General features: G+C 48.6%; 1 protein-coding gene across 1 annotated transcript; it reads right to left on the bottom strand.

Annotated features, from left to right (window-relative positions):
* Positions 1-15,754: 15,754 nt before the first annotated feature.
* On the bottom strand, positions 15,755-64,848 carry ppp1r13l (protein phosphatase 1, regulatory subunit 13 like). Its single transcript, XM_069907765.1, has 13 exons — positions 64,784-64,848; positions 37,055-37,176; positions 35,869-36,014; positions 34,285-35,095; positions 30,412-30,513; positions 27,720-27,802; positions 26,462-26,825; positions 25,115-25,776; positions 24,430-24,567; positions 20,942-21,075; positions 18,844-19,010; positions 18,149-18,348; positions 15,755-16,350 (listed from the first exon to the last, which is right to left on the bottom strand). The coding sequence occupies exons 1-13, from the start codon at positions 64,846-64,848 to the stop codon at positions 16,321-16,323; spliced, it is 3,024 nt and encodes a 1,007-aa protein (XP_069763866.1). The 3' UTR covers positions 15,755-16,320.
* Between the last annotated feature and the right edge of the window lie 7,241 nt (positions 64,849-72,089).

Genomic DNA, 72,089 nt, shown 5'->3' with positions numbered 1-72,089 from the left:
AACCACCATCTTGGGTCCAAAACTCCAGATCCCGCTCGCGGGATTTTAAATAAAACTACCGTCGACAGTTCAAGGCCCAAACAGAGCTGGTGCCAGTCAGACTGGGTGGTTGGACCCCGAGGGGGACCGCTGCATCTCCACTCCCTGCTCTCTGTGGGTCTGCACCAGTATGGTTGTTACATCAAGTCCACCATTTTATGGTTTTAGGGGCAAAAAGGGCCTTCTACCGTGCCGTACCATACCTGAAAAAAAAAGTATATATGTGTGTAATCGTCAAATTTTTCGGACCACTTTCTGGAGCAAAAAAGGGGGTGAGGGTCGGCTTTTAAACGGGTCCAACTTTTGACCTCGTGCACCTGCCTCGTTCAAGGTAATGGGAGTTTGGATGGCCGGGACTGGTCAGGGCGTCAGTAGCTCAGATGGGTGGGTCAGCTATTATAGGTATCGACAATTACACGAGAACATATGGTCATAAAAAATGATAAGGAAGTAAGAGAGGATGGGCCACTGTCCAACTGATGTACATAAGCTTCACGTTGCTGGTAGGTTTTCCTGGGAGGATTTACTCAATGCCAAAAACACCGTCTGTTGGAGAAACTCAGTAGGTCGAGCAGCATTTGTGGGAGAAGAAGAGTGATTGACGGTTTGGATTAGATGACATTGCCAACCTTGAAGAAGGGTTCCCACCTGAAACGTCAACCAATACTTTTCTCCCATTGATGCCAAAATCCTCCGGATCCCCGCCGAAGTTGTTGTAAGTAAGATTCTGCAACCGGTGGAGGTCTGGGCCCAAGATGGTGGTGTCTGTGCTCGGCAGCGGCTACCTGAGGTTGCAGAGTCCGGGGGGAGCACCAGCAATGGCTAGAACACTCCCGTTGAGAGGGAGAAGCAGAGGACATGACCCGAGGGACAGCGGCCTCATTTGGTGGACCAATGAGGGGCTCTGCACGCAGGAACCCACGCAGGCTGCTGTAGACTTGAGATCAAAGGACTCCCACTAGGCTGCGGGCCACTGGAGACTGGCTTATGATAACCAGGTTTGGGACTCAGGATTCAAGGGGGTGCTAAGGGCAAGGAGGGTGCTGAGGGCTTCCTCATGGCGACGGAGGTTTTGATCTGGAGGTTGGGTTGCCGATGGTTTCAACCAAACCTGTGGAGGCTGCAGAAGTGTTGGAGGCAAATCCACAGACACTCAGAGACACGGGTGGGGGGGTGGGATATTCTCTTTTGCTTCTGTTTCTCTGACCGTAAAGGGCACCGGGCAATGCTAATGGCCAATCTTAATGTGCCTTCTGACAGACTAATCACAACATTACATTTCTGTTTTATTCAGGGCAACAAATGGCTGAAGACCGAACTGAGGCTTGGTGTAGCCAACATGAGGGCGCTGTGGGGTTCATTCCAAATTGTGGGCCCCCCAGGGGATCATGTGTGTGATTCTGGTTGATGACAAAAATCGTGTTTTACTGTGAAATAGAGAGGTGGTCGTAATTCAGAATCAGAATCAAAACTTATTGTCGTGAACAAGTCATGAAATTTGGTGCTTTGCAGCAGCGTCCCAGGGCAAACATTCATATTATAACCATCTTACAACATTACGATGAATAAAAAACAATAATATTGCACGAAATGTCAGGCAGTGTCTTTGGTTCATTGATCATTCAGGAATCTGATAGCAGAGGGGGAGAAGCCGTCCTTGTGCCGCTGAGTGCTTGTCTTCAGGCTCCTGTACCTTTTCCCTGATGGTAGCAGAGTGTAGAGGGCATGGCCTGGGTGCTGGGGGTCCTTGAGGATAAAGGCTGCTTTTTTAAGGCACTGCCTCATGTAGATGTCCTCGATAGAGTCTGGGGTCGATCACAGTCTGGGGCCTGTGATGTCGCAGACAAGAGTGAACGACCCTCTGGGGTTTATTCTTGTCCTGAGAGTAGACGCCTCCACACCAGGCAGTGATGCAACCTGCCAGAATGCTCTCCACCAGACACCTGCACAAGTTTTCAAGAGTCTTCAGTGATATACTGAATCTCCTCAGACATCTCACGAAGTATAGCTGCTGGCGGGCCTTCTTCGCGATTGCATCAACATGGAGGCTCCAGAACAGATCCTCGGAGATGTTGACACCCAGGAATTTGAAGTTCTTGACCCTCTCCACTACTGAGTCCTCAATGAAAACTGGATCGTGCTCCCCTGACTTCCTCCTGAAGTCCACAATCATCTCCTTGGTTTTGCTGACATTGAGCGTGACGTTGCTGTGACACCATTCAACGAGCTGATCTATCTCCCTCCTGTTCGCTTCCTCAATGCTGTTTGCGATTCTGCCGACAACCGTGGTGTCATCGGCAAACTTGTAGATGGCGTTGGAATTGTGCCTGACCACACAGACATGGATGTGTAAGGAGGAGAGCAGCGGGATAAGCACACATCCTTGGGGTGCGCCTGTGTTGATAATCAGTGAGGAGGAGACGTTGTTTCCAATTCGTACTGTCTGTGATCTTCCAATGAGAAAATCAAGGATCCAGTTGCAGAGTGGGGTACAGAGGCCTCGAGTTTGTAGCTTCTTGACCAACACTGAGGGAATAATTGAAGACTGAGCTGTAGTCGATGAAGAGCAGCCGTATGTATGAGTTGCTGTTTTCGAGGTGATTCAGAGCTGCTTCTCATGGTTTTGTTGCCACGTTTTTGGTGATTTTTGGTTTAAGTCGTAGCCCTGTGTTTATTTTGTGTTTGTAATGTTGTAGCTGAATAAAGTTTGTGAGTTTATTAAAAAAGTCACTATCCTCCCATTACTGGGCAGTGAGGGGCTGAGACCAAGGGGAAGTCCCTCAAACAACAGTGGGAGGGGGGGTAGCGACAAAGTGCCACGGGGGTGTATTGAGAGCACCATGTTACACTGAACATTGATGGGAATGTATAGATGTGGCTGACACTTTGAGTGCAAGAAGACTTGAATGGTTTTCTTGTGTATAAGTATTTTTTTTGGTATGTCTAACAACAATGTCCAGAAACGACAAGGTGTTCCAGAGGTGGTAATGGGTATTGAGAGAACATTGTAATAATGTATATTGATGAGAATGTATAGATATGACTGACATTATGGGTGTAAAAAGTCTTGAACGGTTTTTCTTTGTTAATAATTTATTGTGATAAAGTATATTTTTGGAAAAAATATTACATGACAGTAAATTGAATCTGATCTGTGCACTTCTCGTGCATCTCCGGTCCATTCTAATGCAAGATGGCACTGGCAAAGAAGAGGTTAACATCTGCCAGTTGCGAACCACTCCGCAATTGGCGGCCTGATTAAATCCGGCTACTGACACACTGAAGGAGCCTGTCCACGGCTTCCTCCCGTTGGCCTTGGCCCTGGCTCTCGTGCCAGCAAGGTTACTGGAGAGCAGCGGGGGATTATCCAAGGTTGTTAACGTGACAAGGCAGGGAGAGTGGGAGCCCGCGAGAGGGAAGAGGCAGGGGTGGCGGGGAGGGAGAGAAGGGGAAAGTTTTATCTCCCCTGCACTTTTCAGCCCAGGATATGGCTTTTATCTGGAAAGAAACAGGCTCACACTGTCATTTCCTCTGAAGCGTTCATTTTCCATCATGTGACCCTTATCTCCAGACCAGACATGAGACAGGGAGCGGAGGGGACCGGGGTGGGTGGGGGGGGGAGGGGGGGAAGTTTCCTCTTGTGCAGACATTTCCCCAGTCCAGGCAAGTTGCTGCATCAGTCACCAAATATAGGCAGAAGGATGGTCTGTGGTATTGGTGGGAATCCAGGGAGTCAGGTTAGGGAAGTGGAGTGGGGCGAGGTGGGGGGGGGGGGGGGGAGAATAGTGAGAAAGAGCACAGGATGAGGAAAAGAGAGGAGGAAAGACAGAGGGATAGTGAAGGGAAAGAGTGTGGGCTTCACTGGGTATTTGCACCCTGACCTTTCTGGGACCCTCATAATTTGCAATAGGCAGGGCGGATGTGCAAGTTCAAGTTTATTATCATCTGATTGTGCACGACGAAACAGAGTTCTTCGGTCCTCGGTGCAGAAACACATCCAGACATAACACACATATAAACAGTATGTATAAACATATATTCAAATAAATAGATTTGTTTCATGAATATGAGAGTCTCGGGTGGTGGGTGCGAGCAGTTCCTTTGGCCGTTCTCACTGCCCGTGGGGAGAAGCTGTTCCTCAGCCTGGTGGTGCTGGCTCTGTTCCTCCTGTATCTCTTCCCCCATGGGAGCAGCTGAAAGATGCTGTGTGCGGGGTGGAAGGGGTCCTCAATGATTTTGCCATCCTTTTCAGACAACGATCCTGGTAGAGCACATTGATGACGGGGGGGGGGGGGGGGGTGGGGAGACGCCAGTCAACCTCCCTGCCGCTCTTATGGTCCTGTGGGTTGATCTACGATCCATTTCTCTGCAGCAACTGTACCCCACTGTGACGCAGCCGGCCAGGACACTCTCGATAGAGCTCCCGTAGAAGGTTGATGGTGGCCAGTAGCCTCACTGCTTCAGTCTTCTCAGGAAGTCCAGTAGCTGTTGCGCCTTCTTGACCAGTGAGGAGATGTTGAGTGTCCATGATAGGTCACTAGTTAATTGAACTCCAAGGAACTTGGTGTCTCCACTCTCTCCACTACAGAGTTGTTGACATGTAGTGGAGGGTGGTCATTCCTGGTCCTCCTGAAGTCCACGATCATCTCCCTCGTCTTGTCCACGTTGAGACTCAGGTTGTTATTCTCGCCCCCATATCCACGAGATTCTCCACCTCTTCGCTGTGGTGCAACTCATCGTTGTTGCTGATGAGCCCAACGACTGTTGGCTGAACCTTGAGGCTGTCCTCTGGAGGTGGAATAAACGCTCACTGCTTCTATCTGACCTTCTGCTGGTGAGGTTAAAAATAGGAGGATAATACAGATTAATACATGGCCAAAGACCTGGTGTTGGAGGGAGGGCTTCAGGTTTCTAGATCATTGGGCTCTCTTCCAGAGAAGATGGGACCTGTTCCGACGGGACAGTTTGCATCTGAACGGGAGGGGGACAAGCTTGCTAGTTCTACTTCAGTGGTTTTGAACTAGATTTTCAGGGGGAAGCGAACCAGAGGGCCAGAATAAATGGAGGGAAAAGATGATGTGAGAATTGCAAGCACCATTAGGAGTCGACAGGTTGAACGTGGTGGAAATGTTCTCAGCCGCATTTATTTCAATGCAAGGAGTCTTGTAGGAGAGGCAGACGAGCTTGGAGCGTGGATTGGCACGTGGAATTGTGACATTGTGGCCATTAGTGAAACTTGGTTTCTATAGATTCAGGATCAATTCCTGCAGATTGAAGGGTATATTTTTAAGAAAGGAGGGAGAGAGAAAACAGAGAATTATAGGTCTGTTAGCCTGATGTCAGTGGTGGAGAAGATGCTGGAGTCAATTATAAATCATGAAATAGCGGCACATTTGGGTAGCAGTTACAAGATCAGTCTGAGTCAACGAAGGGGGAAATCGTGCTTGACTAATCTGGAATATTTCGAGGACGTAGTGATGAAAATGGACAAGGGAGAGCCAGTGGTTGTAGTGCACCTGGACTTGGCTTTTGATAAGGTTCCACATAGGAGATTAGTGGGCAAAATTAGAGCACATGATATTGGGGGCAGGGCACTGACATGGATAGAAAATTGGTTGGCAGACAGGAAACAAAGAGTCCCTTTCAGAATGGCAGGCAGTGACTAGTGGGAAACTGCAAGGCTTGTGCCGGGACCTCATCCATTTACAATATACATTAATGATTTAAATGAAGGGATTAAAAGCAACATTAGAAAATTTGCAGATAACACAAAGCTGGGTAGCAGCATGAAATGTGAGGAGAATGTTATGAGAATGAAGGGTGACTTGGACAGGTTGGGTGAGTGGGCAGATCAAAATATAAATTGATACACCTCAACTTCAGGAATACAGGCCATCTCAACTTTAGCCCAACTCGGAGGCTGGTCGAAATCCATCAATCTCCTAATAAATTTCAACTGGGCTGCTTCATAATCATTCTGAAAATGAGGTAATTGAAGCCCACCTAACGCATACTTCCAAGTGAGTTTATTTAATGCTACCTGTGGTAATTTAACTTTCCATAAAAATTATCTCATAACTTTATTTCAATCCTGAAACTCTTTGTAAGAGAACACGGTATTGATTGAAATAAATATTGGATATGAGGAAAAATATTCATCTTAATACAATTAACTCGACCAACTAAAGTTAATGGAATATCTTTCCACTTACCGGGCTCACCCCCTAGATGCCATTCACTCACTTGGATGCCCAGCTGCTCTCCAGCAGCTTTGGAAAGATTCTTTAAGGCTGTGTCTTTCCTTGCGCTCCCCACTCCTGGAGATGCTTTGATGTTGATGTGGCTACAGATCCTCCTTCAACCGGCCGGACCCTTGCCTTCCAGCCACATCAGCTGCAAGCTCAGCACAGCTCGGATTCACGTGCTCATAGGGCCTCCCAGGGGCACAGTGAACTCAATGACGAACATGAGATGGAGTGAGGCCGACCACAGCACAAGGACTGGTCTGAGGTTAGTTTCCATGATTAAAGTAAAACACAAAAGTGGTGCAGGTCATGCAGTGTCTATAGGAGACATCTCCGAGTTCCTCCAGCAATTTTGTGCTCCAACACTTCACATTAACACTTCTCTATCTCATCTTGGATTCTGTACTGTTTCAAATATGCCCACCCAATCTTCTGAAAGACCTGGGCCCTTCAGGAGCTAAGCTGCAATCCTTTTAGATCGCTGGATGATGGGCACGCGGAGAAGATCTACTTGCCCCCGACTCTCAAAACTGAAGATTACAGGAGAAGAGTGCGACAAGGCTGCCCCATATCTGGCCTGCTGTATGCCATCTGCATAGAGCCATTCCCTTTAGAGGAGGCTAAGGGGTTTGGTTCTGGGTGAGCCAGACAAGTGGATGGTTCTCTTGGCCTACATCGATGACATACTCCTGATGGTCCTGTGGACCAGAAGGTTTTCTCGGCTGCTTCCTCCGCTCGAGTCAACTGGGGGAAATATTTGGGCCTTTTGGTGGACGGTGGACTCCCTGCCGAGGGAGATAAGAGCTGTTGTCTGTTATCTCCTCTACCTTGGGGTCCCACTGAGGAAACATGGCCAGCTAACTGGCAGGAGTTGGAGATGAAAGTTGTTGCCCACCTGGGACATTGGTCTGGCCTGCTCATAACACTTTCCTAATGGGGAGGGGTCCTGGTTATCAACCAACTGGTCATCTCCATGTTGTGATATTGGTTGGTCACTGTGATCCCACACCCTATCTTTGCTATGAGGATCCAGAGGAAGCTGATAGACTTCTGGGGTAACATGAGACATTGGATCTCTGCTGTGGTCCTGAGCCTTCTCATTGAGGAAGGTGATCGATCCCTGGTGTGTGCGTGCACCAGGTTGGTGACTTTCTGCCTTCGGACCCTGCAGAGACTCCTGTACGTCAGGCAGCCTCCGCGATGTCACATGCTGGTGAAGCATTTTCTTCAACAAGCACGTTGCCTCCAGGAGGAAGTGGTGCTCCCGACAGCAAACATTAAACGTGTTGCTACATGTGAGCTGCCTGTGTTTTACCGAGACCCGTTCAAAGTATGGAGAATGGTTGCCTCCCGACAGGATGCTCCTGTGTTGGAGGAAGTCAATGTTCTGGAGGTAGAAGAGGCTGACGCCCAACCTGTTTCTCAGGGTGTTGAGTGGAGTTGTCCTGACCCCCTCACGGCTGGAATTACTGATTGGGCCCAGGCCCTGAGTTATCGCTTGGGAACCGGTCCCACACCGCATGAGTCATCTCGAGGGGATGCCCCTTGTGTTCTGGGATGTGGGGAGGCAGGATCTATATTGACTTCCACACACCATCCACTTCCTTGCCCTTGTCTGCCAGCCAGATACGCCACGGTGGTCTGTCCTACCCCTTGGCAGTGAGGAGGCTCCCCACTGGTAGTCTTTATATACGGGACTCCTCCCCATTTACATCGGGGACTTGGGGTGGAGGTTGTTATATAAAGCTGTAGTTTGTAATCGGTTTTTGAGTCTATTCACAGACTCACCAGCCGCCTGTCCTTGCTGTGGCTTGGATGAGACTGTGTTTCATGTATATATGGAGTGTGTAAAGTTACACCCCTGTTTGCATACTTGAGGGAGATGTTCCTAATGTTTTGGGTGTATTTCAGCCCTACGCTTCTGATATTTGGGCACCCAGTACGGGGGGGGAGGGGGGGGTGAGGGATGCCCTCCTCGGTCTGGTTCTGGGCCTGGCCAAAATGGTCATCTATGGGCCCAGGCAATGGTCATTCGAGGGTTCAGCCCAGGTTGACTGCTTGCCCCTCTGCCCCTCTTCCAAAGAGACCTGCACGCCCGAGTGTCCTTGGAGAAGGAGCATTCGATGCTTACGGGCACCTTGGACGGTTTCCTGGAACGGTGGGCTCTGCAAGGGCTCCAAAGTATTGTGGACATGGATGCTAATATTTTAATCTGACGTGATGTAATGCAGATTGTTGGACTGAAAATGTAGTCGTAGCTGTTTGCTTGGATGAATAAAAACTGTTTAAAATAAAAAGGGTCAGACATGGAGAGAAGCTGTTTGTATTGAGCTGGGTGAAAGTGAAAGAAGAGGGGAGGATAAAGTTCCTTTCCAACATTGGAGGAGATGCAGCGGGATTCCTGGCCACCTTTGTGGGTGGCTGTTTCTGCATGGGGCTTATAATTCAAGGTCTACCGCCTGTTTGGCCTGTGGTTGTTGGTGGCTGTTAACTCCGGCTTCAGTGGCTGGCATTTTGCCAGGAACCTGTTGTACAATTTTAACAGGAGGAGTATTCAATATTTGTTTCAATTATCACCGGAACAAACCCTCTCCCTGCTACCTCCTCATCTGGTCTATTTGGGGGTGAGACTAGGAGTTTTCTCCTGCCGTATCACGATTGCTGCGGCCTTGGAATTCCTCGGGACTGACGGAGCCTTTCCTGGTGGTGGGAGTAGCTGGCATCTCACCAAGAAAGGTCGTCGGGTGTGAGAGATCTACCAACTGCCTCAACAATGCTGGAAGATCCCTATACATCTTGCTGCTTGAAAAGCAAAGGCTTGCCGGGGTCTGTAAGCGATGTTTTCAAAGTCTTCACAGGATACGCTGCTGCAAGATAGCCAGGCCGATGGGACCTGCTGATGCAGCAAGATTGGAGTGGACTGTGAGAACTCTGAACATCTTCCCTTTCCATCTGGGAACACCTCTCGCCACCTTCACTTGTGACTTTATCTACTGCTGGTGTATGAGCAGTAGCCCTTTGTATTGTCACCATGCTGGGCCGGCCTCTCTCTCTCCGCAGCAGTCCCAACCTCACCATCAAACCCACAGACAAGGGTGGTGCAGTTGTGGTCTGGCGCACTGACCTCTACCTCGCCGAGGCCAGTTGACAGCTCTCAGACACCTCCTACCAACCCCTTCCACAGGACCCAACCACGGCACATCAAAGCCATCCTCTCCAACACCATCTCCTACCTCATCACCTCTGGTCACCTCCCTCCCATAGCCACCAAACTCATTCCCATCCCCACACTGCCCGTTTCTACCTTCTACCCAAAATACACAAGCCCAACTATCTGGGCAGACCCCATCATTTCTGCCCCACTGAACTCATTTCATCCTACGTTGACTATCTTTTCTCCCCTGGTCCAATCCCTCCCCACCTACATCTGCGACATCACACATACCCTCCATCTCCTCAATGACCAGATTCCCCAAACTGGACTGCCTCATCTTCACGATGGATGTCCAATCCCTTTACACCTCTATCCCCCACACAGAAGGTCTGAAAGTACTTCACTTCTTCCTGGACCAGAGACCCGACCAGTCACACTTGACTACCACCTGTCTGGCAGAACTTGTCCTCACTCTAAATAACTCCTCCTTTGACTCATCCCACTTCCTCCAAATCAAAGAAGAAGCCAAGGGTTTCCGCATGGTTCCCAGCTATGCCTGCCTGTTTGTGGACTTTGTGGAGTAATCCATCCTGTAAACCTACAGCCAAAACCTCTCAACTCTTCCTCCAGTATATCGATGACTACATCGGGGCTGCCTCTTGCACCCGCAATGAGCTTGTCAACTTCAACCACTTTGCACCCAACATCCACCCTAATCTCAAACTCACCTGCTCCATTTCCAACAACCCTCTCCCCTTCCTGGATCTCTCTGTCTCTATCTCGAGAGACAAGCTTTTCCACTGACTTATACTACAAACCCTCCAACTCTCGCAACTACCTGGACCTCACTTCCTCACACCCTGTCCCCTCCAAGGATTCCATCCCCTTCTCTCAATTTCTCCGTCTCCACCACATCTGTTCCCAAGATGAGGTTTTCCAGTCCATATCATCCAATGTGTCCACCTTCTTCCATAAACTTGGCTTTCCCTCCACCACTATCAACTCAGTCCTCACTCGCGTCTTTTCCATTTCCCGGTCAACTGCCCTGGGCCCCTCTGCCCTTAGACGCAACAAACATAGAATCTCCCCTCTTCCTCACCTACTACCCTCTGCATCCAATGGAATATCTGGCACTTACAACAAGATCCCACTACTAGACACATCTTCTCCTCCCCTCCCCTCTCTGCATCTGTTGGGACTGCTCCCTCCGTGACTCCCTCTCGAGCCCACATCCCTCCCTACCAATCATGGCCCTCCCCTGATACCCTTCCCTGTGGAAGCAGGAGGTGCCACACTTGCACCCACACCTCCTCCCTCACCTTGGTCCAGGGCCCCAAACAAGCCTTTCATGTGAACCAACACTTCACTTGTGCATCTGAGGACTGATTTACTGCATCCGATGCTCCCTTTGTGGCCTTCTCTACATCGGAGAGACTGGGCGCAGACTGGGAGATCGCTTCGCTGAGCACCTTTGCTCTGTCCGTGTCAGTGACAGGGACTTCCCAGTAGCCAACTATTTCCGTCTGTGTCACCCTCACGTCTGTCTATGGCCTTGTCTACTATCCCACCCTGACCACCTGTAAGTTGGAGGAATGCTACCTGATTTTCCATCTGGCCGCTCTCCAGCCAGATGACAACAACATCGACTTTTCCGGTTTCAGCTAACCTGCTCCCCGTCCCCCCTTCCAGCTCTCCTCCCCCTTTCCCCCTCCCTATCCATAGCCATCCCTCCTCCCCTTGATTACTGTTGTCCCCTCCCTCCCTTCTCCACCTATCACCTCCAGCCTTTGTGACCACCCCTCCCCCTACCCTTTTGTTTGGGCATCAGCCGACATTTTTCCACACCTTGATGAAGGGGCAGGGGATGGCCGTGGGGGGTGGGCTTCACTGCAGGGCAGGGGCCATCCATGGGGGGGGGGTGGGCTTCACTGCAGGGCAGGGGCCATCTGCAGGGGGTGGGCTTCACTGCAGGGCCAGGGGAAGTGGGGGGGGGGGGGCGGGGGGAAAGAGTGTTGGCATCTTGGCCCTGAGAATGATCCCTCCTCCAAACAGTCCTCTGATCAGGGAAGTGGTCAGCGGGTGGTCCTTGCGTGGAGCAGCAATGAAGGAGGAATCTCGCCAGGTGCAGGCGGGCAGAGGCAGGGAAAACATCGTGAAACGTCAGTTATAATATTTTTACCTTTGTTGTATAAAGGACACAGCTTGAGCTCCTGAGTTTCCTCCAGCTCCGTGTTTTTACTGTCTCCAGTAACACCTGAACGTCCAAGGAGTCAAGCACAGGCTGTTGCCTCTGCACTTCCGGGCTTGCGACCTTTCCGACCAATGTCCTTTGACCGAGGGGTGAAGTGCTATCTGCAAGATCCTGGAGGATCACCGACGGCAGTGTTCTCTCCATTGAGAAGAATTTTGGGAGGGCAGTGTTCTTCCTGAGCTCTAACAAGCTGGTGAGGCGGGTCCTGAGCAGAGCCATCACGATGCAGGGCAGGGTGGGGGGTGGGTAGTGTGATGAGACAACCACCACTACACTGGCCGTACTCCTACCGGCCTACTGCAGGGGGCACCATTGTACCTGCAGGTAGGCAACCTGGGAGGTTGGCCCCACGTGCCCGCTGTCAATCACCGGCCCCTTCCTGATCAGGGGCTACACTGACCTGGTGTTCAGCCTTAAATTGATTAAAGCCTGTAGTACAGTCTTCTCAAGTTTTGTGTTTGTTTGTTGCACCACAGGGGACTTCCTGCAGGTAGACCCTCTGAGTCTCCCCACCCAGTGGGTCGTCCTGGCCAACCTCCCTAATGAGGTCCTCCTTTCTCACCTCGCTCTCCTGGGGGCACGAGAGGGAGGACGTTGAGAGTAAGTACGAAGGTTGTGATTACCACATAGAATGGGGTACAGAACACCCACAGTGCCATGTGTTCAGAAGGACTATTCCACTTCCAGGGGCGCAACCTCCATCCTTGGTATCGCTGTAACACCACCCCCTCCCCCTGTGGGTGTGGTGGGGGGGGGGGATGGGAACGAGGGGCATGAATGGGGTAGGAATGCGCGTGGAAAGCAAAGCACCTTGAGAACCCCCATCCCCCTGGGCCCACCCCAGTACCCTGTCTTGAGGGATCCATGGCCCCTGTAGATAGGCAGGGGCCTGGGGAGGGGGGGAGCGGACAAAGTGCTGAAGTTGGTGCCTGTGTCAGCACGTTCTTCTGGTTTCAGACAGAAGTGGTATCCTTCCCCTGGGACAGGGGATGGTGCCGTGGTGGGTGGGCTTCACTGCAGGGCAGGGGCCATCCATGGGGGTGGAGTGGGCTTCACTGCAGGGCAGGGACCATCCGTGGATTCGACTCCAGCGCTTCCGTGGTCCCCGCAGCCATACAGGGTCCAGTCCAAACCGTCAGCAACCTGAGCTCCAGATCTGAACCTCCGACACAGTCAGGAACCCCTCAGCGCCTTTGGCACCCCCCTCGCATCCCAGTTCCGATAACTGGGACCCCTTCAGCCAGTCTCCAGCAGTCCGCAGCCCAGCGCGAGTCTCTTGACAGCAGCCTCCGGCCTACGTGGGTTCTCCGCCTCAGGTCTCCAGCAACCCACCGTGTGCGTTGGTCCCTCGGCCTCAGAGCCCCCTCACTGGTCTGCCGCCGTGGTCACCGTCCCTGTGGGTTATCTCCTCCTTCTCAGACAGGAAATGGTCTTCCCATTTTCTGGTGCCCTGAGCCAATCCTCCGCACCTCCTTCCTTGGAGTCTGCAACCTGATGCCAGTCAGACATCTTAGGCGTAGGATGTCTACCGTTAACAGGCCTGTGCTGCATTCAACTGGGCAGCTGGACCCCACAGGAGAACTGTACTCCGCTCCTCCCATCCTGCGGGTCCACACCAGCAGCTGCATTTTCCCATCGATAACCACCCTCCCCCCCGCAGTGGGAGTGTGCGGGTTGGTTGGAGTGATGCCCCTCAAATAGAATGTTTAACTACCCTGGCTCAGAACATTGGGCTGCCCCAGAATGTACCACCCATATCCAGGCCAAAGGTGCCTCCAAATAAACCCCTGAAGCCTGAGTTGTCTGACCCTGCTCGCGAGGTGAGGAGAGGTCCCGCAGTGCCAAGCCCAGCAGGCCTTGGGTCCCAGGATGTCTCTGGGGTCAAGCTCCTGGAGGAGGGACAGAGGAGGAGGTGGGCTCGGCAGGTGAAGCCGAAGTCCCCACTGTGTGGCGTCAGGAAGGTAAATTTGTCACAGGGAGTAGGCGATTCAACAGACAGTGAGATCCTGGACATCCCCCTCCCCACTGGCAAGGATCCACTGATCCCCGTGGAGGATCTGGCCATGGACTTCACTGTGGGGGTGAAATATCGACCCCAACTGGCCTCCCTGCACCGGTCCAGCATGCCAAGGAGGTGAAGTCCCTTCACACCATCCTCAGGAAAGGGAAGGGCAAAGCTGTAACCGGGAATGATTGGTGACATTCCTGGACATCCTAGTGAGGGATATCAGGTCGAAGAGTGGCCTCCCTTCCTCTGAGGCCAGCAGGTCTAGAGGTGGCTCCAGCACCTCAAGGACAGGAGGTATGGGGTATGCTTCTGACAAGAAACCCCTACCATTCCAGGAGACGAGTCCTCCTGGCTCCTGGAGTGGCAGGGAAAGGTCTACCTGAGTCACCTCAGCTTCACCTCCAGAGGGGTGGCCATCTTGTTGGCCCCAAGTTTCCAGCCTGAGATCATGAAGGTCTAGGACTTTGTCCCAGGCCACCTACTCCACCTCGCCATATGGCTGGATGGTTAACCACTGCATTTCATCAATGTGTACGCCCTCATGCCTGGCGTGGCATAGGCATAATGGTTCTGCCAGGTCTCTACTCTGCTGAGTTCCATTGACCCTGGGATCTGCGTCATCCTCGGTGAGGGGGATTTCAATTGCACCCTTGAGGAGGACTATCCCAGTCTCCAGCGCCTTCTGGCATGGGTGAAGAAGTTAAAGCAGCTGGTGGGCTCCTTCAACTTAAGTGGACGTCTGGCGAGATCTTTCCCCCCCGACTCCAGTGCCTGGTCGGTGGGAGGAATCTCTAGCATTGACTGCCTGTACATTTCTCAGGTGTCGGCGGCCAGTGGGTGCTCGGACCACCATCTCGTCCGGGCGGAGTTCACTATGTGTTGCCCAAGGGTGGGGTCCGCGCACTGGCACTTTAACAACCATCTGTTGGAGGACCACCGATTCTGGGACTCGTTCAGAGTTCAGGACCATTGGTAGCGGGTAGTGAGAGGAATTCTGCTCCCTGCAGCTATGGTGGGATTGTGGGCAAGGCTCACATTCATCTGTTGTGCCAGGGGGTCGACCAAGGGCCGGAGATCGAGCGGCTTGAGAGGGAGGTGCTCAACTTGGAGTCTTGTCTCGGTCTGATCTGTGGGGACCCACTCCTGTGGCAGGAACACCAGAGGAAGAAGGGACCTGCAGCTTGAACAGTCTCAAGAACATGGACCCCACCTCCTCTTCCTTCTCATTGGAGAAGAGCTGAGGAATATGGAAGCAGATTGCAGAGTTGTTATCTGGATAGTGGCTCAAATCTGCCAAAAATCCTCCTGTCCACCCACACTTTTTATGGAGCCTGGTTCTCGTGTTTCATGTCTTGTAGGTGTTTTATTAACGATGTATTTGTGATAATAAAATAGAATTTTAAAAAGGCCAGGGACAGCACATGTTAGATACAGAGGGAAGCTCCCTCTACACTGTCCCATCACACACTCCCAGGGCAGGGACGGGTCAGATCCAGAGGGAAGCTCCCTCTACACTGTCCCATCACACACTCCCAGGGCAGTGACACGGGTTAGATACAGAGTGAAGCTCCCTCTACACTATCCCATCACATACTCCCAGGGCAGTAACACGGGTTAGATACAGAGTGAAGCTCCCTCTACACTATCCCATCACATACTCCCAGGGCAGTAACACGGGTTAGATACAGAGTGAAGCTCCCTCTACTCTGTCCCATCACACAGTGACATTCAAATGACCTGAGTCACCTCCAGTGAGAGTCCATCACTGCCCCATTCCGTTACCCTGTTCTTCGTTGCCCCCTGCTATGAGGAACAGAATGCCATTTAAGGGGCAGTTGTCAACAGCTGGATCACGATCACCTTGGACACACCGGTCAGCGAATGGATCGGCCTCTGGAACCTGGGAGGTAAAAATTAATCCCGCAGCGTATCTGTAATTCAAATCCTCCCATCCAATCACAGCTGTGGCACGGGTAGGTGGTTGGGGTGGTTTCAAATGATTTGAGGCAGGTCCAAGGTGGTTCACTCCCCTTCTCACACACCACAGAAGACACTACCACAGATAATATTTTAATGAGGGTACAAAGACGTAGAAATATTTTAAGCTTTGTCAGTCTTTTGTGCCCACAGAATCTGGATCAGTTCAATCCAGACTGAGAGTTCGGTTTCAGTAGCTTATAAAATAGTTAAACAAAGAGTTCAGCTCTCGTAACAGAGTGTGCATTGTGGGGTCTCCACTGCTGGCGGATGGGAACTCCTGAGGGAGATAAATCCTGCAGCTCCTCCTTCCTGGGAACATCCCCCTCTCCGATGATGGGCAGCTTTTTGTAGAACGCCGGAGGGGAATTGCTCTGCAGGGCCAGGGGAAGGTGGGGGGGGAGGGGGTGGGGGGGGGGAAAGAGTGTTGACATCTTGGCTTCTTGGGAACGATCCCTCCTCCAAACGGTCCTCCGATCAGGGAAGTGGTCAGCGGGTGGTCCTTGCGTGGAGCAGCAATGAGGGAGGAATCTCGCCAGGTGCAGGCGGGCAGAGGCAGGGAAAACATTGTGAAGTTCCAGAGCTCCAGTTGGTCAGTTCCGGCCACTGTAAGGCGAAGGGGGATTACTCCGTTGGACCCTCTCCTTTAGGCTGCAGCCCTCACCCTCGGGAATAGCTGAGGAAAGAAAGGCAAGGGACATCAGAACAGCTGGCAGGAGGGCCCGTGGCTTGGAGGGAAGGCGAGCACAGCAGGATCACACAGCTGCAGCTTCGAGCCAGGCGTCAGTGCCGTGGTTACATCAGGGGTCCCAGAGTAGGACGCACAACCAATAAAATGTGTCCTGACGCCAAAACGTGCCCCGACCCCAAAGTGTGAAAGCACATTCCAAAACAGGTCTGTGACTTAAAACACTACATGGATTTAATGTGCGGAGTAACTCCTCCACAGCTTGCACCCCACCCTCCTTCACCCCCAACAAGGAAATGAACTCAATGGCAGACGTCCTGATGGATGATCGGTTGCCTTGAGCAATCTCTGCCCATCTGCCAGAATTCGGTGTTAGATGCACGAGTTCACTGTCACGTACACAACGCACACATGGTGTGGGGGCGCTGCAGCTTCCCCAGTGTATGAACGTGTGAAAAATATATAAAAATTCACTGTTGACTATAAAAATGCATAAAATATAATGAGTCAGCGTTTTAATAAAATCCACTGACATTTGATGTTTCATTCCCAGCATTTTGTGGTGCTCTCTTGATCAGGGTGTGGCAGAGCTGGGCCACTCACCGCTCAAGGCACTCTCTCACCCCCTGGCTGTTTGTGCTCTTCTCTCAGGAGGGGGCAAAGTGACCCAAAATTTGAGGAGGTTTCAGGAGGGGTGAACCCTTCCACGTCATGCCACAGGATAGTCGGAGGTTTACAGCAGATATTCCGGGTTTCTTCAGCCAGCAATTCCATTGAGGTGAATCTTTTACCGGGGCTGGGAGCACACAGGGGAGATGGCCAGTGTACCGAGAAAGGGGTTGGAGGGCTTGCTCAGGGGTCAGTGGGGGTTTAGGGAATCAGGTATGGATGGAGTTGTAGATAGAAGGTGAGGAGGACCTGCTTCTCCCAGAGAATCTGTGGCATTCTCTGCCCAAGGAAACAGCTGAATCTGCCTCATTAAATTTTTAAAGATGGAGTGATAGGGTCATGGGGAACGAGAGGGTAAGTGGAGCAGAGTCTACAGCCAGGTGAATGGCAGAAAGGATCGATGGGCCTACTGCTCCTATTTCTAAGGATGATGGACAGATTTTGGGGGGGGGGGGGTGGGGGTGGAATGTGGTTGAGTGGCAGGTAGTAATCAGGATCGGGGTTCAAATCCCGCGCTTTCTGTAAGGAGTTTGTGCGTTCTCCCCGTTTCTGCATGGGTTTTCCCACCATTCAAAACGTACTGGAGCTCGTAGATCAATTGGGTGTAACTTGGCTGCATGGGGTCGTGGACCAGATGGACCTCTTAAAACATTTTTTAAATTAAAATTTAGAGTGAATAAGAAATTGGGGGAAGATGGAGGAAGTTGAGCAGTAAAGCAGAGGTGTGGGGTGGTGGTGATAAAGCTCCCAGCATTGGAGTCTCAAACATCTCCAATTCCATCGAGCCCCCAGCTTCCCGGTGGTCTCCACAGCCAACCACAGAGGGGGGGTGAGATGTCAAGGGCGTCACAATACCCAAAGACAGCAATGTGAAGCAAGGAAGGGTCTCTCAGCTCCCCCCCTCACCCCCATCCTTCCCTCGCCAACTCATAGTGGTCGGTGAGATGTAGGAACTAACCAGCAAATCTGGGGTCACAGGGAGAACGTGCAAACTCCACACAGACAGCACGGGAGGTCGAGATTGATGCAGGGCATTAATGAAATCGACGCAGGGCACGTGCCAGTGTGGAAGTTGGAGGGGGGAGGGGAGTAGAGTGGGGTGGGAGTAGGGACTCACCCCGAGGATGTTGTAGGGGACGTAGCCCTCGTGGCCGTACAGGGATGCCCACCACCACTGGCTCTCCTCCCCGTCACCCCGCCGCAGGACTGTTATCGCCTCGCCCTCACGGAAGGATAGCTCGTCGTCGTTCTCCGCCTCGTAGTCCCACAGCGCATAGAGGACGGCGCTATTCATCATTCCTGCCTGCTGCTCTGCACCTGCCGGGGGGCGGGGGGGGGAGAAACAGGGGGGGGTTAAATCGTCACAGAATGCGGGGATTGGAAGAGACATCTGCAGAGGGAGATCCATGGGGAGGGGCTAGGGAGGACTGTGGGATGGGGTGGTGGGGAGGACATAGTATATGTGAAGTGAAAGGGAGGTCAGTGGATTGGGGGGGGGGAAGGTGAGAAAGGATAGGGGATCCACGGAAGGGGGAGATCCGGGGAGGGGGAGGGGGGATCTGCGGGGGGGGAGGAGGGATCCGCGGAGGGGGAGGGGGATCCGCGGAGGGGGAGGGGGATCCGCGGAGGGGGGGGGATCCGCGGAGGGGGAGGGGGATCCGCGGAGGGGGAGGGGGATCTGCGGAGGGGGAGGGGAACCCGCGGAGGAAGGGGGATCCACAAAGGGAGAGGGAGCCTGTGGTGAGTAGGTCCGAGGAGTGCAGAGAGGGGCCTATTGGCGGGGGGTGAATGGAGAGTGGAAGCAGCACTCACTGAACAGAAAGCGGGCGCATTCCTCGTAGCCGTCCAGGTAAACGTCACATTTCTCAGCGGCTGTGGCGCCATCAGTCAGCGTGGTGGTGAAGATGGCGGCTCCTTTCTTCACCAGCAGGGTGCAGATGGCCAGGTCGTTGCAGGAGGCAGCGCAGTGTAGCGGGGTCCTGGTGAGGCACAGACAACCAGCAAGGTCACCACCTCAACCAGAATGACCAAGACCCGCCCACCATGACCTCCTCAGGCTGTTCCCGCCACCAAACCCCACCACGGCTAGCGATCTGGCTGCGCATTACCCAGTGCGCAGAATCTAAGAGAGGTCAGCAGACCAGGGACAGGATCACTCAAAGTGCACCCCTCTCCATCAGGCCCTCCCTCTGTCAAGAACTTCCCCATGCACACTTCTGCCAACACTATGCTCTCAGAAGCCTCGGGCGGAGAAGGTCGGGCAGCAGGGCTGAATGGGAAAGTGGATCAGCTCATGACTGCATGGCAGGGCAGACTAGATGGGCTGAATAGCCTATTCCTGCTCTGATGGACTAAGCCTGAGGAATTCGGCATCACCTGTGTCGCTTAATGACCTCTACAGGGGCAACGTTGAGAGCACAGTGTCAGGCTGCATAACTGCACGGGACGGGACCACAAGAAATTCCAGAGTGCTGTGAACGTGGCTCAGACCCTTACACACACACCCCCTATGCTCTGCCTTATAACTCCCACTTTCTTGTAAAAGCAGCCAACATATCAGGCTCATCCCGCCCTGGCCATTCTCTCATCAAGCCCCCCCCCCCACCCTCCTGTCAGGAAGATGATTCAGGAGGAGGATATCACGCATTCCCGATTTTTTCCCCGTCGTTATCAGAATCCTGAATGAACCCCACCCCAATAAAACTACGTTGCCTTTGCTCTGTTCCAACTCTGTACTGCATGCTTGCACTGCGTCTGACTCGCTGGACTGTGTTTGGGATGTCTCGCTGGACTGTGTTTGGGATGTCTCGCTGGACTGTGTTTGGGATGTCTCGCTGGACTGTGTTTGGGATGTCTCGCTGGACTGTGTTTGGGATGTCTCGCTGGACTGTGTTTGGGATGTCTCGCTGGACTGTGTTTGGGATGTCTCGCTGGACTGTGACCTACTCCACCAAGACTGGCCAGGCCACCAGCTGCCCCTATCCCAGTCTCCAGGATGACCTCCTTACATAAGGACATAGGAATAGGAGGAGGAGTCGGCCATCTGGCCCATCGAGCCTGCTCTGCCATTTAATGTGATCATGGCTCATCTCCACCTACCCGCCTTGTCCCCATATCCCTTAATTCTCCTACTTTGTAAAAATCTATCCAACCTTATTTACTGAGGTCATCTCCACTGCTTCAATGGGCAGTGAATTCCACAGATTCACCCTGCTCGGGGAAAAGCAATTCTTCCTCATCTCTGTCCTAAATCTACTCCCCTTGATCTTGAGGCTGTGCCCCCTTGTTCTGGTCTCCCCCACCAACGGGAACAATTTACCTACCTCTATCATATCTACGGCTTTCATGATTTTATACATTTCTATAAGATCCTCTCTCATTCTTCTAAATTACAGCGAGTACAGCCCCAGACGACTTAATCTCTCCTCATAGGCCAACCTCCCCCATCTCTGGAATCAACCTGGTGAACCGCCTCTGCACCACCTCCAAATGCACTACATCCTTCCTCAAGTAAGGAAACCAGATCCACACGCAATTCCCCAGATGCGGCCTCACCTGCTCCTAAATTCCATCCCTCCAGCAACGAAGGACAACATTCCATTTGCCTTCTTGATAACCTGCTGCATCTGCAAACCTACCTTTCACAATTCATGCACATGCCCTCCCAAGTCCTTTGGCAGCATGTTGCTATTTAAATAATACTTTGATCTTCCATTCTTCCTTCCAAAGTGGATAGTCTCACATTTACTAATACCCCTCTTGCCTTGCTCTCCAAACCATTGCTTCAAACTTTCCGAACTCAGACCGCAGGCGTGAAACCGGCCATGCCACAAAGGTGCTATGCAAGTGCAAGGTTGTGCCAGTGCTGGCTGTCCATTTGTCCGGCGCGGAGGCCAGTGAATAAACTTACCACCCGTGACTGTCAAGAGCGTTGATGTTGACTCCGATGTTGACAAGGAACTCCACAACATCATAGTGGCTGCCGCATACGGCATTGTGGAGGGCCGTGATGCCTTCGTCGTTCGACTGGCTCGGGTCGTCGACCTGGAAGCGGATTGAAAGAGGTCAGAGGGGTCATTGGGCGAGGGAGGGCCACGGGTGGACTTCAACCCGGCCTGCCATCTGCACCCACGGAGAAGGGGATGGGGTTTTGGGCACCCCTCAACTCCCTGCCCACTCCCTCTCCAAACCAGGCACGTCGATACGGGAGGCGTTTTGTCGGAGAATGCAGCACAGGCCCTTCGGACTACATGATGCCCAAATTATACTAAAACACTGCTGCTTGCATACAATACAAATCCCTGCATATTCATGTCCGTCAAGAAGGCAGATTTCAGATTTACATTTATGAACACCCCACTCTGTATAAAAAAAAATTACCCCCACAAGTTCCAGGTTGTGACATTTTTATCTTGGGTAAAAGATTCTGACTGTCTACCGTATCAATGACTCTCAGAGTTGTACATACATCCCTCAGGGCTGCCCTCAAGTCTCTCAGTAAAAATCAATTAACGGTTGCCCATCCTCTCCTCACAGCTCACACCCTCTAATCCAGGCAGCACTCCAGTAGATTGTTTCTGTACCTTTTTCAAAGCCTCCATAGCTACAGGGCGATCAGATTTGCTGATAAGGATGTGAGAGTCCCTGTCATGGTTCATCCCCAGTATCAGAGGACTCTCTGATCAACGGGCTGTTCCCAGGGACACACACAGTCAGACATCCAGATCTGCTGGAAGGCCATCGATTCAGTGAAACATGCACTTTATTCTGCCCGAAACCTGTTGGTCTTCCAGCACACGGAGATGTGGGTGAGGGGGTGCTGTTGACCAGACTGCAGGAGTACATGCTAGGTAGGGGACACACTGAGGGTTGGCGCAGTCATCACGGGGGGAGCTGTGGGGAAGGTCTGCGGTGCAGAGCAGGGGAAGGTCTGCGGTGCAGAGCAGGGGAAGGTCTGCGGTGCAGAGCAGGGGAAGGTCTGCGGTGCAGAGCAGGGGAAGGTCTGCGGTGCAGAGCAGGGGAAGGTCTGCGGTGCAGAGCAGGGGAAGGTCTGCGGTGCAGAGCAGGGGAAGGTCTGCAGTGCAGAGCAGGGGAAGGCCTGCGGTCCAGAGCAGGGGAAGGTCTGCGGTCCAGAGCAGGGGAAGGTCTGCGGTCCAGAGCAGGGGAAGGTCTGCGGTCCAGAGCAGGTGTGGCCAAACTCTTTCTCAATGCAAGAGCCACAAATGATAAACTTCAGATGTTTGAAGGTTGCAAGACACGAAAATATATTGTTTTTACCTGGGGCGTCAGGAATTCAGATAGGCGGGTGGGTGCCTGGAGCTTCGGTGAGAGTCCGTGGTCGGGGCATCAGGAGCTCCAGTGGGTGGGAAGCTGGGGGCTAGGCAAGAGATTGCGGCTGGGGCATCGGAAACTCCGGTGATCGGGGTGGGGAGCCGGGGCCTAGACAAGAGACTGCGGTCAGGGTGTCAGGAGTTCTGGTGCGTGGGTGGGTGCCCGGGACATAGGCAGGAGTCCGCGGCCAGGGCGTCAGGAACTCTGGAGGTCGGGCGGCCTGGGTCACACTTACTCCGCTAATTTCACTTCCCGCCATGCAGACACACATACCACAAACACGCAATCGCGAGCCAGGCCCACCAACATCACCATCGTAACCACCGGCTCCTACCATTCCCGTCTCAGCCAACATATCTCCACGAGCTGCACATAATATGTCAAAGAGCTGCATGTGGCTTGCGAGCCGCAGTTTGGCCACACCTAGTCTAGAGTCCTCCCATTACCAGGCACTGAGGGGCTAAGACTGAGGGGAAGCTCCTCAAACAACAGCGGGGTGAGTAATGACAAGATGCCACAGGGGTGGTAATGGTGTAAATGGACAACGCAAGAAACAATGTACAATGACGGGGAAGTTTTGTTTCTTGAAAATAATTGATTGTGAACTACAGCGCGGTAACAGGCCTTTTCAGCCCATGAGCCCATGCCGCCCAATTTACACCCAATTAACTTACATCCCCCCAGTATGTGGGAGGAAACCGGAGCCCCCAGCGAAAGCCCACGCAGAACGTACAAGCTCCTTACAAACAGCACGGGATTCGAACCCTGGTCCCATTTGCTGGCGCTGTAACAGCATTGTACTAACCGCTATGCCAAATGTGCCTCCCTTTATTTTGGAAAAAATGCGCACGGTACTCCACGTGCAGCCGACCCAAAGTTGTATATAAAGCAGAAACTTGACTCCCTTCATTTTATACTCATGAAGGCAAGTCGATCACACACCTTTCGCACCCCATCTGCTTGCATTAAGGGCTCACATCCGCCCCCTTGTGGGAGGAAGAGACCACCCAGCCATCTCGTTACTCAAACAAGCCACTTGCTTGCACACATACTTTGCAGAGCTGGGATTTGCAAGCTGCCTGATCGATTACAGAGGGGAGAGGCAAGACGCTGGAATCTAGGACAAAGCACAATCTGCTGGGGGAACTCTCAGCATCTGTGGGGGGGTGGGGGTTTGGTCTGGACTTGAAACGTCAATGAGTTCTCTCTCCCACTCCCCCACCCTACTGATGCTGGTCACTCTCACAAAGCGTTTGATGCAAGGGGAAATAATCTGCAAAGATTGAAGAACGAGGAGAGCAATTGGGAATACTCGGGCCAAGAGCTTGCACAGGAATGATGGGCAGAAAGGCCTCCAGGGCAGTGTTTCTGGAGAACTGGAAGCAGTGTGGCTCCACTCATTTGAGAGAATTGCAAGGGCTGTGGTTTTCTTGAACGCCTGCTAGTGTCACGGTGAAGCCATGATGGTCACATGATTCTGAGTTGGAACGGCAAAAAAAGCTTCATTTGGCATGCTATTCAAGCAAATCAACATCTTCAACAGTAGTGCAATAAGCTAACAGCCACAAAGAGGACAGTGTTACAATATCAAATCATGCAATGTCTCGAGAGTGCGTTTAAAACCGTGCAAGTACAGTTAGTATAACGCTGTTACAGCGCCAGCAACTGGAGTTTGAATCCTGCACTGTCTGTAAGGAGTTTGTACATTTCCCCCCATGTCTGCATTGGTTTTCTCCCACCCTTCAAAACGCACTGGGGATTGTAGGTTCACTGGGCTATTCAGGTGGCCTGGGCTCATGGGCCGGAAGGGTCGAAACCTGATAAAAATTTAAATTTAAAAAGGACATCCATGAGTGAGAGGTCCATTTAAGAGTCTGATGACAGCAAGGAGGAACCTGGCTTCCAATCTGGACAGTCGGGTACATTCTTTTCAAGTGGTTGAGGGGGGGGGGGGTTGAAGAGGGGGAAAAAGAGGACCATGTGACTGTGGTGGGATTGATCTTATAGAATGTTAGCAGCTTTATATATAACCAGCACTTAAAAAGCAGACAACGGTTGGGTAAATACCTCGTGTACAACTCGCTGCACCACGTCGAGCTCACCCAACAACGCTGCATCCAGCAAAATAACAAACGGGCTCAATCGGGCTCTCATTTTCTTGCTGGACCCTCGCCTGCCTTCTCTCTTCAGGATCGAACGTTTCAGCTACAAATAGAAGGAGGACCAGGGTGAGCAGATCCGGCCAGGATTCGGCACCCGGCCACCACAAACCCTCTCCAGGTGGGAGTTGATGGGGGACAGGATGAGTGGAGAGGATGGGGGGGGAAAGGAGGGAGATGGGTGCCAGGATAGGAGGGGTGGAGACAGGGATGGGTGGGGGTAGATGGGGGATAGGACAAGTAGGGAGGATGGGGGGGGGGTGGGGGGGAGAGGGAGATGGGTGCCAGGATAGGAGAGAGGAGACAGGGATGGGTAGGGGTAGATGGGGGACAGGACAGGTGAGGGGAGGTGGGTGAAGAGTGATGGGTAACCGGGCAGGTGGGGAGAAGGGAGACAGGGAAGGTGGAGGTGGGAAATGGGGCGGGGAGGACGGGTGACGGAAGGGGTGCGGGGAGGTGGGTGACAGTGTGGGTGTGAAGTGGGTAAAGAATGATGGGTAACAGGACGGTGAGGAGAAGGGAGACAGGACAGGTGGAGGTGGGAGACGGGGCAGGGTCCAAAGCTGAGGAGTGGAGGATGGTGTGGAACTCACGGGGGAAGCTGCAGGTGAGTCCGTGGGTGTGGTGGAGGGGAGAAGAGTGAGCTCCGGCTCGGACACCGGTGTGGACTCCTCGACCATCTCCGGCTGCCTCCTGCGGGTGAAGAACTGGGTCAGCTGTTGGTAGCGGCGGGCACGGCGCTGCAGGGGCACCAACTCTTCTGCTGGCATCTCAATGGATGAACGCTTTTTCAGTGCCCGGGGGATGGCTGCCCGGATCTGCAGCAGCTCCTCCATGTCGTGGACAGCCTCAGTGTCCGGCAGCGTGACCGGCTGCAGGCGGGTAGGGCTGAGGGGCCGGGGAGGGCTCTCTCCACCCTCCACCTCCCCTGGTGACAGGGTGCTGACCATCTCCACCTCGTCCGGTGGCAGGGTGCTGACCATCTCCGGCTCGCCCGGCGGCAGGGTGCCGCCCATCCCCGGCTCGGCCAGCGACAGGGTGCTGCCCGTCCCCAGCTCGCCCAGCGGCAGGGTGCTGTCCGTCCCCGGCTCGCCCGGCGGCAGGGTGCTGCCCGTCCCCGGCTCGCCCGACGACAGGGTGCTGCCAATCCCCGACTCGCCCGGCGGCAGGGTGCTGTCCATCCCCGGCTCATCCAGAGTCAGGATCCTGCCCATCTCCACCTCTCTGACACTCCCCGGAGTCAGAGAGGAGCTCACTGTAACAAGAGACAGCGCAATACAAAGGTCAATGGCAACCAAGCAAAGCCACAGTGACCCCACCCCTGCTGACACCATTCAATCCCATTACCCCGTCATGACTGCCTCCAAACCCACCCTCACCCCACCCCGACTCCACCGCCAACCCTCTACCACAGAATGTGGCACTCCCAATGCCGCACAGGGGAACGCCGCACAGGGGAACGCCGCACAGGGGAACGCCGCACAGGGGAACGCCGCACAGGGGAACGCCGCACAGGGGAACGCCGCACAGGGGAACGCCGCACAGGGGAACGCCGCACAGGGGAACGCCGCACAGGGGAACGCCGCACAGGGGAACGCCGCACAGGGGAACGCCGCACAGGGGAACGCCGCACAGGGGAACGCCGCACAGGGGAACGCCGCACAGGGGAACGCCGCACAGGGGAACGCCGCACAGGGGAACGCCGCACAGGGGAACGCCGCACAGGGGAACGCCGCACAGGGGAACGCCGCGCTCCCAGTGCTATATAATAGAGTGCAGCACTCCCAACGCTGCTCACCTCTCTGCACAGGGCCCACAGCACTCTTAACGCCGCTCTCCCAGTGCTGCCCACCTAACGCTACACAGCACGTGCCACGCTCCCAACTCCCGACACAAAGTGTGGCCAATGCACAACGCCGTCTGACTGCCCCACAACTCACCTTCCTGTGTGTGCCTGAGTGGTGGCTGCCTCCACGGGCCAGCTGAAGTAGGGGGTCCTGGCAGGAGTTTCCCACGACCCTTCCCTCTCCCCCAGCCGCTCACCATGCTGGGTCGGATGAAAACCGAGAGAGGCAGCACAGTATGGCGCTCCTTGATGGCGGAAGCTCGGGGGCTGCCTACTGGAAGTCCGGCCCAAGCTGGGTTGGGACCGGGCAGTCTGGGCGCACCCCATTGAGGGCTGTGTCTCCTTGGCTTCGATGGAGGGGCATGGACCCACCAGGGGGAGGCGCTGGGGAGCTGGCCACTCCTGGGAAGCGTCCCGTAAATCTGAGCGGAATTCAGGCTGGCCTGACCTCCTGTCAGCTGAAGGGAGAGACAGACACCGAACATTAACTTCCAACCTTCCTTGCCATCCATGCCATCCCCCAGAACCTGCAGGCCATTTCGCCCAAACACTCCATCCCAGTGCCCCTCACACTTTCCAATCATTAAGTGGCACCAAGAGCACAGTGCTGTTACAGCGCCAGTGACCGGGATCTGAATCCTGCGCTAGCAAATGGGACCAGGGTTCGAATCCCGTGCTGTTTGTAAGGAGTTTGTACGTTCTCCCTGTGTCTGCGTGGGTTTCCTCCCACCCTTCAAAACCTATGGGGTTGTAGATTAATTTGGGTGTAATTGGTGGGATGGGTTAAATGGCTGGAATTGTCTTCTACTATGTTGTTAACAAAATAAAATCTATTCTCTTCCTCCCTTTCCCCCTTCAAACCCCTTAAAGTATTCACAGACTCTGCTGTCTTTGGGAAACTGAGCCAAAGTCTCGACGGTAGATGGTGAAGATGTTTGCCTGGGTTACAACTCGATCCAGATCAGATGGGGATCTGGGCTCCGGAACGGCAGACGCAGTTGAACTCAGAAATGCGAGGGGCTGCATTTGGATAAATCAAGCAAGTGCAGGACTTTTAACAACAGTGACCACTGGAGGGTCACAGAGCAGACAGGTACACTGTTCTTTGAAGCGTGGGTAGGCAGAGAAGAGAACGTTTGGGACACTTGCCTTCCTCTGTTGGGGCATCTGCCCTATTACACAACAATAAAACAATCAGATATATCTGATTTTTTTTCCCCACATCCACATTGCATGCACTGTCTGGACCTTGCAGCTCATTGTCCGGCCCTTCTTGTACACAGTAGATACAAGCCTGATTTAACCGAGCATTCCTCCTGAGACAGTCTGTTTGGGTGGTCGTGAGGTCCTACCTTGCTCGGTGGAACTGCCAAGTCAAGGTCGGTTTGACGCCAGCCCCCTCCCGGTTTCTTTGAGATCTGGTTTGAATCCCGCTCTGTTACAGAACACAGACAAGACTGCAATTAGGCCACGTTCGGTGCTTGAGGTTGTTTAGCAAGCAGGCCACAAAACATCTCATACATGGTACAACAAGCAGGGCAAGGTGCAGAGGTGGAAAAAGAGAGATTGTTTGTTGCGCACCAAAGTTAGCATTATATTTCTAATTGGGCATTCATTCAGGAATGTGACATCATCAGGAAAGAAACTGCTTTGAATCAGGTGGCATGACATCTCAAACCCATGAACCTCCTTTGTGAGGGGACAGGGGCGAAGAGCGCGTGGCTGGGGTGGGATGAGTGCTTTAATATCTTGGCTGCTTTTTCAAGGCAAGCAGGAGCTGCAGGTAGGGTTGATGGAGGAGAGGGTGGTGGTGTGTGGTGGGACTGATGGAGGGGAGGGGGGTGCACGACGGCCTGAGCTGCGTCCGCAACCCTCAACAGTTTCTTCCGGTCTTGAGCGGAGCTGATCCTGTCGCTCACGGTAATGTGCTCTGACACAGGGATGTGTGGCAATGTGATTATGTAATGGGGGGGGGGGGTGGTTGTATTATACTGACTGCTTCTCATGTATGGAGTTGCTTGCTATTGGTTAAGGCTGTAAAGATACTCCACCCTTCTGGTATAACAGATGGAGATGCTTTCCCACTGGCTGAGAGTCTGGTAATAAAAGCACTGTATTAGTGGAATACTTGTCTGGTCCATGTCTATGGCATATCAGTTTTATTAACCAACTCTCAGTCATGGATCTACCCTGAAACCTGGCTGAACCTCTTCAGGTTCCTGAGAAAGTGGAGACCCTGAGGCGCTTTCTTGGCTGTGGCATAGACACGGGTGAATGTGGACAGCTCACTGGCGACATGGAGCAGATGTGTGTTCTCCTGACTTTGGGAGAGAAACCTTGGCAGTGGGCCAAACGCTAACAGTCAGAGATGAAGGGGTGTTCACTACTTAGAGATGGGGGAAATGCCTACCCAATGTCTACCCAATCCGTTGACAATCTCACCTCCACGCTGGGTGGTTGTGGAGGGTTGGGGGGGAATTTAGAGCAGCCACTAACCCGCAGGTCTTCACGACATTGGGAGGAATGTTGCAGCTCTATAAAAACCCTGGTGAGACCCACTTGGAATAATGTGTTCATTCTGGTGTCACCTTGTTACAGGGAGCAATGTGGAAGCCGTGGAGAGGACCCAGAGGAGATTCACCAGGATATTGCCTGGATTGGAGAACGTGTCTGATGAGGCAAGTCAAGTTCATTGTCATCTGATTGTACAGTTACAACCCAAAGAAACAGCGTTCTGTGGTCCTCGATGCCCCCCGCAAAAAAAAACCAGACAATACATATGCAGGACTAATATTGATATATACAAATAAATAAATAAATGAAGTTCTGAGACTCTCATATTAACGAAACTATATTTATTTGTATATATGAATAATCTTGTCGATCTCTATTAACTCTCCTCTCATCCTTCTTTGCTTTAGAGTCTCAGCTCTGCAAACCTTGCCCCATAAGATGTATAGTAAAATCTCGTTAGTACGCGGTAGTTGGGATCCAAGATTTCGTACCGCGTTACAGCGGAAGCTGTGACTCAAACCCTATAATAAGACCTTTAAACTCCACATATTAACATACACATCTTGTAAATGAGTCTTAAGAGTCCGTTTTTGAGTTTGTGGCTGTTGGCCACTGTTAGCCTGGCATCCTAAAATCAATGTTTGGGGTCCACACACACCCGTGCTATGAGCGATTCTGTGGATTAACGAATCGTGTTCTCACGAGGTTTCACTGTGTTTCCCAATCAAGGCAAATCCTGGTAAATCTCCTCTGCCCCCCTCTCCATGGCTTCCGCATTCTTCTTGTAACGATGCGACCAAAACTGAACACAATATTCCAAGGTCAGCAGAGCTGGGGATTTTCTCTTTGGAGGGTAGAAAGGTGAGAGGAGATTTAATAGAGGTCTACAAGATTCTCAGAGGTGTAGATAGGGTGGACGGCCAGTGCTTGTTTCCCAGGGCGGGAGTAGCAAACACCAGAGGACGTGTGTACAAAGTGAAGGGAGGAAAGTCTAGCAGAGAGATTCAGGGAAAGCTTTTCTTTTTTTTCTTTCTTTTATTTACACACTCAGAGAGCTGTGGGGGCCTGGAATGCATTGCCAGGAGTGGTGGTGGAGGCTGGAAAAATAGGGGCATTTAAGAGACAGGCACATGGATGGTAGCAAAATAAAGGATTACAGGTGTGAGGTAGGGAAGATTTAGTTTGTTGAGGAGGTTTATGTAGGTCAGCACAATATTGTGGGCTGAAGGGCATGGACTGGGGCCGTAATTGGAGTACCCGGGGAAAACCCGCACAGTCCCGGGAGAAGACACAAACTCCACACAGACAGCAGCGGAAATCAGGAGCTCTGAGGGCAGCGGCAGAACTGACTGTGCAGCTGTCAGGTCGAGCCTGTGGTATCCAGCAGCCTGGCTGCCCTCACCCCTTCAGGGATAGATTGGACAGAGTGGGATGAATGCCCACCATCTCTCCCACACTGGCCCACAAGTTTGTTTTTAAATCGTTCAAAGGTAATAAAAAAAAGAATCAAGGTCAGAAGGCACCACCCACTGTTTTCGTGGCTCGGCGTCTTTGGTGACTTCTTCTCGTAAGCAACGTCCAAATCTGCTTCAGCCCAAACTTTGGGCACTTTTCTCTGCTTTACAGTTTCACCTAGGATACGACAGTTTATCGTCATATACATGCGTACAATGTACATTGGCGTCAACATTCTTACCTGCTGCCACCACACGGGTGTGTAAAACACAGCAATGATCGTATAAATAAAAATACGAGGTGCCATCAGACAGAAAAAAAACAAGGTTCCACATGGAAGGTTGGTGAGGAAGGTTCAGGTGCCAGGTATTAATGTTCAGATAGTCAGATGGGTTCAACGGTGGCTAGAAGGTCATGGTGGATAAGTGTCTGTCCGGATGCCCCAGTGATGGGTGTTGGGTCCCTTGTTGTTTGTCATTGACATTAATGATTTGGATGACGGAGTGGTAAATTGGGTTAGTAAATATGTGGATGATACAAAAATAGGGGGAGTTGTGGATAGTGAAGAGGGTTTTCAGGGATTGCAGAAGGATTTGGACTGTTTGGAAAAGTGGGCTGAAAGGTGGCAGATGGAGTTTAATGTAGATAAGTGTGAGGTGCTTCATTTTGGGAAGAATAACCAAGATAGGACGTATCCAGTGAAGGGGAGGGAAGAGGAACAGAGGGATCTTGGAATAACAGTTCATCGTTCTTTGAAAGTGGATTCTCATGTAGATAGGATGGTGATAAAGGCTTTTGGTATGCTAGCCTTTATAAAGCAAAACATAGAATGTAGGAGCTGGGAGGGGATGTTGAGGCTGTTCGTGGCATTGGTGAGCTGAATTTGGAATACTGTGTGGAGTTCTGGTCCCCAAATTATTGGAAGGATATCAATAAGATGCAAAAAAGATTTACTAAAATGTTGCCCTGACTCCAGTATCTAGAATACGGAGAAAGATTGAGTAGACTGGGTCTTTATTCATCAGAGGGTAGAAGGTTGAGGGGGGGAATTTGATAGAGGTATTTAAAATTATGAAGGGAATAGATGTGAATAGGCTCTTCCCCTTGAGGGTGAGTGAGATTGGAACGAGGGGTCATGTTAAGGGTTAGGGGGCAAAAGTTTAGAAGTAACATGAGAGGGAACTTCTTCACTCAGAGAGTGGTGGCTGAGTGGAATGGCCTTCCGGAAGAGGTGGTTGCGGCAGGGTCAATGTTGTCATTTAAGAAGAAGTTGGATGAGTGCATGGATGTGAGGGGATTGGAGAGTTATGGGCAGGGAGCAGGTAGGTGGGTCCAGAGGAGATCATTTAAATCATTACAGACTAGAGGGGCCGAGATGGCCTGTTTCCAAACTGTAATTGGTATATATGGTTGTATCAAAGGAGAGGAAATATTTAGAGTTGCAGTTAAACAACAAAGTTTGGGATTGAGTGCAGTGCACATGAGTGCTGGAGAAATTCAGCAGGGCTCACAGGATGTAAGGGGTAACTGATGCTATGGGCCCGGGCCTCTTCCTGGTAGGTGTATGATCTGCTGCTTTTCCCTAGTACGTTTGTGTGTCAGTGCAGGAAGAACTGATGTTTCAATGCACAAGACTCTTTGCCGGGTCCCGGAGTGGTTTATGGTTGGGGAAATTTACAGAGTTTAAAAGCCCAATAGCCTACTCTTCAACCTAGAGGTACTGGTGTTAAGGCTTCAATAACTTGTGTCTAAAGGGAGGCCAGGTTGGGAGAGGTGGGACTTCTCTCTTTGGAGCAAAGAAGGACGAGAAGAGATTTAATAGAGGTCTACAAGATTCTGAGAGGCGTAGATAGGGTGGACAGCCAGCACATTTTTCCCAAGGCAGGAGTATCAAACACCAGAGGAAATGAGAGAAGTTTAGGGGAGACGTCAGGATGCCTGGAATGCCTTGTATGGTGGTGGAGGTGATTGGGGGCCCAAATGATGTTGACTGCCTTCTTGAGGAAGCCCACATTCATTCCCCAGTACAGATTCCCCTGCTGAGCCCACTGCATCTGCCAAGCAGCAATCGCATCTGGATGGATCCCAGTCACTGCTGGGTGACTTGTCCAGTGCACCTCCGTCTGAGTTCACCCCTTCAATACCTGCTGATCAGGTCAAGGCCTCAGAGTAGTTGGCGTGGGACTGCTGAGATCATTCAGTTCCCAGGCACGGCGCACGGGTGGCTGAAGATTGACCAACCCCCATCCCAAGGGTGGAGGGCTGCCCTTGTACCTGGAACACTGGCACTTTGGTCAGAATACAAACAAACATTAAATAGACTGAGGGCCCTCGTCAGAGCCAATGACACCACACGTGGGGAGAGATCCGTATCCCAAATAAATTGGGTCTCTATGCAAGAGTGTGCCTGCTCATGGGATTAGAGGACTTTAATGACAGGGAGAGATCAGACTGGCTGGGGCAGAGGGGGCTGAGGAGGGACAGGGTAGTCAGAATCTTTAACGCTGTGGTAGTGGCATCAGAATTAATGTGAGAGGAAGGAGTAAAGAGGATCTGGGGGGGGGGGGGGGTGGAGAGAGTGGTTGATACCGAGAACTCATGGCCAGAGGGGGTACAATCAGAATCAACCAGTACGTTTACGTGACTTTCAGATGGGCACATAAACAGGCAAGTTACAGACAGGTATGGTCCTAAAGCAGGCACATGGGATTACCGTATATATGCGTGTAACAGTCAACCCTGTGTAAATTTGACCCCTCCACCTCTATTTTCTGGCCCTAGCCACCCACCCATCCAAGCTCTAGACACCCCGACTGTAAATCCTAACCTTGGAAGCCCATACATCTGAACTTCCCGACCGTGGATCCTTACCCTGGCCACCCGCCCATCCAAACCCCAGCCGCCCACCCATCCGAAATATCCGACCATGGATCCTCTCCCTGGCCGTCCGCCCATCCGAATCTCGACCGTGGATCCTTGCCACGGCCTCCCAACCATCTGCACTTCTTGACCGTGGATCCTTGCCTCGGTTGCCCATCCATCTGAACTACCCGAATGAGGATCCTCGCCCCGGCCGCCTGCCCATCCAAACTTCCCAACCGTGGATCCTTGCCCCAGTCGGCCGCCCGCCCATCCGAACTTCCCAACTGTGGATCCTTGTCCCGGCTGCCTACCCATCCGAACATCCCGACTGTGGATCCTTGCCCCGGCCTCCCACCCATCTGCACTTCCCGACCGTGGATCCTTGCCCCAGCTGCCCATCTATCCGAACATCCCGACTGTGAATCCTTGCCCCGGCCGCCCGCCCATCCGCACTACCCGACAGTGGATCCTCGCCCCGGCCGCCCCCCCACCTGCACTTTCCGACCGTGGATCCTTGCCCCAGCTGCCCATCTATCTGAACATCCCGACTGTGAATCCTTGCCCCTGCCGCCCGCCCATCCGCACTACCCAACAGTGTATCCTCGCCCCGGCCGCCCGCCCATCTGAACTTCCCAACCGTAGATCCTTGCCCCAGCTAGCCGACCGCCCATCTGAACTTCCCAATCGTGGATCCTTGCCCCGGCCGCCTACCCATCCGAACTTCCCGATACCCTGACCGTGGATCCTTACCCTGGCTGCCCACCCATCCGAACATCCCGACTGTGGATTCTTGCCTCGACCATCCACCCATCCGATCTCTCGATGCTCTAAACATAGACTGGCTATCTGTGCTCCTGGTGCCTTGAGTGACGCAGGTACTTAGCACAATTAAAAGTTTGACCCCCCCCACCCCTGGAAAAATTGGTTCATAAATCTTGCTGATTACACGTGTATAAACGGTCACATATGAGGGTCTATTTCTGAGCTGTACAAATCCAAGAAGCTAAACAACATGGAGAGGTTGGGGAAGAGGGGCGATGGGACCTGGTTCCTCGTGGAGGTGACCACCCCCCCATAACACCTTACCTGCACGGACGTCAAAGGAGCCAGGTTCAAGAACAGATTCAGGCTTTGGTCTTGGGACGGCAGAGGCATCCTGGGTGTCGAAGGCCAGCCTGCGACGCTGGAGAACTGGTGAACTGGCGGAGTGCAGGCGCTGGAAGTCCTCACGAGAGCTCACCCTGCGCAAGGAGTCTGGGGTGTAGCCGGGGTTGTCGAAGGGTGACAGAATCGGGCTGAAGGGGCACTGGGAGTAGGAGACTGAGTGCTGGCCTGCACTGCTGTACTTGGGCTCACGCATAGGGGACGGGGCTCGATCCGGCTGAGCTCGCTGGCTCAGTTGGGAGGACGGGGTCAGAGGCAATGACATCATTCGGGGGGATGGGGCTCGATCCGGCTGAACTCGCAGGTCCAGTTGTGAATATGGGGTCAGGGAGCCCGACATCATTCGGGGGGACGGGGCTCGATCCGGCTGAGCTCGCTGGTCCGGTTGTGAGTATGGGGTCAGGGAGGCCGACGTCATTCGGGGGGACGGGGCTCGATCCGGCTGAACTCGCTGGTCCGGTTGTGAGTATGGGGTCAAGGAGCCCGACTTCATTCCAGGGGGTGGGGCTCGATCTGACTGAGCTCGCTGGCCCGGTTGTAATGGATCGAAAGTATACGAAGAGGACGCAGGCTGCGATGTCAGCGGAGAGTAGCTTTGGGACGACTGCGAAGTGTTTCGAGTCACACCTGCCTCAGGCCACAGTGTCTCGTATTTTTGCTGCAGACCTAACGTGTTCGAGATGGGAGCTCCAATGGAATTCTCAGTGGTCACCGGAATGCCTTTCCCTTGGGCCTAGAGATGAATCAGAGAACACGAAGACGGTGGTGAAGGGGAGGCATTCACATTCTCCCTCCACAGACCCTGGCCATCCACGGAAGGGTCTCTACATGCGCCACTCCCCAGGATTTTTATCTTCATTGCAGACGTAAAAATTTTTTTCCACATCTTTCCAACAATTTGGGCGGCATGGTTAGAGTAACGCTGCTACAGAGTCAGCGATCGGGACCAAGGTTTGAATCCGTCGCTGTCTGTAAGGGGTTTGCACGTTCTCCCTGTGACTGTGTGGGTTTTCTGGTATTCCCCCACCGTTCAAAGCATACCAGGGGTTGAAGGTCAATTGAGTGGCATGGGCTCTTGGGCCGAAATGGCCTGTTACCGTGCTGTACGTCTGAATTTAAATTTTTTTTAAAAAGATGTTAAACCGAGGACCCTCCTCAGGTTGGAGGCATCGAGGAGGAGGAACAGTGATTCCTGGTGCCCAAGTGAATATTTCTACCTTCCCCGAAGCAATGTGACTAAAACCAATAGATTTGGCCATTGATTATGATTTTTTCACAGCTGCTGTGTTCCAGGAAATGATTCCCATTTTCCCAGAACGCAATCCGTGTAAAAAAAAAAGATTGGAACGGGAACAAAGCAAGGATAAAGATGTAAAACCAATATTTCGGGCTTGAGCCCTTCGTCAAGGTACGAGGAAAATATAGGCAGGTGCCCAAACAAAATGGTGGTGGGGAAGGTCAGGAGTACAGTCCCACAGGCAAGGAGCAATAGGTGGGTAAGCGTACCTGGACCAGCTGCCCCGAACCCTTGGGCGTCGTAGGGCTACCTTGTGTGGACCATATCGACTGCAGCTCCTGCGACAACCTGTCCAGTTTAAACGCGGCCTTGCTGACCTTCTGCTCACTCTGCAGCAGGTGGCTTGTCCGTGACTCTGAGAAGGAGAGGAAACCAGGAGGTGAATGACTCGGTAACAGGCCATTTCGGCCCACGGGTGGCACGGCAGGTGGCTAGAGCTGATCTCCCCTCGAGTTTTGGCTCGAGGCATCGACCATTCTTTTTCCCCCACAGATGTGCTTGACCTGCCGAGTTCTTCCATCAGATGGAGGTTGGCTTCGGTTCCCATCATCTGCCGTCCCCGGTGTTTGCACCACAGTTCCTTTCCCAATACCCCTGCATTTTTCCCTTCAGGAAATACAACAGGAACCTACTAGAAGCCTCTCATCTGAATTGTTTAAGGCCATGTGCACTGAGACACTGTGGTGAAACTGTTCTGTATAGTATCAAGGCAAGTCAATAATTTCCAATGTTTTTGGCTCTTTGAATACGTGTCCTACAACTACGTGTGCATAAGAGTGGCAGAGAGAATCACTGGAGTCTTCCCACCGTCCATCAATGTGACCTACCAGGATTGTGTGAAGAGGGCGTGCAAAATTATTGAGGACCCCTTCCACCCCGCACACAGCATCTTTCAGCTGCTCCCCTCGGGGGAGAGATCCAGGAGGATCAGAGCCAGCACCACCAGGCTGAGGAACAGCTTCTTCCCGCGGGCAGAGAAAATACTTGTCCTGCATGTGTATTGTTTGCCGGCATGTGTGTATTGTGTGTCCGAAGACCTGAGAACATGGTTTCATCAGCTTGCATGTACAATCAGATGACATTAAACTTGACTTGAGCATGGGGGTGGCACGGTTGGTGTGGTGATTAGCGCAATGCCTTTACAGCACCAGCGATCGGGCCTGGACTGGGGTAGAGTCCTGCGCTGTCTGTGAGGAGTTTGTACGTTCTCCCCATGTCTGTGTGGGTTTTCTCTTGGCCTGTGGTTTCCTTTAAAATGTAGCGGGGTGTCGGTTAATGAGGTGTAAATTTGGCGCCACGGACCCGTGGGCTGAAATGGCCTGTTACCGTGCTGGATGTCCAAATTTTGAAAGATTTCCAGCATCCCCTTCCCAACTGGTCTGGTGATGGACTTACCAAGCCCAGGCGAAAACACACTGCCCAGGGGAGAAAGTCCGAACTCCAGCTGCTCGTCTGCCATACCTCCGCACGGGTACTGCGCGCTGTGGGAGCACAGCTGATCCAGTAGGATTGTGGTCCTGCAGAAAGAACAAGCAATACACAAGCTCATTAGAGGGATGTAACAAGGTTGGCTGAACCAAAACCCACCCTCGCCACCACGTGTTCCACATACTGAGTGGAAAATCTACCCCTCAGATCTCCTTTAAATTTCTCCCCCTTTGTCTTAAGCTTGGACCCCCACCCCCGTCCTCTGTCGACCTACTCCTCCTGATTTTGTAAACCTCAACCTTCTACGCTGCAGTGTGAAGAAACCCAGCCTATCCAACTTCTAAGGGAACTCCTCCATTCCAGGTCAGCCTCCTGCGTTCTTTCCAGAGTTCCCGCATCCTTCCAGGCAACCGAACTGCACGCAGCACTTGGTGCAGCCCGGCCAAAGTTTCGTGCGGATGCAACATGGCACCCCAACTCTTGCACTCGCAGCCCTGGCCCTCCCCGCCCTGCTCGACAGTTCTTCCTCCAACCCCCTCACCGCTACTGACTGCTTGCTCAGTGACAGTGGGTGTGCTTAAGCAGTTCCCAAATCAAACGCAGGATGCAAAGCACCCTGGGGTGCTCTGAAACAGCCGGAGATTCCCTTCCTTTCAATTCCTCCGAAATGGGACCCTTGCCCCCGATCTCCAGCGCCAAAAACTTAGAGGCCAGAAATTCCGAGAATTCTTTAAGTAGACATGAAGCATCAATGACCGAGTTACAGCTTTGAGTAACCGAGACAGGGAAAGATTTCTCTTGCCCTCCGCAAGATAGCAATCCTCTATCCCCCAGAATTTCAGCTTCCGTGGCTAAACCAGACGAAGAAATTTAAAACTACTCACAACATGAACAGTCTTGTGAAGTGTCAATTGGGGAGGGGAATTTGTTGACAAGCCAAATGCAGTGGAAGCTTCAATCTGTTCCTGTGCCAATTAGTTGGAAAGTCCTGATGGCACAACTGCTCCAGAACTGAGAAACAACGTGCACGAGGTCCCGTATAACGACTGGCCCACCCTCGTCAGCTGAGTCAGTGTTTCGGGGTGGAGATGCCACTCCCATCAGCCACGCTGATGTTCTGCCCACAGGGAGTCGCCTTGCCCCCTGGTGATTGACAAGGTTTCAGGTTTATCAGGCCAAGCAAGTTGGGGTGGGGGGGGTGGGGGGGAGGTGGATTGTACCAGTTACTGTGGCGTGAGGTGTGGCCATCACTCCTTGTGGGAGCGGGACTCCCAGCGTTAGAATGACCAGCAAAAGACCCGCTCCCACCTTGACGAGAAAGCGCAGGTGGGGATATGAAATGAGGATGCGGCCGCATTCACTGTGGATGCTCTTCAAGGTGAGCAGGTCGATTCATGCAATGAACGGTCATTTGGAGGGACAAGAGGTTGGGTGATTCTCACAGGAAGCGTACAAGAGCAACAAATCAATGGGATCAGAGAGAAAGACAACACAAAAGCAGACCATTCAGCCCATCGGGTTTGGGCTGATCACCAACCACTAATCCTACGTTATTCTCATCAACTACCTCAGGTTCCACCCCCCTCAACTACACACCAGTAGCCAATTAACCTATCAGCCCACAGGTTTTCTGCGGCGGGGGGGGGGGGGGATGGTGGGAGGAAACCGGAGCACCCATGGGAAACCCACGCAGTCACAGGGAGAACATGCAAGCACCACAAAGACAGCCCCTGGGGTTGGGGCTGAACTGTTACTGGTGTGGGGCCAGCTCTCACACTGCGCCACGACCTTCCAGCTCGTCCAGTGTCTTTGGTCTACATCAGATCACAGGTGCCACAAATAACAACTGCTCACACCCCCTGGTGTAGCCTTTCCCAAACCATTTCTGTCTGGTCTTCCAGAACACCACTGCTATGAGAAAACATCCAATGAACTAAGATCTTCGTCAACTGTTAGCAATAATGGTGGAGAAACTGAGCGGGTAAGACAGTGCACTTTAGATAGCAAAAATAAAAATAAATTACCAATGTCTAAGCCTGAGCCCTTCAATAAGGGGAAAAGTTGAGGGGGAACTTCACACAGAGGGCTGTGGAATGAGCTGCCAGCTGAGATGAGGAATGTGGACTCAGTAAGAAGAATTTGGACAGGTACGTGGATGGGAGGGGTATGGAAGGCTATGAACTGGGTGCAGGTTAGTGCGACGAGGTTAAATAAATGGTTTGGTACAGACTAGAAAGGCCGAAGAGAACTGTTTCTGTGCTGTTATGTTTCACGGTTCCATGCTGAAAGGGTCACGTGCGAAACATTGGTGATTGATCTTTGTGAGATAGTAAGGACACCGCTTGACATTTCTCCAGCGTTGTGTTTTGACTTCAATCGTGCATCTGCAGACTTTCAATTTTGAACCTCAGTGGGTCAAATCCGTCCCATCCCTCGGAACCACGGTAGATCTTTCCTCAGTCACCGCCCCATGTTACCCCAGTGGAGCACACCTCCTCACGAGATGGGACGTGCCCAGAATGCCAGCACGGGCGAGTCAGGCCGAAGGGCCTGTTCTGAGCCGACACTCTCCTTCACCAACATGCAGAGTGCGTCGCCGAGCTCTACGTTGTCATAGAGATTGCTTTCAACGCCTCAGCGACGACTCTTCAAACACAACATCTCTCACAGAACCCATGACTGGAGCACACTAGGAGCTGGTTGTTGACCTCCCTTCCCTCGGGATATGCAAGGAGAGGAAAGTCAAAAAGGCCCAACGTAGTGCCAAACCAACACCCAAAGTAGAACCATTGTAGGCACAAGGTTGATACATTTCTGAATATAAGCCTCATTTCTGCAGCTGATATAACGTCTTCACAAAGCAGTTTATTGAACAGGGGATGAAGGTCCAAGTAAGAACCTGTGCACCATAAGTGCAAGAGCTTCCCAGTCGTCTGGACAAGGGCAGGCACAAAATTCCATATCAAGCGGTATAGGCAGCTGGCTACTCACCCTCTCCACTGCCCCATCCCCAACACAACAATTCACCTTGTCTGCTTTGACAGCACGCCCCAAAGCAGAGGTTGGTGTAACAAAGGCAGCAGAAACAGACCCCTCTGAGCCTATTCCTTCAGCTGGATCCCCAACAGCGTTGCGGAGTTATTTGCATCTGAAAGGCCGCAGTCGCACAAGTCGGCGTATCGAGGTCACCCGGCCGCATCACGTTCAATGGCTACGTGATGTCATGTCATGTTTAAAATTGGAGAAGATTAGATGCTTAATTTTCAATTTGAATGCAAATTTTCAAACACCGTGAAAACCCCTTTCGAGTTACTTTTATAATCTTATGAAGGTAGAAAGGTTGACTAATCAGGTAGGATTCAGTCTTCCTTTTTTTTCTGGCCAGTTTCTTTCTTGGTGGTGGGTTTAGATTTTCCTTTTTTTAATAATAAAATATATAATGTTTGATTAAAATATGGAGAACCTTGGGTGAAATAATATGATTTAAGTGTAATGTATGTATCTTTTAGAATTTTATCCATATGGACTCTGTATTTCTGGATGTGAAATTTCCATGTTAATAAAAATATTGAAAAAGAAAAAAAATGTAAATTTTAAATTTAAATGCGAGCCTGGTCATGATGCCCACATAAGGGAATGGAATGCTGACCATTGCACTAAGACAATAGAGCAGAAATAAGCCATTCAGCCCATCAAGTCTGCCCCACCATTCAATCATGATCTCTGATCCATTTCCTCACTCGGCCCCACTGCCCGGCCTTCTCCCCATAACCTTTGATGCCCTAGCAAATCAATCTCTGCCTTAACTACATCCAATGACCCGGCCTCCACAACCACCCGTGGCAACAAATTCAAGATTCACCACCCTCTGGTTGAAGAAATTCCTCTGCACCTTCGTTTGAAGTGGATGCCCTTCAGTCGTGAAGTCGTGTCCTCTTGTCCTAGACTCTCCCACTGTGGGAACCAACCTTTCTCCATCTACTCTGTCCACACCTTTCAACATTCAAAATGTTTCAATGAGATTCTCCCTCATTCTCCTTAATTCCAATGAATACAGGCCAAGAGCAGTCAAACACTCCTCATATGACGACCCTTTCAGTCCCAGAATCGTCCTTGGAACCTCCTCAGAACCCTCTCCAAAGTCAGCGCATCTCTTCTTAAAAGAGGACCTTAAAACTGCTCACAATACTTCAAGTGAGGTCTCAGCAGTACCTTAAAATAGAACAATACAGCACAGTACAGGCCCTTCGTCCCTCAATGTTGTGCCGACCCATGTATTCCTTCCAAAAAAAAGTACTAAACCCTCCCTATCCCGTAACCCTCTATTTTTCTTTCATCCATGTGCCTGTCTAAGAGTCTCTTAAATGTCCCTAATGTTTCAGCCTCAACCACTATCCCCAGCAAAGGCATTCCAGGCCCCCACATCTCTGTGTAATAAAATGTATCCCTGATGTCTCCCCTTAACTCCCCTCCCTTCACTTCATACAAATGTCCTCTGGTGTTTGCTGATCCTGCCCTGGGAAACAGGTGCTGACTGTCCACCCTATCTATGCCTCTCATAATCTTGTAGACCTCTATCAAGTCTCCTCCCATCCTTCTACGCTCCAAAGAGAAAAGTCCCAGCTCTACTAACGTTGCCTCATAACATTTATTTTCTAATCCAGGCAACATCCTGGTAAATCTCCTCTGCCCCCTCTCCGTAGCTTCCACATCCTTCCTTTAATGAGGTGACTAGAACTGAACACAATATTCTAGGTGTGGTCTCACCAAAGATTTGTAGAGACCTCTCTACTCCTGAACTCGAACCCCCATTAATGAATCCAAGCATTCCATAGGCCTTCTTAACTATCCTATCAACCTGTGTGGCAACCTTGAGGGGTATGGATTTGAACCCCAAGGTCCCTCTGTTCATTCATACTCTTACGTAACCCTGTATTCAGCCTTCTGGTTTGTCCTTCCAAAATGCATCACCTCATTCTTATCCTGATTGAACTTCATCTGCCACTTTTCTGCCCAACTCTGCATCTTGTCTATATTCTCTTGTAACCTTCGACAACCTTCAGCTCCATCCACAACTCCTCTAACCTTTGTATCATCCGCAAACTTACTGACCCATCCTTTCACCTCTTTATCCAGGACATTAATAAATATCACAAGGAGCAGGGGTCGCAAACCAGATCCCTGCGGCACTCACTCCACTAGACACCGAACTCCAGGCAGAATACTTTCCTTCCACTACTACTCTTTGCTTTCTTCCTACAAGCCAATTTTATATCCAGACGGCCAAGGTTCCACTGATTCTGTGCCTCATGACGTTCTGGATGAGTCTCTCGTGGGGGACCTTGTCAAATGCCTTGCTAAAATCCATGTAGACCACATCTACCGCTCTACCCTCATCAATTTTTGTTACCTCCTCAAAAAACCCAATTAGATTCATCAGGCACGACCTTCCCTTCACAAAGCCATGTTGACTGTCCTTGAGTAGACTGGACTTCTCCAAATGCTCATATAAACTATCGTTAAGAATCCTCTCCATTAGTTGGCAAACCACTGACGTAAGATTCATCGGTCTATAATTCCCAGGATTCTCCCTATTACCTTTTTTTTTTAAACAAGGGGACTACATTTACCATTCTCGAATCCTCCGGCACCTCCCCTGCTGCCAAAGAGGATTCAAAGATCATAGCTACTGTCCCAGCTCTCTCTTCCCACAGCAGCCTGGGGTATATCACGTCCGGCCCCTTGGGACATCAATCTTGATGTTGTTAAGAAGATCCAGATCTTCCACTTCCTTAATCTCCACATTGTCCAGTAGACAGGCCTGTTCAATTTCAACTTCACCCTGATTAAAGTCCTTTTCTCTTGTGAATACTGACGTGAAGAATTCATTTAGAACCTCCTCTACCTCCAGGCATGTTGCCTCCTTTATCAGTCCCACCTTCATTCTCGTCATCCTTCTGTTCTTCACACCTTGGGATTCTCCTTAATTTTACATGCCAAGGCCTTCTCCTGCGAACTCTCCCGAGTCCTTTCTTAAGCTTCTTCTTGGCCACGATAAACTTAAAGCCTCAACATCACATCCCTGCTCCTCGATTCAATTCCCCTTGAACTGAATGTCAGCATTGCACTTGCCTTCTTCACCACCAACTCAACCTGCAAATTCACTTTCAGACCTGCCCCTCCATTAGGTACACGGCGTATCCCCATGCGAGATTCACACAACCTTCAACTCAACCAATCCATTAAATATGTACATCTCCATCTTAAAGGGCCAAGCAGAGGCACACCAACACCTCTAAGTTGTGGGTAATTTGGCATTTTGTTGGATACTCGTTCCAACTTCTCCAGGGGCAGTGTGGAGAGTATGCTGAGGTGTGTGGTCACAGTCTGGTTTCATCAGCTGATTGTCCAGAAACGCCGAAGGCAGCAAACATAGTCAGAACCTCCTCCCGTCCAATGTAGACATCTACATTAAAAACAGCATCAAGAAGGCAGCCGACATCATCACCCCACTCACAACCTTTTCTCACTGCTCGAAGCAGGGAGAACCTGTGGCAGTGGTCAAGACAAGGCTCAGTGGCTGGAGGACCGACACAGGGTGTTGTAGATTGGGGAGTGGAGGTCCCAGGCAGGCCACAGGTTGGGGTGGGGTGGTCTGGAGGACCTAGACAGGCTGCGGAAGTGGGGACAGGAAGACCCACACAGAGGGTCGGAGACAGGCTCATTGAAATCAGGAATCAGGACCGGGATTTGACAAGGAGCTAAGGGCAAGAAGGGCTCCTGAAGGGGCCTTGGGTGCTGAAGGTTTCCTGATCATAATGTAGGATGGGATCTGGGAGCTTGGGTCACCGCCGGGCCATACAGGAAGCCGTGTAGATGTGGGAGTGCAGGAGGTGAATCAGCTAAACCACAACATAAGCACAAGATCTGTACCCCGACAGACACCACACATCTTTTGCAGTACTGGTCAATTGCAAATATTTATTTTGTTTTCTTTTCCTTTCGTATTAGAATTATATTTTTAAATGTAGACATACAACTCAGTAACAGGCCCTTCCGACCCATGAGCCCGTGCCGCCCAAATACCCCAATTAACATACAACCCCCGGTACATTTTGAAGGGTGGAGAAAACTGGAGCCCCCCGGGAGAACCCACACAGACATGGGGAGAACGTACAAACTCCTTACAGACAACGTGGGATTCAAACCTTGGCCCCAATTGCTTGCACTGTAACTGTGTTGTACTAACCGTTCCTTTTTGGGACGTCTTGTCTGTTCATTATACAGATCGAGTTCCCTTTAATTGAAATCCGAAAAGATCCAAAATCAGAAACATTTTGAGCGCTGGCACGTGACGCCACAAGTGGAAAATTCCACCCCTGACCTCACTTGGTCAAATCTTAAGTATCTTGATAAGCCTAAGAGCAGGACCGTGGGATCGGTGTGGGGACTGATAGTGGGTTGTCGGGACTGGGGGGGGGGGGGGTTCATGTGGGCACTCAAAAAGCCTGCTACTATTTATTGTGCCAAAATTAAAAAAAAACCCTATCCAAGCAGTTCAAATAGATGTACACAACTTGAACTTGTGAATGTGTTTTAAGTAATTGGGAACACATAGCAAACAATTTTTCATTGCATCTGCACATTTTACTCATGAACATGGCAATAAACCTTAATTTACTCATTCGCTCAATGTGTGTTTTAAATTTAATTTATAAATACAGCACAGAATCAGGCCATTTCGGCCCAAAAGCCCATATCACCCAATTGACAGATAACCCCCTGGTACATTTTAAACAGTGCGAGGAAACCGGAGCCCCCGGAATAAACCCACACAGACATGGGGAGACCGTGCAAACATCTTACAGACAACGTGGGATTCATACCCGGGTCACTGGTGCTGTAACAGCGTTGCGCTAACCCTGCCGCCCACTATTCTGTGAGCTCCGTAGCTGGGTTGCCTCATGTACCAAGCACCTATCTATACACATTCCAACATACAGGGCTTGACTCAGTGTCTAATTAGAATAATGCTGCAGTCCTCAGCAAGATAACATGCTTGGGTTACAAACTAAACAACTCGACAGCGTGATTCACTCCGCAAACTCACTGACAAGCAAATTTAGTTTCACCTCTGATGAAGCAATTTGACTCGACTTTTGCTTTTAAATTATTGTCACACATCCAGGGATTGAAAACACTGCTGACCTCTATCCCGCTTGGAGTGCAGTCCCCAAATAGAGCAAATAGATTTGGGATTGACCAGAATCAGAATATATTATCAAGAACAGGTCGTGAAATTCATTGTAGAGACCACAACGGGAACATCGGACGCAGTAAACGACCCCTGCTGATTCACAAATGAAGTGCTACTTCACTTGGAAGGACCGTTTGGGGCCCGAATGGTAGTGAGGGAGGACGTGTGGGTGCAAGTGTGGCACTTCCTACGCTATGGGGGCGGGGGGGGGGGGTAGGTGCCAAGGGCGCAATTGGTGGGAAGGGAGGAGTGGACAAAGGAGTCACGGAGGGAGCGGTCACTGAGGAAGACAGGGAGAGGAAGAGTGTTGGGATCATGTTGTTGATGGCGGAAGGTGATACATTGGATGCAGAGGCTGGTGGGGTGGTAGGTGAAGACCAGGGAAATCCTGTCCTAGTTGGGAACGAAGGGGAGCAGGGCAGATGTGCGGGTAATGGAGGATATACGGGTGAGGGCCAAGTTGATGGGAGAAGAGGGGAAGCCATGTTTTTTTTTTGAAGGAGGATGATCTGGCTTGGAAGACCTCGTCCTGAGAGCAGATACGAGGGAGGAAGTGAGAGACAGGAATAGAATCCTTTCAGGGGACAGGGTGGGAAGTGGTGCAGTCGAGGTAGCTGTGGGAGTTGGTGGACTTGTGGAAAACGTCTGTCAAAAGTTTGAAAAAGAGCAGAGATGCTTTAAACCACAAGTGAAGGCGAGTTGATACTTATCTTCGCACCATGTGGTTCTCATCTAAGTTCACAGAACCTTTTAGATACCAATGCTGCGGAAGGACTGCACCCCTCAAAACAATTATTGTTATATGTACTAAGATAAAGTGAAAAGCTTATTTTGTGTGTTGTAATAAAACAAAAGTGTAAAATGTGTTACTGCAAGTCTAAAAGTGCAGGGATTGTGTTACAAAGACAGAGTGGAGAGTATAGAGAATTGTCTAGTTGAACAGTACAGGGGGATCACCTTGCACCAACAAGAAATCCATTTAAGAGCCTGATAACAGCAAGGAAAAGTTCAAGGTTTAGATTTATTGTCAGAGTACATACATCACATACAACCCTGAGATTCTTTTTCCTGCAGGAGGCAGAATCACCACTTATTGGGAGTGCAAAAAAAACGTACTCAAAGTACACATGTAAACAAATAAATAAATGTAAGCGAACTGACTGTGCAACAATCAATAAAGTGCAAAAGTAAAAGTCTTTGAATGAGTCCCTGATTGAGTTTGCATTTAGGAGTCTGACAGTGGAGGGGGAGCGGCTGTTCCTGAATCTGGTAGGTTCTAGTCTTGTGGCACCGAGACCTCTTTCCTGATGGCAGAGCGTGTGCTGGGTGCAGTGGATCCTACATGATCACTGCCCTCCGACAGCAGCGTTCCCTGTAGATGTTCTCACTGGTGAGGAGGTCCTTTTGCCTGTGATGTCCTGGGCTGGGCCCACTATCTTTTGCAGGGCTTTACACTCAGGGGTACTGGTGTCCTCAGACCAGAGCAGAGTACATACATGACATCATAGTAGCAAGGACAGAGAATCTGGAGGTTTGTATTTTCAAGCTCATGTATGTTGGAACCTACGGAAGTGGGGGGGTGGGGGAGGCTGTATAACAAACTTTATATCTATCCCCTTTGTCCGTTAAACACCTGCTCATGAAATGGGCCTCTCTCGATTTAACCCTCTCCGAACGGGCCATGATCCTGTCCATGTGTCTCTGTGAAGGGCTTTTGACAAAATGGCAACTCTTGGTCTTCCTTCCGGTCGACAAAAGTTAAAAAATTTCAAGCATGTTACTTTCTAATCAGTGGTTCTCAATCTTTTTCTTTCACTCACACACCACTTTAAGTCATCCCTATGCCATAGGTGCTCAGTGATTAGTAAGGGATTGTTTAAGGTGGTGAGTAGGTGTTTGAAAACCAGTTTTAATCGTAACTAATTGACTCATTAAGTGCACGGTTTCAGAACTTCAAAGGAAATGGCCCAATGACGATTTTTCTCAAGCAAAATATTTCAGTAACAATTGGGTCTAGAGCAGTGGTTCTCAACTTTCCCTTCCCACTCACCTCCCACCTGAAGCAATCCCTTACTAATCACTGAGCACTGATGGTCTAGGGATGACTTAAAAGTGGGATGCGAGTGGAATGAAAAAGGTTGAGAACCACTGCATTAGTTCAAATGACCTAAAAATGTTTTGCCGCTGATTTTCGTTGGTACTCAGCATCTGATGCCTCTAATCTCAGTCTTGGCCGGCACTGATGGATTCCAGTTGCCCTGATCCCGCTTTTCCATGGTTGCAATGTCCCGGTGAAGCCTTTCACCGTGTTTGTCACCGAGATCAGCAGGGAAGGAGTCCAAGCGCGGATGCGGAAAAGGAATTTTCACCGATACGTTGCATTTCATGTTTTTTTTTGTATGCTTGAAGTTGACTTAAAAATAACAGAAATAGCTAAAAAGTACAATTGGAAAAGTTTACAGTGATTTTCATGATCAACAGCCTAAAATCCATAAAATACACCCACAAGTGTTCAGGGAACAAAATCTTCATTGTCACAGTGTAATGACCCATAATTTCTGTTTGAATGTTTATGAGTCAGTCAGGACAAGAAGGACGAGCCCTCCTTCCTTAGAACAGCTTTGACAGGATCTTTCATGCGAGAGAATATCTCTGCATATTGCTCAGTGTGGCTGACAAGATGTTAAACAAAGAGTCTTCTTGCTACAGGTAATGAGTTGCCAGCTTAGGTTTCCAAACCTGGACACAAATATTTAACACGCTGACTCAGACACAAATTATTCCATTGTAAAATGACACACCTACAGCATAACAATTTAAAAGCCTGAGTCAACCCATTCTAGGCAATCAAGGAGAGGCTGCAAACTGGTTTCGAAATTGGCTGTGTGGGAGAAGACAGAGGGTGGTAGTGGATGGTTGATTCTCAGACTGTAGGCCTGTGACTCATGGTGGGCCTCAGAGATACGTGTTGGGATCATTACGGTTTGTCATCTATATCAACGATCGGGGATGATAATGTGATCAATTGGACCAGCAAGTTTTGCTGATGACACAAAGAGGCGTTGGGACAGCGAGGAAGATTTTCAAAGCTTGCAGAAGGATCTGGACCAGCTAGGAGAACGGGCCAAAAACTGGCAGATGGAGTTTAATGCAGACAAGTGTGAGGTGATGCATTTTGGAGGGGAAAACCAAAGTAGGAGATATACAGTAAATGATCGGGCACCAAGGAGTGTGGAGGATCAGGGAGTGTTGGGAGGGTTAACTGTGTGAAAATGAAAGTGATGCCGAGACTTCAATCCCTCTTCCACTTGTTGCCGATTCCTTGCCTCCAAATTTTTTAAAGATACTCAATGGTCATATAAGACAATTTCTTTGGAATAATGAAGTGCCAAGGATCTCCATGGAGAAACTGATGTGGGGATATAAATTGGGGGGGGGGATTAAGACTGCCAGATTTAAAAAAATATTATCTAGCAGACAGGCGAGGTTCCTTTAATCCTTCTTTGAATCAAGAAGGGGCCCCAAATAGGATCACATACATTAAGGGAGGGGGCAGCAAAGGATTTTATTTACAAATGAAATGTCAAATTAATAACAAAAAAAATGGACAACCCCATTTTAATACATGATCAAAATTTGGCATGAGATTAATAAATATATTTTTTTAAAAAGTGGGGATATTACCGAAGCAGCACTCTGCCAGTATGAATTTAGGTAATAAAATTCAAAATATTTGGTATGAGAAAGGAATTAGGCATAATCGAAGGTTGTTATGAGGAAGGGCTACTTATGTCCTTTGAACAACTAATACAGAAATATGACTTGTTGAATAGAACCTTCCATTGCTTTCTTGCGAGAAAGGTGGGGCCTCACATGGTCCTGCCTTCAAGAAATTTAAAAAAAGAACAACTTTCGCAGTTTTGCCTTGCTGGTTTATCAAGGACGGGATCCAATCAAAAGTTAAAATATCCTCCAATCAGTACATTTTGTCTACCCTCTACTGTTTTTTAAGAAGTCATTTTGTATAAAGGAGCCTTGAGTTTTTACACAGGTTGACCTGCTGAGTTATCCTAGAGCTCTGTAGATGTTCAAGTCCATCCCCTCCACAGACTCCATCCACATCTCTTCACTGCCTGGGAAAGACAGCCAACACTTCCTCAGGAGTTTGCGGAGGAGCTAGTGGAGTTGTTCAAGTGAACCCGGTACGGACTTGAAGGGCCGACATGGCCTGTTTCCGTGCTGTCAACGGTTATATGGTTATATTGTTAAATGAAGTGGAAGGGGTGCATAGGTGGGGAAATAAATCTAAATTTATAACTAGGATATATTTTGTTCTCCACGGCAGAAGTGTTAGGCCAGGCCTACGAAAGAGAGAGAAGTGGGTGTCGGACCTGGGTACCAGAGGGGTGTTGGTCTGACTGGTGTTTGGATGGTATGACATCAACAATCAATGCGAGATATGGACTGGTTCAATACAATGTTTTTTACATCAATTATAATTCATGCCACAAAAACTGGAAAAATCAAAACCTGAAATATCTGATATGTGCCGTTGAAATTGGAACCTTTTTACATTCTACCTGGTCGTGAGCAAAGGTAAGACCATTCTGGTATGATATCGCTGAAACACTAACAAGAGTAGCCTTCCCATACGATCTAGAGCTGCACCTTCTGGGCAACCTTTTGGTCGTGAGCAATGAACTGACCAAATTTCAAATTCACTTTGTTAAGGTCGCTCTGGCTGTGGCCAAGAAATGTATAGCAATCACTTGGAAATCTGACTCTACCCTTCTTATTGCTCGATGGGCCATGGAGATAGGCCCATGTGTACCCATGGAGCAAATTACCTACAACTTAAAGAATAGGCACATTCATTAAGATATGGCAACTGTACTTGGACTATGTAAGGGTCCAATTATAAATTTGGCGCTTCACTGTGTGTAATGCTGTGATATCCCCAATAAAGGATTATGAGAGCTTTGACGGTACGTGAAGTTATATTTTTGTATTTGTGTGGGGAGGGGGAGAATTTTGTAAATATTTAATATACTTAATGTGTATAAAAGTTTAAATATTGTGTGAATATATTTATGGAAAATTAAAAATAATCTTTTTTTTTTTAAAATAGAGGTCTCAGCATTGGACAGCCAGCACAGTTTTCCTGGTGACTGGAGAAACTCAGCAGGAAGAAAAGATAAAGAACTGATGTTTTGGGCTTGAACCCCTTCATCAAGGAATGAAGGTGGACGGCCAGCACCTGTTTCCCAGGCCAGGGATAGCAAACACCAGGGGACATCTGTACAAAGTGAAGGGAGGGAAGTTTTTTTTATTTTTTAATTTTTTATTTTTCACACCATAAACCACATTGACCAAGATACATACTTTCTCCTTTTCAAATATATACAGTGTCGTTTTCTCCCCCACCCTCCCTCTTCCCATCCCACCCTCCCTATCTCCCCCCCCATTCATTTAAAGTACAGAATCTAAGATACATTAAACCCGTCAAACAATGTAGTCATTCAATAAAAATAAACAAGAAATTCCACTGAGTCAATTCTTTTCATTTCCTTCTCCTTCCGTTATTTTAGGTGGTAGATGTCCCCGGTAGGTTTTCTCTATTGTGTTTCATGTATGCCTCCCATATTTGTTCAAATATTTCAATATTATTTCTTAAACTATATGTTATTTTTTCTAATGGAATACATTTATTCATTTCTATGTACCATTGTTGTATTCTCAAATTATCTTCCAATTTCCAGGTTGACATAATACATTTTTTTGCTACGGCTAGAGCTATCTTAACAAATCTTTTTTGTGCATCCTCCAAATCAATTCCAAATTCTTTGTTTTTTATGTTACTTAGGAGGAAGATCTCTGGGTTTTTTGGTATATTGTTTTCTGTAATTTTATTTAATGTCTGGTTTAGATCTTCCCAAAATTTTTCTACTTTCTCACATGTCCAGATTGCATGAATTGTTGTTCCCATTTCCTTTTTACAGCGAAAACATCTGTCAGACACTGTTGGGTCCCATTTATTTAACTTTTGAGGTGTAATATATAGCCTGTGTATCCAGTTATATTGTATCATACGTAACCTCGTATTTATTGTATTTCTCATCGTTCCAGAACATAACTTCTCCCATGTTTCCTTCTTTATCTTTATGTTTAAATCTTGTTCTCATTTTTGTTTAGTTTTACCATTTGTTTCCTCATTCTCTTTTTCTTGTAGTTTAATATACATATTTGTTATAAATTTTTTGATTATCATTGTATCTGTAATCACATATTCAAAGTTACTTCCCTCTGGTAAACTCAGACTGCTTCCCAATTTGTCCTTCAAGTAGGATTTCAGTTGGTAATATGCCAACACTGTATCGTGAGTTATATTATATTTATCCTTCATTTGTTCAAAGGATAGTAATTTATTTCCTGAAAAACAATTTTCTATTCTTTTGATCCCTTTTTTCTCCCATTCTCCAATGGAAAGGTTATCTATTGTAAAAGGGATTAGCTGATTTTGCGTCAGTATTAGTTTTGGTAATTGGTAATTTGTTTTATTCCTTTCTACATGAATCTTCTTCCAAATATTGAGCAGATGATGTAATATTTGAGAACTCCTACTTTGTACCAATTTTTCATCCCATTTATAAAGGGAGGGAAGTTTAGGGGAGACATCAGGGGTATGTTTTTCTACACAGAGAGTTGTGGGGGTGTGGAATGCCTTCCTAGGGTCGGTGGTGGAGGCTGAAACATTAGGGGGCTCATGGATGAAAGAGAAATAAAGGGTGACGAGGTAGGGAATATATAGATCGTTAGGAATATATAGATCGGCACAACATCGAGGACCTGTACTGTAGTGTTCCAATGTCAATATTTTTGTGCCAGTCCCATGATTGGACACACCCCAGACTCTTAGAGGCGGAGAGACCAAGTGATGCTAGATATGGGGTGAGGTTCGGGAAGCTTTGTCAATTGTTTAACCAGTGGTGAACAAGTTTACAGCACCTCCTCTCTCTGCTGGCTTCACACACCTCTTGCATCTGTGCAGCCATTCTGTTTATCTGCTTCAATCTGCCTGGGTTCTTCCATGAGCAGTCTAACAGGTCAACACTAACAGTTACTGAGAGTAACAGCACATCACAGAGTATTCAGTCACAACGTTACCACAGAGAATCCCTCCTCTCCACTTTATCTCCAGGCTTGAAAGTCAATCGAGCCAAAACATTTTGTTTCTCTCTTCACAGCCTGCTGGTGAACCTGCTGAGTCTTTCCAGCATTAGCTCACCGTCCTTCAATCTATTCATCTGCCTTAAATCGACTGTGCCTTTATCAAATCATCCAACACAGAGGCAGTACATTCAGCCCACTATAACATGATATCCCTTGAAGAAGCAATCAGAATTTATTGCCATGAACATGTCACAAAATTTGTTGTTTTGTGGCAGTCTCAAAGAGCAAACATTCCTATAAATTACATTTCAAAATTAAATAAATAAATTGTGCAAGAAAATAGGATAAATTAAGGCAGTGTCCATTCAGGAATCTAATGGCAGATGGGGAAGCGGTCCTTTTGCTGCTGGATGCCTGACTTCAGGCTCCTGCACCTCCTTCCTTATGGTAGCAGAGTGAAGATGGAATGGCCTGGGTGGTGGGGGGGCCCTTGAGCATAAAGGCTGCTTTCTTAAGACACCACCTTTTGAAGGTGTCCTCGATGGAGTGAAGACGTGTCCGTGATGGCGTTGGCCAAGTTAACAACTCTCTGGAGTTTCTTCCTGACCTGTGTATTGGCACCTCCATACCAGACAGTGGTGCGACCAGTGAGAATGCTCTCCACGGTCCACCTGTAGAAGTTTTCGAAGAGTATTTGGTGACGTACCAAATCTCCTCAAACGCCTCTTGAAGTATAGCCACCACTAACAAACCTTCTTTGGGATTGCATCAGCACGGCGGCTCCAGGGCAGGTCCTCGGAGATGTTGACACCCAGGAATTTGAAGTTCTTAACCCTCTCCACTGCTGCCATGATGAGGACTGGTTTGGTGTTCTCTGATTCCCCCTTCCTGAATACCACAATCAGCTCCTTGGTTTTGAGAACATTGAGTGTAAGATTGATATTGTGACACCATTCAACCAGCTGATCTATCTCCCTCCTGCAAGCTTCCTCATTGCAATTCTGCCGACGACCGTGGTGTCATTTAATACATCTAACAAGGCCAGGCCCATTTTTCTTTTCTCTCAATCGCTGTTTCTCATCAAGATCCATCAGCCAGTCTCAAATTACACCTTAAACAATTTACTGCTTGAAGACATCTGGCTTCTCTGACATTGGCTCTGCAGAGAGGTCATGCATGCAGCACTGAGCGTCACACAAAGACCCTACCCTCCAGCGCCTCCGTTTACACCTCCCGCTGCCTCAGACAAGCAGCCAGCACGTCAAAAGACTCATCCCACTGCGGTGGCGCTCTCTTCACCCTGCTCCCGTCCACTGAGGGTGTGCAGCAAGGGTTCACCGGAACTACTCCTGGATTCAGACTGCAGATTTGCAGAGTTCCGACACGACATCACATACAACCCTGAGATTCTTTCTCCTTATTTTAGTTTAGATTTCCCCTTTTTTAAAAAAAACAGGATAACAAATAATGGCTTTGTTCAACCGTAAATAATGCAACTTTTGATAAAAATTCTTACAGAATGAGAAGGAAACAATTATACACCTTTTCCTTTTTTTTTCAAAAAAGAAATTTATAATTCATTCAAAAAGAACTTTTAACTTTATTTTTCCTTTATCTCTCTTTCTTTTGGATTGGGGGGAATTTCTCCTTTTCATCAATGTTATATTCCATCTTTACCAATGTGCATTATATGTTCATCTTTTTTCTATATTTTTAAATGTATTGCACATTGTATAATTGTATCAATCAGTTGTTTATATATTAAATATTTTAAAAAGAGATTATTTTTTCTGTACCCAGGCAGAATTACCACTCTTTTTCTTAAATTTAGACAGGCATCACAGTATCAGGTCATTTCAGCCCATGAGTCCGTGCCGCCCAATTTACAACCCCCGGTACGTTTCAAATTGTGGGAGGAAACTGGAGCCCCCGGGGAAAACCCATGCAGACACGGGAAGAACGTACAAACTCTTTACAGTGTGGGATTGGAGCCCTGGTCCCGGTCGCTGGCGCTGTAAAGGAATTGCACTAACCGCTTCGCCAACCATAAACATGTAAACAAATAAAAGAACAGTAAACAGATAACAAATATAAACAAACTGGCTGTGCAATACAGAGAGAAAAGAAAATCAATAACGTGCACAAGTAAGAATCCTTAAACGAGTCCCTGATTGAGTTTGTCGTTGAGGAGTCTGATGGTTGAGGGGGAGCAGCTGTTCCTGAACCTGGTGGATGCGAGTCTTGTGGTGCCGATACCTCTTTCCTGATGGCAGCAGTGAGAATAGAGTGTGTGCCAGGTGGCGTGGATCCTACGTGATCACTGCTGCCCTCTGACAGCAACGGTCCCTGTAGATGTTCTCAGTAATAGGGAGGGTTTTACTTGCGATGTCCTGGGCTGAGCGGAAAGCCCTCCAAAAGCACTACCTTCTGGAGGGCTTTTCGCCCAGGGGTATTGGTGTCAGGGGATTGGCTGACAAAGAAAGACTGAAGGGACTCGGGTGAAGAAAGAAAGTTGGATCTCTTTGAGATGTCTAAAATTCTGACAGGGCTAGACAGGCTCAGCCGATCTCGCAACATTCAAAGGAGGTAAAGATATATTACTGGCTTTTTGGGACTCAGCCCTTCCTCAAGGTATGAGCGTCTGTTAAAGGCTGGGGAAGAATGGGAAGGGCAGGAGTACAGAACAACAGGCAAAAGGTGGCAATTGGATTTGCAGCACCTGTAAATGCTGACCAAAAAAAACAACTAATTCCTCCCTACCTCATAACTCATACCTCATTTTTCTTGCATCTTTGTCGCTGTCTGAGTCTCTTAAGTGCCCCCATTGTTTCAGCCTCCACCACCAATGTATGGCAGGTACCCACAACTCTCTGTGTCTCCTCTAAAGTTTCCTCCCTTCCTTCCCTTTGAATAAATGTCCTAAAGATGCTGGTTGTCCACCTTATCTATGCCTCTCAGAATCTTGTAGACCTCTATTAAGTCCCCTCTCATCTTTCTTTACCCTAAAGAGAAAAGTCTGGTAACCTTGCCTCATAAGACAGATTTTCCAATCCAGGCAACATCCTTACTTCTTACTAAGGTGGGTTTGTTAACACTTACTGGTGTGTGCCTCTAAATGACAGAGGAAAAAATATTTCAGCTTTTGTAACTCTATCTGGTTTACATGAGTGTTACTTTTATGGCATGAAAAATGCCCCTGCAACATTCCAAAAGATGATTAATTTGGTAATTTAAGGGGTGACACATATAGATACTTATATTGATGACTTGATCACACATGGGAAGAACATCTGAGGGAATTGGACAAATTGTTCGCAAGATTATCCAATTAATTTAGCAAAAAGTCAATTTGGACATGCTACTGTGACATACTTGGGTCATGTAGTTGGTCACGGCAAAGTTGCACCTATTCAAGTTAAGGTGAATGCAATTTCTGAGTTTCCTATTCCCAATGGCAAGAAAGCACTGAGAAGGTTTTTTACGAATGGCAGGATATTATAAGAAATTTTGCTGAGGTTTAACCAACCTTTTAAAGAAAGGGGAGAAATTTGTGTGGACCAAAGTTTGTCAGAGAGCTTTAGAAATTTTAAAGGAAATGCTATGCCATTATCCTGTTTTAAAATCTCCTGATTTTGACAGACTATTTTTTTTTTAGCAGTGGATGCCAGTGACGGGGCAGCAGATGCAGTTTTATTACAAAAACATGATGAAATCCAGTTGCCTACTTTTAAAAAAAAATCAATGTTCATCAAAAGAACTATTCCACTATTGAGAAGGAACTGCTGTCTATAAAATTTGCTCTGCAGAATTTTGATGTGTATCTCTCATGAACCAGTTGTGATATTTACTGACCACAATCTTCTGGTGTTTGAATAAAATGAAGAATAAAAACAGAAGATTGTTAAACTGGAGAATAATATTGTAAGAATATAATCTGCAAATTAATCATATCAGAGGTACAAATAATGTGATAGCAGATTGTCAAGATGTTAAAATTGATCATGTATAGAAATATAGACTCTCAACATTGGGTTACATTGTTATAACATGTTCTATATTGTGTATTGTTATCAGTTTAGTAATTGTGGAGAGCTCGCCACTGGCCACCGTGACAGAGGTGCACCAAAGAAAAGGTACAAGGACTGCCTAAAGAAATCTCTTGGTGCCTGCCACATTGACCACCGCCAGTGGGCTGATAACGCCTCAAACCGTGCATCTTGGCGCCTCACAGTTTGGCGGGCAGCAACCTCCTTTGAAGAAGACCGCAGAGCCCACCTCACTGACAAAAGGCAAAGGAGGAAAAACCCAACACCCAACCCCAACCAACCAATTTTCCCCTGCAACCGCTGCAATCGTGTCTGCCTGTCCCGCATCGGACTTGTCAGCCACAAACGAGCCTGCAGCTGACGTGGACTTTTTACCCCCTCCATAAATCTTCGTCCGCGAAGCCAAGCCAAAGAAAAAGAGTAATTGTAAAGTCAGTTCAGTTATAACTGAATTTTAACTCGAGTTAAAATTCCTTTGTAGGGGAAAGTGTGACAAATTATGTTATTGTATATAGATATGTTTAAAAGGAGATAAATAGTGGCAGGATTTTTTTTTTTAAGTGTAGGTCACAAACAAATACAAACAGTTGAAAACAGATCTCATTTAAAATGGCAGAGCTCTGCACAAGCCAGACATTTCAGGTTCAAATATTAGGTCCGGAGTCGCAGCCTGTCTGAGTTTGGGGGGGGTGGGGGGAGGGGGGAAAGAGAGTGAGTGACAGAGCCAAAGAGAGAGGGGAAAGAGAGAGAGAGAGAGAGAGAGAGAGAGAGAGAGAGTGAGAGAAAGAGACAGAGACAGGGAAAGGGAAAGAGAAAGAGAAAGAGAGAGGGAGAGGGAGAGGGAGAGTTCAGCAGCAGCTGGAACAGGACAAGCTGGCAAACTTGTGGAAAACCCCACTTTGAAGATAGTTTGTGACTTCTTAGCTCAGCCTGGTCAAAGCCCTTGTGATCAATACAAGAAGAGAGGACTGGCTGCCTAATGGTTCACTTGAAATAAAGGGAAACAAAAAGGAACTCTGTGGTGACCTGAAAGAAAAAGGATATCATCTGGAAAACCCTGATGGGGCAAGTTTCTTCGGCAAGACACCGACGTGGCTGATCGGAAAGAATCAGTTCGTGTCCAACGAGCAACAAATCTCTCTCTGAAAACCGAAAAGAACCTTCCTGAGTGGTAACCATTCACCTTTAAAGCATCAAAGCCTGGTGAATTTCATAAATGTTAAATTCTATAAGGATTGCCTGATACCAGTGAACTTGGAGGAGTGAGAAGTGAGATTGGACTGTGAATCAAAGAACTTTTCTGAACTTACACACACACATTACATGTGCAATACAGAGAGAAAAAAAATCAATAAAGTGCACAAGTAAGAGTCCTTAAACGAGTGCGCTTAAAATTAGGAGGTTAAGTTAATATTAATAAGTTAAAGTTTGATCCTGTTTTCATGTTTAAAGAAAATTAAAAGCAACCTTTGTTTAAGTAACCATTTGTCTTGGTGAATTTCTATTGCTGCTGGGTTTTGGGGTTCTCTGGATTTGCAACACTGGTAAATCTCCTCTATATCCTCCTCTCCATCTCTTCCACATCCTTCCTGTAATGAGGTGACCAGAACTGAACACAATAGTCCAAGTGTGGTCTCACCAGAGATTTATAGACCTTGAACATTACCTCATGACTCCTGAATACAATCCCTGATCTCCTTAACTATCCTACCAACCTGTGCGGTGACCTTGAGAGATCTATTGATTTGGACCTCAAGGTTTCTGTTCTTCTACACTAAGTATTCTACCATCAGGATCCAGGATGAATCTTCCATTATCTTCCCACATCATCCAAGATGATCCTTCAAAAAAAGTAGCTTCCCTTCTACCACCATCAACTCAGCCCTCACCCGCATTACCTCCATTACCCACATATCTGCCTGGCCCCCTCCACCACCACGCTTGGCAAGGATTCCCCTTGTCCTCTCCTACTATCCTCAGTGTCCAACACATCCTCTTCTGCCATTTCCGCCACCTACTACGTGATCGCACCACCAAATTCTTCTTCTCTTTGCCTCCCCTCACACCAACTGCCCTCTTGGCACTGATGTCTGTGACTGTACCTCTTCCTTCATCACCATTTGGGGTCCCAAATAGTTCTTCCAAGTGAAGCAACACTTTTCTTGTGAATCTACAGGGTACATTTACTGCATCCGTTGCCCCCGCTGTGGCCTCCTCTACGTCAGAGAAACTGGGTACAGACTGAGAGATCGCTTCGATGGGCACCTCGGCTCTGCCCTCCACAAAAGTGTAGATCTTCCAGAGGCTACCCATTTCAATTCCCTGCCCAATTCCCTTGCTGACATGTCTATCCATAGTCTCATGCACTGCCAGACTGAGACCACCTGCAAATTGGAAGAACAACACCTCATCCTCTGTCTGGGCACCCTCCAACCGTTTAAGCCCCCCTCCCCATCTATCCCTATGTCTTTTCTCTCTCCTCTAGATCTGTTTCCCTCTCTCTGTCTCCTTTCTAACAGCTCTTTAATCACCTCCCCCCACCCCCCCCATCAATGCTCATTAAATGTAAACTTTTAAATTTAGACATGCAACACAGTTACAGACCATTTCGGCCCACAAGTCCCTGCCGCCCAATTTACACCCAATTAACCTTTATGGAGGGAACTGGAGCCCTTGGAGAGAACCCACGCAGACATGGTAAGTACAATTTCCTTACAGCCAGCATGGGATTTGAACTCCGGTCCCGATCACTGGCGCTGTAAAGGCGTTGGAGCTAACTACTAGGCCAACCTTCACCTTGCCTCTTTCCAGTCCTCCCATCCATGTCCAATCAACACCTTTTGCCTGTTGGTCTGAGCTCCTCCCCTGTCCTTTCTTCCAAGCTTTTTAATTCAGGCATCTTCCCCTTTTTAATTCGTACCTTGGAGACGGGCTCAGTCCCAAAACATCAGTAATGTATCTTTATGTCGTTTGGACGCCGCGAGTCTGGCTAAGTTCCTCCAGTGTAATGAGCCCAGAGGACCCATAAACCCAGCAGAAAGACAAATAGTTACTTAAACAAAAGTTAAAAGGTGGAGAAGAACATAATGAAAATAAAGCAGAAGTATTATGAACTAGGAGAAAAATCACACAAAATATTAGCCTGGCAACTTAAAATAGAACAAGCTAAAAGAACAGTATTGGCATCAAGGAAAAAGGACAAACAAATTACATATAATCCAATGGAGATTAATGAGAACTTTAAGGAATTTTGTGAACAATTAAACCAAACTGAGAACGAGGGGAAAGATGATAAAATAGAAGAGTTTTTAGCCAAAATTGAACTGCCGAAATTGCAAAAAGAGGAGCAAAACAAACTGATAAAACCATTTGAAATAGAGGAAGTACACGAAATATTAAAAAAGCTGCCGAACAATAAAATGCCTGGAGAGGATGGATTCCCAATAGAATTCTATAAAACATTTAAAGAGTTATTAATTCCTCCTCTCCTGGAAGTAATGAACCAGATAGAAGAAACACAAAACTTGCCAGATTCATGTAAGACAGCAATAATTACAGTAATACCAAAGACGGGGAAGGATCCACTAACACCAGCATCATATAGACCAATATCTCTACTTAATTCAGATTATAAGATAATAGCAAAATTATTAGCAAATAGATCGGCCAACTGTGTACCAAAAATAGTAAAACAAGATCATACTGGATTTATTTAAGGAAAGACAAACAGCGGATAATATCTGTAAATTTATTAATCTAATTCATGCAGTTCAAGGAAATAAGAAGCCAACAGTGGCTGTTGCTTTAGACGCAGAAAAAGCCTTTGACAGGGTAGAATTGAATTATTTATTTAAAGTATTACAGAGGTTCAATCTACCAGAAAAATATATTAATTGGATTAAAGCATTATATAATGGACCATTGACGAAGGCAACAGTAAATGGATATGTATCGAACCAAGTTAAATTAAGTAGGTCAACTAGGCAGGGAGTCCATCATCTCCCTCGCTGTTCGCTTTAGCAATAGAACCATTGGCAGAACTGATAAGAACAGAAAATAAAATAAAAGGGATAAAAATAAAGGAGAAGGAATATAAAATCAGTTTATTTGAAGATGACATCATAGTATATTTAACAGAACCAGAAATATCAATAACAGAACTACAAAAGAAATTGAAGGAGTATGGAGAAATATTGGGGTACAAGATCAACGCAAATAAAAGTGAAGTGATGCCAATGAGTAATGCGGATTATACAGAATTTTAAAAAAGAATCTCCATTTAAATGGCAAACACAAGCAATCCGATACCTAGGTATTAGGTTAGATAATAATTTAACCCACTTGTACAAACTAAATTATCAGCCACTAATAAAGAAATTGCAGGAAGACTTAGAACATTGGAAAGAATTACCGCTAACATTGATAGGGAGGGTAAATTGCATTAAAATGAACGTCTTCCCAAGGATACAATACTTATTTCAATCGTTACCAATTTCCTTAACAGAGAAATTCTTTAATGAACTAAAGAGAATAATAAGGAAATTCTTGTGGAAAGGGGGTAAACCGAGGATTCTTCTTTGGCTTGGCTTCGCGGACGAAGATTTATGGAGGGGTAATGTCCACGTCAGCTGCAGGCTCGTTTGTGGCTGACAAGTCTGATGCAGGACAGGCAGACACGGTTGCAAGGGAAAATTGGTTGGTTAGGGTTGGGTGTTGGGTTTTTCCTCCTTTGTCTTTTGTCAGTGATAGCGTTAGATAAATTAATAGAGAGGTACAACCAAAGTGGTTTGCAGTTACCAAACTTTAAAAATTATTATAGAGCAGCACAATTAAGGTATTTATCAGATTTTTACCAGACAAGGGAAAAACCACATTGGACTAAGATAGAGCTAGATAAAATAGGGGAGAAAGTACCGGAACATATACTTTATAAGTGGGATGAAAAGCTGGTGAAATATAAAAACTCACCAGTACTGCATCATTTACTTAATACATGGAAGAAGATCCACTTAGAAAGGAAAAAAACGAAAGGTAAATGGTTACCGCTCAGGAAGGTTCTTGTCAGTTTTCAGAGAGAGATTTGTTGTTCCAGGACATCCACCACTGATGTACTTCCATCAGTCACCTCAGTGTCTTGCTTAAGAAACTTGCCCCATCAGGATTCTCCAGATGATAACCTCTTTCTTTCAGGTCATCATAGAGTTCCTTTTTGTTTCCCTTATTCCAAATGAAAGATCATGCAGCCAGTTCTCTCCTCCTGCGTGAACCACAAGGGCTGTGACAAGGCCATCTTCAACACTGGGGCTTCTTGCCAGCTTGTCCTGCTCCAGTCCCAGCAACTTCTTGCTGGCTGAAACACATTCAGAGTGATCTCTGCTTGTCTCTCTCTCTCTCACACACACACACTGAGACGGAGAGAAAGCCTGTTTGACTCTCTCTGCTTACAAAACCACATGTCCCCCTTGCAACAGCAAATTCTCCTTTCAGACAGCAGAGGCTCCAACTTGCTCTTACATCTGTTGCCTTGATAAACTATAATCCATCAGTGAAGTCTCTTGAGCACTCTTCAAAGCTCTTGCAAAAAGGTGTGAGAAGCCACTACATCTCCAGTATTTCAAATAAGATTTGTTTTAAAGTGTTTGCATGTGACCTACTCTAACAAACCTTTCCCAATGGACGTCCCCAAAACATTTCTATATACTCTGTCACACCAGCATCTGTGTTTTAACTTGCCCTCTGTCCTCAGCCGCAGGTTGGAACTCCCGACTGGCAGACATTCCAATTCCCTTCCCCCTTTCTCTGGTATTGCTCATATTTCTTAAATAGGCAGGGTTTTTTTCCCCAAATTTTATTTTATTGACACGTTACAAGTACATACATAGCCAGATTATTATAAATCAAAATCAATACATGCTATCTCATCATTTTTGTTCCCCCCCTCCAGCCCAACAGGAAAACCTCCAAGCAAAAGAAATATTAACAATAATGGATGTTATCTTATAATTAAATTGTAACCTAATTGTATTAATCTCTACAACTACAAATATATCCACTAAACATAAAGTAAAACACCAGCCAAGAACTTGAGATAAGGCGAGGCCGGGAGTGACAAACTCAAACCACAATCTACCAATTAACTTGGAGTCGATCTTTATAAGGTTATAACATTAAGCTTTTGCCAAATTCTCAAAAAAAATCATATTTCTTCTTTAAATTATATGTAATCTTTTCCAAGGGTATACACCTTTGCATTGGCAGGGTTTTTTAATGTTGTACGATTCAATGAGACACTAAAACGTACTCTTCCAGACAGTCGCATACTTTTGAAGCAGTCAGCTCTTTGTTCAAGATGACATATGCATGCAAGCGTTTCACAATCACTGAGCTCGATTGCATCGCAAGCTGAAATTGTTGTAGCCCTGCAACTACACTTAAAGCTTTCGACTCCGTATCCCTGTTTTCAGGGACTAACGACAAGTGTCGTGTTTTTCCAGGACTGGTTTTATATCCAGCCACCAGCTGTTGTGTACTGTAGTTCACCCACAGACCCAGTCAGGAGGATATATTATGAAGGGTTCAAAATGGCCAGAGTCCAAAGGGTTCAAAGAAAATTCAGGGCCATTGCAGACTCACCTCCTACCTGCCTTTTCACCTCAACCTTAATTCCCCCCACTATGCAAAAATTTATCCATTCTCAATGAGGCAGCCTCTACTGCTTCCTTGGGCACAGAATTCCAAAGATTCATCAATGAAAAAAAAACCAGTCTCTCTTCATCTGTCCCAAACCTGTTCTGTTGAATGTTGAGACTACATCCTCGGGCTCTGGCCTTACCTAGCACTGCAAATAACTTTCCTGCGTCTGTCTTAATTATTGCTTTCATAATTTTAAATGTTTCTAAAGGATCCCTTCTGAATACAGTCCCAGTCTTATAAGGTAAGGTTTTTTTTAAAACCTTTTGAATGCACATAATATATAAATGCACTGTTCAATTTTGCATAATTTAAACATCAGTACATATATTTTAAAAAGAAAAAGTATAGTCCCAGCCCAGAGGCTGCCCTCCTCAGGATATAGTCCCAGCCCAGAGGCTGCCCTCCTCAGGATATAGTCCCAGCCCAGAGGCTGCCCTCCTCAGGATATAGTCCCAGCCCAGAGGCTGCCCTCCTCAGGATATAGTCCCAGCCCAGAGGCTGCCCTCCTCAGGATATAGTCCCAGCCCAGAGGCTGCCCTCCTCAGGATATAGTCCCAGCCCAGAGGCTGCCCTCCTCAGGATATAGTCCCAGCCCAGAGGCTGCCCTCCTCAGGATATAGTCCCAGCCCAGAGGCTGCCCTCCTCAGGATATAGTCCCAGCCCAGAGGCTGCCCTCCTCAGGATATAGTCCCAGCCCAGAGGCTGCCCTCCTCAGGATATAGTCCCAGCCCAGAGGCTGCCCTCCTCAGGATATAGTCCCAGCCCAGAGGCTGCCCTCCTCAGGATATAGTCCCAGCCCAGAGGCTGCCCTCCTCAGAATTAACCCAGTGAACCTCCCCTGCATTTTCTCCAAAGCCCTGTGATCCTTTCTCCAGTAAGGAAACCAGATCTGCACCAGGTACTCCAGTCACAGCCTTACATGTATCATGTACAGTTACAGCAGAACCTCCCCATTCAGAAATGCAGCCTTTCTCGCAATGACAGCCCACATCTATTTGCCTTCGTGATTACCTGTGACATCTGCAAACTAAGTTCATGCACAACCAATCTGCTCTGCAGAATAGCATTCTGCAATCTTTCGTCATTTAAAAGAGCTCAATTAATTTTTCCTTCCAACGTGCATTCACCAACATCGTACTCCTTGCCCATTCACTCAACCCATCGACATCGCTGCAAATTCTGCACATCCTCTGCACGATTCGCTTTGGTAATCAATTTTGCGTCACCAGCAAGCTGAAGATACGCCCCCCCCCCTTCCAAATCGTCATGTTGTGGGTCTAGTAGCCCTCAACACTGATCGGAAACCAGAGAAATCCCCATTATCCCCATCCCCCCCCCCAACTGGTCACAATGGTGCAGAGAGCACCAGATAACTGCGGGGTTAGGAGGCAGCGGACGGACCGAACGTCCAGAGGATGGAGCCGCCAGTCTGAGCGCCTCAGAGGGGCGGGAGAAAGCCCAGCTCCGCCACGGCCCCCACAGCTCCCCTCCCGCTCCCCCTCCCCCTCCATCTCTCCCTCTCCCTCTCACCTGGGAGTGTGGCTCGGACCGGAGCCGCAAAACTTTTTCCAACTTTGCCAACTTTCGCCGCACATGCGCACTAGCCGCCCCTTGCGTCACGGCCGCAGTCACCTGGCAGCTCCCCCCAGGTGCATCACGGCGACTGCGCAGACGCCTGCCGCCGAGCCCTCTGGGCTTTGCAGTTCCTCTCCGCTCTCCAACCACAGACTACAACTCCCGAGAACCTTCGCGCCCTCACACAGGCTGCAACCTGGCAATGTTCAGGTAGGAGACTTACCTGTCAGTTCTCTTTACCTTTGCGCAGGTGCAACTGGGGGTCCGAGGAGTATTCCCAGCATTTTCAGATTGCCTGCATCTTCCATTCTTTATAAAGTTTCCCTGATGAAGATAATGCAGGATTAATATTGGGGCAATAAACAAATCATGTCAAAAGCTTTTTATCAGTTGCAAAAATTTGGGGGAAATGCCCACTCTGATGGAATATGCTGATTCAGAAGATTCGTCACCTTTATTTGTTGTTTATATCATGCTTGCCTCTGGGGGGATTCCATCCATACCTGCTTCAAAAGTATGCAACTTGTCCGTGAACTACTCTTTGCAGACGATGCCGCTTTAGTTGCCCATTCAGAGCCAGCTCTTCAGCGCTTGACGTCCTGCTTTGCGGAAACTGCCAAAATGTTTGGCCTGGAAGTCAGCCTGAAGAAAACTGAGGTCCTCCATCAGCCAGCTCCCCACCATGACTACCAGCCCCCCCACATCTCCATCGGGAACACAAAACTCAAAACGGTCAACCAGTTTACCTATCTCGGCTGCACCATTTCATCAGATGCAAGGATCGACAATGAGATAGACAACAGACTCGCCAAGGTAAATAGCGCCTTTGGAAGACTACACAAAAGAGTCTGGAAAAACAACCAACTGAAAAACCTCACAAAGATAAGCGTATACAGAGCCGTTGTCATACCCACACTCCTGTTCGGCTCCGAATCATGGGTCCTCTACCGGCACCACCTACGGCTCCTAGAACGCTTCCACCAGCGTTGTCTCCGCTCCATCCTCAACATCCATTGGAGCGCTCACACCCCTAACGTCGAGGTACTCGAGATGGCAGAGGTCGACAGCATCGAGTCCACGCTGCTGAAGATCCAGCTGCGCTGGATGGGTCACGTCTCCAGAATGGAGGACCATCGCCTTCCCAAGATCATATTATATGGCGAGCTCTCCACTGGCCACCGTGACAGAGGTGCACCAAAGAAAAGGTACAAGGACTGCCTAAAGAAATCTCTTGGCGCCTGCCACATTGACCACCGCCAGTGGGCTGATATCGCCTCAAACCGTGCATCTTGGCGCCTCACAGTTCGGCGGGCAGCAACCTCCTTTGAAGAAGACCGCAGAGCCCACCTCACTGACAAAAGGCAAAGGAGGAAAAACCCAACACCCAACCCCAACCAACCAATTTTCCCCTGCAGCCGCTGCAATCGTGTCTGCCTGTCCCGCATCGGACTTGTCAGCCACAAACGAGCCTGCAGCTGACGTGGACATTTTACCCCCTCCATAAATCTTCGTCCGCGAAGCCAAGCCAAAGATATCATGCTTGCACAGTAAAGATGTGATAGCATTTCTCCAGGACCATGGAGCGTAAGTTAGAAGTTAAACACATTAAAATATTAAGACATATACAGTAAAAGTCCATGGTACACTAACCAACTAAGTGTCGTGGGAATTCAGGAACCTGATGGCTTTGGGTGGGGGGGGGGGGGGTTACAGCACCTCCTACCAGATATGGCAGAACAGTTTACATGAGGGGTGTGTGGAGTCCTTTCTTTCGCCTACATCGAGTGCTGTAGATTGTCCTTCGTGGTAGGAAGAGAGCCCCGAATGAGCTTTTCCGCTGACTTCACTATCCTCTGCAGGGTCTTGCGGTCCGAGGAGGTACAGCTTCCCAACCAGGCGGTGATGCATTTGCACAGGATGCTCTCAATACTGTTATGAGCCCTCAGGACTCAAAAACTTTCAGCAACAGAAATTCACCAAGATAATGGTTTTATTTTCTTAAAACAAAATAATAAGATCAATATTTAACTTATCACTATTGTTATTTAACCTCCTCCTAATTCTAAGCGTGCGCGCGCGCGTGCGTGAAGATTTTGGTACTGCGCACAGAATTAATCAGTCATTACATTCAACAGGCTCTGGTGCCCTAACTTAAGTTATTACCAGTCAGGAAGGTGCAGAGATATGTTTGTTATTTGTTGGACTCGGAAACGGATTTCCTTCAATCAGCAACTGAGGTGTCTTTCCAAAGAAATGTGCCTTCTTCCAGGTTACCGCAAAGAGTTCTTCTTTTCCCCTATTTCAGGAGAAAAACAGTCGCAGAGATTTCGAATAGGCTGGACTTGGAACTCAAATCCCATCTTGAAATGCGGACTTTAGCAGACTTTTCACTGCCAGCCCTTCACTGACTACAGCCTCCCACTCTGCAGCTTTGCACTGACTGCAGTAGCTTTTTAATCTCCCCCTCTCTTTCTCCTTTTTGTTTCAATTTCAATTCCTGTCTCTCTCTCTCTGTTTCTGTAATGTGATGTTTGCTTGTGAAAAGGGACCTAAACGACCTAACCTCATTCCCCCTTTTATTGCATTGCAATACATCCCCTGTAATGAGGGTGAGAGATGAACTTTCCTCAGCCTTCGCAGGGAGTCGAGGCGCTGCTGGGCTTTCTTGGCTATGGAGCTGGTGTTAAGGGCTCAGGTGAGATTCTCCGTCAAGTGCGCTCCCAGGAACTTGATGCTGGTGGAGCCGTCAATGGTCAGTGGAGCGTGGTCCCCCCGGGCCCTCTTGAAGTTGAAAACCATCTCTTTCATTTTATTAACCTTCAGATGCAGGTGGCTGGCTCTGCACCCATACGTTAGCGACTATCCCTCATCTCTGTACACTGAAGCCCCATTCTTACTGATGAGGCCCACCGTGGTCGTGTAGTCAGCGAACTTGATGGGGTTCGAGCCGTGTTTAGCTGCACGGTCACGGATACTTATTATGTACACAAAAACATTTCCTTTGTTTGCCCTGCATTTGATTGCCATTTACTTACATTAAATACAGTTTAAATATTTGCTTGTAGGCTCAGCATCCTGATAGATGTTTGAAAGGTGGGACAAAGATATCGATATGTTAGGCTGAGGCAGTGCCTTATCACAGCAGCCCCACTTTTAACCCAATATTCTGGTTTATCTTTTGCCACATTTGAACTATGTTTCAATATGGGGTTGTTAATTTAGTATTGCATTTATATATAATCTCTCCCGTTATCTTCTCCCCTACCGCGTGTAGACCAAGTTGTGCCCAAGAGGGTATACCACCCTCCTCAAAGAGGAAGGTGATAAACCTCGATTGGCCGCCCAATAATATTTTTTGAAGTCTGGGAGTTTCATTCCTCCCAGACTATAGTCCCAAGTCAATTTCTCCATGGAGACTCTAAGCCTCCTTACTTCTCCAAAGGTTTTGCCTGACAAGTCTGTTGAGTATCTTAAAGAAACTCTGGAGTAATGGCATGGGCAAAGATTGAAAAAAGTATTGTAGCCTTGGCACCACCTTCATTTTAATGCAGTTGACCTCAGCCTCCAACATTATGGGCAGGTTTGTCCATCTCTGCGGATCCTCCTCAATGTTTCTAAGCAGAAGGAGATAATTCAGTTTATATAAATTTCATAGGTTATTATCCCCAGATACTTAATCCCCTTTTGCGGCCACTTGAACTTACTTTCCCACTGATACTCTTCATTATTTTTTTTTGTAAGTGGCCTTATTTCACTCTTATCGTAATTAATTTTATATTCCAAATTATGGTCTTTAGCTTGACTCAATGACCTGACGGGTTCTGTCAAATATCACAACATCTGCAAATAAGTTGATTTTATGTTCTTCCTGGCCCACACTAAACCCTTGAGTACCTGGATCCCAGCGAATGGCTTCTGCCAACGGTTCAATAGCTAATAATGAATAGAGCTGGGAACAGCTCTAACAGATCTGGTCAGTGGGCAAGTTAGAGGCATTTGCCCAGTAGTAACAACTTTGGCCCTGGGTTTATGGTAATAATGCCTTGACCCATTTTCCCAACCGAAGTTTTCCCAGGACTTTAACTGAGAAGTCCTGCGTTTAGGGCCATGGTTATGCTTGTGTAGCCACTGAAAACGCAGTGGTGGCTGATGGATGCAGAATAACGACACACAGTTGCAGGTAAACCAGAACTTATTTACTTGAGTCAAGCACGTATTCTTTTAAAACACGGATCCACACGCGCCACATCATGACTTCCTGTGCCGGTTCACTAGACTTCTAGGAGTTGTAGTCTATCTAGAGCTCGACTACATGGCACCCCCCCCACTCCCCCAGAACTGGCACTACCACCTGGTAGTTTTTTGGGAGGTGGACCCCTGTGTCAGACTACTGGCTGTTCAATAAGAGCAGTTTTGCCAACATGGGCAGGTTTGAGCCTGTCAATTGTGAATGACAGAGGGTGTCCAGCCATGTCCAAGATGCAGGTTGACCTCGTTCATCTTATCACCCTGTATGGTCGCTTGTATAGCACCTGCAAGGGCTATCCATGTGTTCCTCTACGTATGAACATGTATTCACAGTCCTGACATTCATGTGGTACAAAAGAAACCTGCTTGCCACGTGATGATGGTGGTACGGGGGATGATTTTCCTGCGGTGTCCCTTAGTCTGCTCAGCAGCTCTTTGGGATCTTCATCTTTACTGGATCCGAGGAATGAATTCCCCTGGGACCACCAAAGGCGCGCCGTACACAAGCTCTGCAGGCAAAGTGTGAAGATCCTCTTTTGGAGTTGTCCAAATGCCGAGCAACACCCATGGTATTTCATCTGCCCAGTTAAAGCTGATTTAAGGCTGATTTAAGGTGATGGAACCGTTCAGCCATCCCGTTGGACTGCGGGTGATAGGCGTTTGTATGTTGAAGCCTAGAGCCAAGCAGCTGAGATAAGGCCATCCACAATGAAGATGTAAATTGAGGTCCTCTGTCAGAAGCAGTAGGCCAAAGCAAGCCACCCAGGAATGCTCGTGCACAAGAGTTCATAGAAGCATCTGCCATGGGGACTGCTTCAGGCCATCTCGTAAACCCATCGATCACCATGAACAGAGAGCAGCAGCCTCGTGGAAACTGGAATTGGCCCCACAATGTCCACACGGACATGGTCAAAGCGGCGAGCTACAGATTGGAAGGGTTGTAGCGATGCTTTCGTATGCCGATGGATTTTGACTTTTTGACAAGCTGCACAAGATCTGGCCATTTGTGTGATGCCTTTCTTCAGACCTGTGCCAAAAACACATTTATCTGAATTGATAGTCAGTCCAAATTCCTCGCAGATGTCTAACGAGTGTTTGCAGATGTTCCATGTGCTCTTCTTTATTTTTGCTGGTGACCAATATGTCATCAAGTTGACTGAAGACGTTGGCCATGCCACGCCCTTCTGCATCCATAACTTGCTGAAAGGTCTGAGCTGCATTTTCTAACCCAAAAGGCATATGTAAAAATTCAAACAATCTGAAAGGGGTAATTATTGCCATTTTCGGGATGTTGTCAGCTTCCACTGGAATCTGGTGATATCTGCCCACCAAGTCCACTTTTGAAAGGATTTTTGCCCCATGCAGATTCACTAAAAAATCTTGAATATGGGGAATAGGGTAGCAATCCAGTATAGTGGCATCGTTGAGCTGCCTATAAACTCCACAAGGCCTCCACCCTCCGGTGCGTTTTTGGACTAAATGTAATAGAGACATCCATGGGCTGTCAGACCTGCGAATTCTCCCCAGCTCTTCCATTTTGTGGAATTCTTGTTTAGCTAATTGCAGTTTCTCTGGAGGCAAACAACATGCCTTAGCATGGATGGGAGGACCCTTGATAGAAATATGGTGAGTTACTCCATGTTTTGCAGTGGGGGTCAGAAATTGCAGAGTTGTAATAGCAGGAAACTCTTCTACAAGTCTGGAGAACTTCTCAACAGTTTTACGCGGGGCTTGAAGGCATAGTGCAGGAACATGTGATTCTGCCAGGCAAAGAGTTTGAAAGGTGCTACCATCCACCAGCCGACGACCTTTTAAATCCACCATGAACGAATGAGCTCGAAGGAAATCAGCCCCAAGTAACAGTCGTGACACTGCCGCTATATAATAAAAGGCCAAGTGCAAATGTTCCCCTCGAACTGAACTTTCAATTTTTTGGTACCATACATGGGTATGTTGGATAACGTGTTTCTAAACCGTTTGGTGGAAAGACATTAACTTCCAATCCTGTGTTCTCCAAAAATTTACATTGGGATAGCTGATCCCAAACATATAGAAGGCTCGTAGATTTTCGGCCAACCGTTGTAGCCATTAACGACAGTCAACCAAGGCATTTCCTGAGAACGCACAGGGTGGCAGGCACCTTCATCCATTGACTCCCCAATGCCAGTGGTAAAAATACCAGGTGGAAGAGATGACAGGCTGTCTGCCTGACTTGAGATGATGCCTTGTTATAGAAGCTGGTGTGTTGAGAGTGTTGGCTTGGGAAATTGTGTCAACAATGGAGTTGCTGGGTGCGGACAGCTGTGATGCAGTGACATTGTCCAAAGGCCTTTTGGTGTGTTTTTTTGCCAGCCATAGGACGTCTGCCTCTGCTACTGGGGTCTTCAAAAGAACTCTGTGATAATGAGTCTAATGTCTTCTGGTGTCCTCTCCAGGAAGAGCTGCTCAAATAGCATATCTGGCCATTGGCTGGATGCCAGGCACAGCATGTCATCCATTAGGCCAGACGGGGTGCGGTCACCCAACTCCTCCATGTGTAACAGTCTGGCGGTCCTCTCTCTGTAAATTTGAAGCAGGAGTGCTTTTAGAGGGTCATACTTGCGCTCTCCAGGCTCCAGTGGATCGCGCAGGACGTCACCGACTCGCTTGGTAGTGGGTTGATGAGGTGATGTTAGCGAGTCAGGTCCACCTCCATCTTCCTGATGTGAAATTGTGTCTGTCAAAATCACAGCTCTGCTTCTGCTGTCCAGAAGCTGCAGTATATCCATATGGTCCAAAAGCTCATTTTGGACCCGTCAGGGTCACCAATTGTAGCCATTGAAAATGCAGTGGTGGCTGACGAATGCGAAATAACAACACACACAGTTGCAGGTAAATCAGAACTCATTTACTCAAATCACATACATATTGTCTTAAAACACTGAACCATGTCAAGATGACATGATGTCCCGTGCCGGTTCACTATACTTCTGGGAGTTGTAGTCTATCTATAGCACTGCTACACTGGGATCCA

This window comes from Narcine bancroftii, chromosome 13 (assembly GCF_036971445.1).
Source record: "Narcine bancroftii isolate sNarBan1 chromosome 13, sNarBan1.hap1, whole genome shotgun sequence".
NCBI classification, from domain to species: domain Eukaryota; kingdom Metazoa; phylum Chordata; class Chondrichthyes; order Torpediniformes; family Narcinidae; genus Narcine; species Narcine bancroftii.
This window is presented reverse-complemented; position numbering and strand designations above follow the sequence as displayed.

Coding starts and splice junctions, on each gene's coding strand:
- ppp1r13l (XM_069907765.1), bottom strand. CDS start 64,848: ATGTGCGGCGAAAGTTGGCAAAGTTGGAAAAAGTTTTGCGGCTCCGGT. Junction 36,015..37,054: donor TGTGTTTTCGCCTGGGCTTG/GTAAGTCCATCA, acceptor TCTCCTTCTCAG/AGTCACGGACAAGCCACCTG. Junction 21,076..24,429: donor TGCAGCGAGTTGTACACGAG/GTATTTACCCAA, acceptor ATCCGCTTCCAG/GTCGACGACCCGAGCCAGTC.